Source organism: Podarcis raffonei, chromosome 2 (assembly GCF_027172205.1).
Source record: "Podarcis raffonei isolate rPodRaf1 chromosome 2, rPodRaf1.pri, whole genome shotgun sequence".
Classification (NCBI taxonomy): Eukaryota; Metazoa; Chordata; class Lepidosauria; order Squamata; family Lacertidae; genus Podarcis; species Podarcis raffonei.
The window spans coordinates 96204602-96276690 of record NC_070603.1 but is presented as its reverse complement, the minus strand read 5'-3'; the positions used below and the strand labels follow the sequence as shown (position 1 = coordinate 96276690).

The 72089-nt window shown below is 46.3% G+C and overlaps 3 long non-coding RNA genes across 3 annotated transcripts; 2 read left to right on the top strand and 1 right to left on the bottom strand.

The window, feature by feature from the left end:
• The first annotated feature begins 7416 nt into the window (after positions 1-7416).
• Positions 7417-10297, top strand: LOC128408465 (uncharacterized). The gene is made up of 3 exons (XR_008329099.1): positions 7417-7670; positions 9413-9563; positions 9869-10297. It is a non-coding gene; the product is annotated as an uncharacterized LOC128408465 (long non-coding RNA).
• Positions 10298-45219: 34922 nt separating this feature from the next.
• LOC128408464 (uncharacterized) lies at positions 45220-62431 on the top strand. Its single transcript, XR_008329098.1, has 3 exons — positions 45220-45400; positions 59660-59794; positions 62235-62431. It is a non-coding gene; the product is annotated as an uncharacterized LOC128408464 (long non-coding RNA).
• Positions 61795-66642, bottom strand: LOC128408463 (uncharacterized). The gene is made up of 4 exons (XR_008329097.1): positions 66517-66642; positions 65629-65710; positions 62483-64140; positions 61795-61934 (listed from the first exon to the last, which is right to left on the bottom strand). It is a non-coding gene; the product is annotated as an uncharacterized LOC128408463 (long non-coding RNA).
• Between the last annotated feature and the right edge of the window lie 5447 nt (positions 66643-72089).

The window sequence follows — 72089 nt, the reverse complement described above, 5'->3', positions numbered from 1 at the left end:
TGTAATCTTCCATATACAGTTAGCAGCATGGGAAAAATTATGGAAAGACGATCTAAAATTTACAGAGTGCTATATGCAGAGACTCTCGAGAGTCCCATGGACTTCAAGAAGATCAAACCTATCCATTCTGAAGAAAATCAGCCCTGAGTGCTCACTGGAAGGGCAGATCGTGAAGCTGAGGCTCCAATACTTTGGCCACCTCATGCGAAGAGAAGACTCCCTGGAAAAGACCCTGATGCTGGGAAAGATTGAGGGCACAAGGAGAAGGGGACGACAGAGGACGAGATGGTTGGATAGTGTTCTCGAAGCTAACTGCGGGAGGCAGTGGAAGACAGGAGTGCCTGGCGTGCTCTGGTCCATGGGGTCACGAAGAGTCGGACACAACTAAACGACTAAACAACAACAACACATGCTGAAAGAAAACTATATGAAGATGACGTACCACTGGTATCTAACACCCAGTAGTTTAGTGAAAACGTATAGGACTAATTCGAATGTATGTTGGAAATGTAAGGAAAAAGAGAGCACTTTTTACCATATGTGGTGGAATTGTACAAAGATTAAGGAATTCTGGGAAATGATATATAATGAACTAAAAAAAAATAATTAAAATAACATTTGTCAAAAGACTAGGAGTTTTCCTTTTAGGAATTTTAGGTGCAGACATACCAAAGGAAATGAAAAGACTATTCATCTACACGACTACAGCTGCAAGGATGTTACTTGCCCAGCGATGGAAAGAGGAGAAGATGCCGACAGAAGCGGACTGGCAGATGAAACTATTAGACTATGCAGAGATGGCGAGATTGACCAGGAAAATCAGAAAACAGGAAGATCAAACTTCAGTAGGGAATGGGACAAATACAAAATGTATTTAAAGGAACACTGTAATCACTTGAGCCCTTTGGCAGGCTTTTAATAACTCCTGCAGTGTTACAGAGTTTTTGGATATTTGGGAGGAATTTTGTATGTAGAGAAATTATAATATGCAGTTGACTTAGATTTACTAAGGACCCACAGAGGGGAGGAGGGAAATCCTAGGAGTCAGAAGAATCTTGTTTAATTCCGGAATATCAGTGTGTTAAATCTGAGATTTCTTTTGTAAAATGAATAACAATTATTTTTAAAAAATACGAATGGAATCTTCCATAAAAATAGCAGGGGGAAGGGGCATCACACCAATTAGGAACGTGGGAAGCTGCCTCATACTGAGCCAGACCGTTGGTCCGCTGAGCTCAGTACTGTCTCCAACCCAGAAGAAACGATTCTCTTCCCATCCCAAAACAGGGACCTTCTGCATAGAAGCTCTGCCACTGAGCTCCAGACGTTCCCTCGATATTATGCTACTTCTACCTTTCGGGTGTTCAGATCTTGCATCACAGAGCCCTCCTTAATGATTGTGATCCTTTCTTCAAAGACTGACCCTGCATATCCAGCAATAAAAAAAAAAAAGCAAGAGAGCAGGCTGCTAAGCAGCGTCTGGAAATTGGAACCTCAGGCAAGCAAATATCAGGCATGTCATCTCCTTAATAGGTTGGTCTCACACTGCAGAAGGGCCCAAGTAGTTTGGTGGTAGAACATCTGCTTTGCATATAAGGTGAAAGTGTGATGCTCCGCTGTTATTTTTGCTATTGGATGCTGCGTCTTGTTTAAGTAATCTTCTTACAGTATTGGAATGTGGTTTTTTGGTGTGTTGTTATATTTGCTACTGTTCTGCTCTGTTATTATGAAATCATTGTTATTATTGTTTAGCTTTGTTTTTTTTTGCTATGTTATTGTTTTGCTATGTTATTATGAAGCTGTTTTTGTAATGTCTGCTTGAAATGCATCCCTGTTTCTTTGTTGTGAGCTGCTTTGAGTATGAGGGGCGGGTGTGTATGTAAAAGCAGCATACCAATAAAATGAATGGATGAATGAATGAATACGGAAGGTCTCAAATTCAATCCTTGGCATCTCCAGGTTGAGCTGCCTGGAACCCTGGGGAGCTGCTGCCGTTCAGTTTAGACAATAAAGTAGCTTCCTATGTTCCTAGCAAGCATTTCACAGCCTTGGCTACCCATGTCTAAAATGTGGATAATAATGACTGAAAATAGGAACATTATTAAGATGACATAATGTGCTGCTGAAATTTTAGAAGTTAGGAGATCAATATCATTGTGCTTTTTAATTAGCAACAAATATTAAAAGCCCTGATCTAGCTAAGGTTAATTGCAACTAGCCGCACAATCCTATACATATCTACTCAGACATGTATGTGTCCAATGGGATTTACTCTCATGTGACTGTGCATAGGATTAGGATTGCAACCTAAAACCATATCTTTGCTTTTACATCTGCATTCATTGAACTGAATTTCTGCTGGAACTTTGGCAAGTGAAAGTGGCTGTATTTCATTTTTAACTATGTGTGTTTTTAGATGGTTTTACATCGATTTATATTAACTTCCATGTAGAAAACAAACAAGTGACTATATTCATGAACTTGTAGAGGCTAATCCAATATTTTGGAAGTGGAATATAGGAACATAAATTGCATTTAGTTTTCCTATATGTAAAGCAATCCCAATAACAGGTAGAGCAATCCTATGTTTTCATTACGCTGCGGTAGGAGATTATGCCACTGCTATGCTGGTGGAACTGCCACATCTAATGCAAGCTCAGCTGGAATAGGAAGAGGATAAACATAAAATACAAAAATGGGGGGGGGGTAGACATTCCCCCAGTGCCCCTGGAAACATTGCTACAATTGTTGGAACTGCACTGGCAAGAAGGTTCAAATGCCACCCACCCACAGAGGCAGCCAACGAATTCACTGCTAGGAGGGACAACCTTCCAACATCACCACCACACAAGATCACATGACGGCACCCCATTAGCTCTAGTGGCACTGCCAGCAGCAACGCTTCTACAGCTGGTCCCCAAGCATATGGGGGCAGGGGTTTGAAATCCCCTTATGTCAGGGCCGGCCTACCCATGAGGCCTGGTGATGCAATTGCCTCAGGCACCAAGGTCCACAGGGGCATCATATCTAAATGAAGATCTTTATTCCTCTCTTGTTGCTGATGTAGATCTTCACTCACCCCTTCTTCCCTAACCAGGGGGTGGTGATGGTGTGTGGTGTTGAGGACTCCATTTGGTGGTTCACCTCAGGTGCCAAAATGCCTTGAGCCGGGCCTGCCTTATGTTGCTCACACAGCCATTGTTTTGGAACATAACGGACAAAGGGAAGGAAGAGCATCCCACATGACATAGGACTCACGTCATTCTCTGAGCAGGAGCTCTGCAAAGTGTGTGTGTGCATGCATGCACATACACACATACACACAGAGAGAGAAAGCTTTCCAGGGATAAAGGTTCAAGGCCCACCTAGAAAGGAAAAGGTCTTTTTGCTAAAGAAGGGCCCTGAGGCTCACTGAGACTGGCAGGGCAGAAGGCAGGGAGACGAACAGTAGGTGAAGCCAGAACCAATGACAGGCAGAGTCAATTAATCCTAGTTTTGTCCCCATCCTCCTCCCTGTTGAGTTTTCTAAGGGGAACATCAGACCTAAGGAGGCGGAAGCTGACAAACAGCGATCCCAGCCCCTGGACTGGTTGTGCGTAAGCAGGCAGGCTGCTGGGAGCCAGTTCAGGGCAGACTGAAGATGGTGGGGCAGTGCCCCACCCAGCCTAATGAACCAGCCTCCACCAGTGAAGGCACACTACTTGCCATGACCCTGGGCTCTGACTCCCCATCCTCAGGGGAAAAGGCTGTGGATTCAGATGACATATTGGACTGGGAGAAGGATTTGCCCTCAGAGCCAGCCTTGACATCCCTTCTTCCTCAGGAGTCCTAGCGCCGGAGGAGCCCATGATCCCAGCGCCTTTCCAGCCAGTCAGGCTACCTGCTCAGAGGAAGCCCTCTTGTTTTCGTAAGGCCGGAGCAACATCTAGGCCCTACTTGCAATACAATTCCGATAAGGAAGAATATTAACATATAGCAAAGACAGTTTCAGCAGTTATCCATTACAGCACGTGTCGTCCCCGTCCCCCCTTACTTTGTTTATCTGCATGGGGTGGTCTGTCCTGGCAGCCCCGGTTGTAAGAAGGGAGTGGGGGTTGTTGTGGGTTTTTGCCTGGAATCCCAAGGCAAAGTACCTCATAGGGTTCTAGGCAGAGAAGTGTTAGCAAGCTTTTCCTGTGCGTTCTTGGAGGTGGAGCACTTTGCAAAAAATAGCCTTTCTCCTTAATTCCGTTTTCCCTTGGGATTTCAAAAGTGAGAGAGCGGGGACAGAGAGTGTGTGTCACACGCCCTGTTATCTGAGTCACAGTCTCTCTGTGTGGGCTTTATATAATGGTAATGGTGTCCTGTGAATGATTTGGTGCTGCATTGCACCATATTTTATGCCATAGCTGTCAACATTTCCTTTTTTTTAAGGGAAATTCCCTTATTCCGAATAGGATTCCTCACAAGAAAAGGGAAAAGTTGACAGCTATGTTTATGCTCTGTCATGGCAGCATGGACAGGACAGTTATTGTTATGTACTGAGTTGAATAGGATCCAAACTGCAGCAGTCTGATTGGTCCTAGAACAATAGGATCCAAAAGGCAGCAGTCTGATTGGTCCTAGAACAATAGGATCCAAAAGGCAGCAGTCTGATTGGTCCTAGAACAATAGGATTCAGAATGCAGCAGTCTGATTGGTCCTAGAACAATGCAGCAGTATGATTGGTTGGCAGGAACCACCCAATCATGCTCCAGATAGAAGTGAATCCACAACCTGATTGGCTTACAGTAGAATTCCGGAATTAGCCAATCATGTGCAGCCCATTGTGTAAATAATGTATATAAAGCAGATGCTTTGAGGGGACTTTCATTCATTCCTCCTCACCACTATGAGCTGAATAAAGAGCATGAAATCACTTTGCGACTATGAGTATATTTCAGTTATCAACTGTTTTTAAGTCCCGCCCCCTCCCAATTGAAGTCAATGGAAGGGAATTTCTTCAGCTCAGTCCAGGGCTGGTATAAAATTGTGTTTTCAACAGGAGTGTGACTGTGGTCCGGAGTGGCCTAGTGTACAATCTGCACTCTCCTCCTCGTACCACATTCTGTTGTCCACAATTACACCCCATGGGGTTTTCTGTTGTGTCATCTGTGTGTCTCACTCTGCTGGCATAGCTTCTGTCAAATCCTGTGGCCCCCCTCAGAGTCAGAACACACACCCCCCCCAGATATGCTGGATTGCTTCAAATAATTTTCATTTGTTGGGGGGTGGGGAGAGAATAATGTGACAGACTGTTCCTTGATACAAATCGCTATCTCCAAAGCAAGATATATTAAAGGTTTCCCAGAAACCATAGCACACAATTCTGAGGCAAAGCTAAGGAAAGATGGCTCGGAGTTATTGTCAGACATTCAGGGAAAACATCAGACAGGTAAAATTAGGCATCACTAGCTCATGCCTTCATACCATTCTAGTAGAAACCTGGCAGCCAAGGTTTGCCACACACAGCTACATGTAGCCTAGGCAGATATCCAACAGTCATGGGTTTAAGGAAAACTTTTTTAATGATTAGAAAACATGATAAGCATGACATTTAGTCAGGGGGTGGGGGCCTTAGGGTTCGACTCCATCGTTTAAAATGGTAATGTAAAGGTAAAGGGACCCCTGACCATTAGGTCCAGCCGTGACCGACTCTGGGGTTGTGGCGCTCATCTCGCTTTATTGGCCGAGGGAGCCGGTGTACAGTTTCCGGGTCATGTGGCCAGCATGACTAAGCCGCTTCTGGCGAACCAGCAGCACACAGAAACGCCGTTTACCTTCCCGCCGGAGCGGTACCTATTTATCTATTTGCACTTTGACATGCTTTTGAACTGCTAGGTTGGCAGGAGCAGGGACCGAGCAACAGGAGCTCACCCCGTTGTGGGGATTCGAACCGCCGACCTTCTGATTGGCAAGTCCTAGGCTCTGTGGTTTAACCCACAGCGCCACCCGCGTCCCTTGTTTAAAATGGTAGCTATGATTAATAATGAAAGATGAACGATGCAAAAAATGTCCACTAACCTGTTATCCGAGGCCAGCTTAAAATTTCTAAGCAACTTTAAATAACCTATATTTATTTTTGTATTTTGATGAGTAATGGCCCGTTTCCTGACAGCTGTAGGCCTTAAAATGCAAAACCTGACATTATAGTGATGATTTATTTGTTTTTTGCCAGCAAAGAATGGTTCATGATTCAAGTGGGAAGTTTTGCCATTATTAATAGCAATCACTGTTAATAGTATTAATAATAGAAGTATAAGCAACTATGGAACACATTTTAAATAAAACCACTTCAACTTGAATTTGAAGTTAAGCCAGTGTATGCTGCTAAGCTTGGTATTCTTCAGGATGTACTACCTTCTTGACCAGTAGTTTTAATTGCTTCTTCTGAATGCCCAATTCATTGTTTAGAGGCAATTTCACTCCACCCAGCAGTGCATTCTTAGTATGTGTCACAGGACCGAAGCCAACCAGCACTCACCTCCACCCCAAATGTTTTTTTATCGGTAATATAGGCATGTGGTGAAGTTCTCCATTCACAGAATTGTAAGTGTGCTTGGTGGCAGTGCCCTTTGAGGGAGTCATGCTCCAAAGGAACTCTTACAGAATCACAGTGTGCCATAGCCCCCATTTAAATGCAGAAGCAGTGAACAAACTATAATTAACAGGGTCGTTGCAAAGTGTTTTTGACAATTGATAAAGCCAGCTGATTAAACAGAGCTGCAGTGAGCTGATTTTTTCCAGATTGTTCAACAGCCTCTGTGCACATCTAATCTTTTGACTGGAAGATTTGCTTTACTGCTCTCACCTTGCCACACCCAAAGGAACCTCTCATTGTGTCTATTCATTAGCATAATGGAGACTATCAGCTTACTTATGACATCTCATCCCAAGAGTCTGGATGACATCATTTGGCATCTTAAGGCAGGTGTTAAACAGCAGGGAGTAATCCGAGGACAGGATTATGTTGCAAGGAATGATATAGACAAGTTTATGGGAAAGTGGTCTTTCGATGGCTATTTGACAGAAGAACTCCATGTTCGGAGGCAGTATACCTCCATGCCAGATGTTGAAGATGAGTAAGAAGCAAGCCATTGCCATCATAATTTGGCCTGGGGGCTTCAGAGGCGTCTGACTAGCCATTGCTGGAAATAGAATATCCGACGAGGTGACCCTTGATCTGACCCAACAAGGCAATTATTACGTTTTATGGCTTGTTTTTAGGCTTGGCCTAAGTTATACTTCCATAAGTTAAAATATGAATCTTTTGCACTCAGAAGCATACAAGCACATACACTTTGGACTGTGCTGTTCTGTGGATGCTAAAGGCACAGTAATGCAAATTTGTGATCTCTTTTTTACTGGATTTGCAATAGTGCAGGCTGGATGTCGCCAGTATATGAATAGGTACCTTGGGACTGCTCTGGGGATCATAGGTCAAAGTTTAGTGATGTATGTAGTTGTCTCACTAATGGGTCTTATTGATTATTATCCACAGAAACAACAAAGAGCTCTGACTCCTCCCTCTCCCAGCAGATGCCGGCAACCAAGAAAAACTACCTTGGCCTTTGAGCTCTGAACAATTTGTAGGACAGTCAACCTCTCAGTGTAGATCGACACCAAGACAGCGTATAGATTGCTGCAACTGGGTAAGTGGGAAATGATAAATGGGTCTGAGAAATATCTCCATAGCAATGATACCTGGGAGCAAAAATGCTAAAACAGAATAAATGTTGGATAAAGTACAGTACTAAAGGAGAGCGAGGTAGAGCCTTGTGGGACTCCACCACACAGTTCAGCCGGCTGAAAACCAGACAGGAACACAATCGCAGAGGCTCTTCGCTCAGCTCTCTCAATGAAACTTTGATGTTACTCACAATGTAAAGTGCTCCTTGCCGAAGCACTCTCCTAAAACGGTTTTGAAATGTCAGTAGCTGTGCCCAAACTTGCAGTTCTAAATTTCAGCAAATGCTTTCAGCAGCTCCTTGCAGGATGAACCCCCTGGTATTCTGCTTCATCTTATTGGTGTGGGCCAGGGGTCAGCAAGGTTTCTCTTGCCTGGGGCAGATCGGTTCCATGGAGATCCCTCTGTGGGCTGGATTGTGAGTGCACATGAGCACTCACACCTGCAACTTTTGGCATCTGCACATGCGCAGACAAGATTTTCTGTGTCTGCGCAGATGCAATTTTCGGCACTGCAGAAGCGAGTCCCTGCACCGCGCAGCGCGTGAGCGGGCAGCTCAGTTCAGGGGTGACTCGTGGGCTGGTCAAAAGACCTCTGCGGGCCACTTCCAGCCCATGGGCCTTAGGTTGCTGACCCCTGGTGTGGGCCATGCCTCAGACAGCAGTTGCTAAATTGTCCTCCAGCAAAACAAAATAGTGGCCGGCTATATTTCCGCTCCTCTAAATGTGCTGCCTTTTGATATTGAAGTCAGGTCTACTCACTGCTTTTATAATTAGGGTGGCTGTGTGTCCTGCTTTAGAGGACAGCCTTCCATTTTGAAGGTTTCTTCTGCTTAAGGATTGATTGATTGATTGATTGATTAAGGATTGATAATAATCAAGTCCTGTTTGAAAATCAGGAACACTAAAAAAAAAAGCAGGAGCCTTGAAGTGCCCACCAGCTGTTAGCAACACTCCACCGCCAGACTGAGCAAGCAGACGACTCATTTGGTGTCTTTTCTATTACAGCGAGCTATATCTTGTATTTCTATTTAAATTGCAGCAATGGTTTCTAAATTTGCACATATTGTATGCAAATTGGTGTCAACTCATCCTCTCTCTTTTTGGTGATGCAAATTCTCTTTTTTGGCAATGCGTGACTGGCCATTCTGTTTATAACTGGCCAGCCAGATGCATGACTGACACTGTAATGATTAGTTTAACCCATGGAAATCAGCAAGACTCATTGGATCACAGCTAGCCTTCCAAGAGGCATCTCCCACAGCCAAAGATCACTCCATCTGCACCTCCCCCTTTAATGTACCAGCTAGCACTGATTCAGTTCCAGCAAAGCAGCCTTCTGTCTGTACATCACGAGTGACTGGAATAGGTATGCTGTGGGAGGTTGTAGGTTCCTGTTCACCCCTTGCAAAGGAAGATCGCTACCCGTTTCAAAGGAAATTCAACAATGACTAAATGCAAGGTGTTAAAAAGTCTGGCAAAACTTGTGCTGGGGGGGGCAGGGTGGGTGTTATTACAGGTCAAGACTGATACCAATAGTACTTGGTTAGAATGTCCTTGCTCGAGATATGCTTTAAAGCACATATACACACAACTTAACTGAAACATGGTTTGGCTTTATTAATTTCCAACCCCTCCACTTTTATGTCTCCTGCTGCTATTTCCCATTCCTCACAGGGAAATATCCCTCTTCTCCTATTTTCCGTAGTTGACCGAAGAAGCTGCAGAAGTTGAAGATTTGGCACACACTTCCTAGATCCCTTTCCAGCTTGTCTAACTGAATTTTCGTATTAACAAGTGCAGTGCCAAGCCTGCAGGCGCTTGCCAAGTTTCAGCCAGACAGGAATATTCACAACAGGGTAATAAACACCTTAATATGAGATTTAAGATGAGAACATAGACAAAGCCCAAATATAATACTGCAAAAATATTTTTGCAGCATAATACTGCATGCATATATATATATATATATATATATATATATATATATATATATATGAAGTGTTGTCAAGCAAGCCAGGAGAAGAAAAAGAAAGGCTTTTACATCGCTCCAGGGCCCACTGTAGGCTAAGGGCCTGCTCAAGTTATGGCCAAGGTGCCAATTTCTCCAGCACCCCCCTTAAGTTCCAAGCCCATTCGTATGTCTTCTTCTTTTTCTCCCTAGGACAATAGCATTATACTGCAGTTCTGGATTCTGGAGTTGATTAAGCCCAGTCACCTTCCCATCTGAAGAAATGGCACGGTAATCAGGACAGAGGGAAATATGTATATACTGTAAGCAAAGTTACAGACTTTAAAGCTCACAAGGCATGCTGTGCGTGGATAACAAGGAACAGCGGGCAAGTGTAAGCAAATGAAAACCTTTGGCACAGTTACAACCTAAGGGCCGTGTTCACTGCTCCAAGGAGCAAAGCATGATTTCCTCAAAAGTCCACAAGCTACAAAGATCGTCGGCCAGTCAGAAATTTCCTCTGGCGTGTTCTCTTATCAGCCACCTATTCCAGACACATGTTTTTAAAAGATGAAGTGTTATGCTTCCGGTGGTTAGCACTACGACCCAAGAGCTTCTGTAGTACAGTGTGAAGAGAATGAATGGCGAGCTCAGGTTTTTCTGCTTCAAAACTGTTGTTTTAAAAACAGAAGCTGGATGACCATCTGTCAGGGATTCTTTCGCTGTGGTGGTTGGGCTGGATGACCCTTTGGGTCCCATCCAACTCTACAATTCTATAATCTTTTTCAGCCATTGCATCTTCACCTTCAGCCCTCCCACCTACCCTTTGCACCACCACACAGTGCATCGCTTTGTGCCTGGGCATCGCCATGTCTGCTGCCCTGTCCACACCTAGCCAAGTAAGGCAAACAGCTGATAGTTAATTTTTTATTGACAAAAGCACACATTTACAGCAGCTCCTGAGATGCACCGGATACACATGCTTCTAGCTTCTATGGAGACGGCATTAACTTTTCCAGGTTTGTGCCTGGTGGAGCAATTGAAGCAACAGTGGGACCAGCTGCCACCCAGCACCCCCCCCCCTCCGCCTCCAGGCTTATGTACCCTCACCTGGTGTTATGTGCATACACAACCTTAGACTTCTTCTGTATGGAAGTTGTCACTTTGCTTCCCTCTTCAAGTCCTTCCTGGTTCTAGGACGCAGCAGGGCAGGGGACGGCGGGAATTCAACCAATTGACTGAGCAGCTTCTTCCTCTGTCTCCGACACATTCTGTGCTCCCACAGATGACTACTTAGACCCTTCCTCTTCCCCTTCCCTGACTCCTGCCTTGCAGATGGCCCCAAACCCCATAAATCACTGGCCCCTTCTCCAGGGTCAGGCTCCGGCCCCTCTGCCTTCGTCACACACTTGCCAGAGGCCCCAAATTTGCTTTGTTTGCAAAGTTTCAGGATCTACCTGGAGCCACCAAAGTTAACTTCATAAACTCATTTTTAATTACCATTTAGGCCCAGTCAGTCCTAGCTATAAATTCAGGAATTAGAGAAAGGTTAGATTCGTCTTATGGGCTGGTTAATTAAGAGTTTCAGCAGCTCTGCTCTCTAAAACATTGATGCTGCCGGGCTCCCAAAGTGGCTCTGGCCTGACAGTGCATATGTCTGACTTAGGCTTAATTGCACCTAATAAGCTTCCCAATAAGATATGTCAGACAACGAGAGTGCCTTGCAGGAGCATTTACATGTCATAAACTCTGACATGGAAGGTGACATTCAGCGTGGTTCTCTCACTGTTCTATGGGCTTGGGCATTTACATTTGAATCCCATCCTTATTTTAACCCCAAACCTTAATCTAAGCACATGTGGGAACAGTAAAGATACATTCTGTTAGAACTTGGAGAACCCATTTTAGGAGAGAAAAGCTGCTCTTGTAATTGAGTAGCAGGGAACCTCTGGCCTGGGAAGGACTGCCATTTCTCGTTAAGCCTACCCATCTATTGTGACCATCTTCAGAGGCCTCCTGTGTGTCCTAACCTCCCCTAGAAACAGCCTTAGTTGGGATCAGGGAGAAGGTCTCTCCATGGGCTCTGCCTGGGCTTTTGATCTTCCTTCCAAGAAAAGCCTGTCATACCTCCAGTTGCCTTTGAAATTTGTCTAGGGTAATAGTGTGTCTTCTGAGGTCCTTTCCTCACGACCAGAGGGGTTTGTGTGGCTTTTTTCCTTTTTTTTTTTTTACAGTACACAATCCATGCACCCAGGACTGCAGCCAGTCACCCTGGCTCTCAGCCAAGGTCCAACAAAACTCTCAGGTCATCACTGTTTTCAATTGGTTTGTGCTTTTCAGTCAGGTTTTGATACAGCACTAGGCGCATTGTGCAAAGGCTGCAGTGCACCGCTAAGAGCCCACTTCCCCTGGCTGTGTTGGAAAGCAGCTAGGATGGACGAAAGCTTCCATTCATAGGATGCTAATAGACAGCAGATTTCCAGTTGATCTTCTGAATGAAAACTCTTCCCTGTTCGCTATTGGCTGCTTCCACTTCATTCAAGCAGACTGCATGGATACATGTGCAGTTTACAGGTGTTTCCATTTACAAATCCAAAAAAGTAATGAAGAAGAATGGGGTTGTATCGCTGCCTTGTTTCTCCTCTGAAGGCCCAGAAGGGAAGGTGCCATCCACGCTCAGGCACAGTGCTGAGCCTTAATTGCTAATAGCAATTCTGCCTAATTAGATAATTAGATTAACTACCCAATTAACGGAGATTGTTGTTAGACAAAAGCAGGTGGTGGCTCGAAGGTGATGGGAAAGATGCTACTTCTGTTTTAACGCACCTGAAGTCCCAGGCCCTTCTGTAACTTTTCACTTATGTCCTCTTCCTCAAGGGTTCTTTTTTTATATACTCCAGGCAAAGAACTCCCACCTCAGAGTGGTCTCTCCACTCACCTCTGCCATCAGAGTACTACTGACTTCCTCAACTTGGTCTTGGACTGGAATTTCCATCCCTCCCCTCCAGCATGGCCTCTCTGCATCTTACTGGTTCTTCATAGAATCATAGAGTTGTAGAGCTGGAAGAGATCCCAAAGGTCATCAAGTCCAACTCCCTGCTTGATTTATATAAAGCTTTTGACACTGGTTTTTTTATGAGCAAGTTTATTATTTTAGATAATGTGGTCCTTTTTAATCGTGGCTGCCCAAAAGTGCCCTAAGTGTGCAAAAGGTATAAAAAACAAGGGAGTGCAACAAGGCTAGCTTATGCAGAGTAGACAGAGCAAGAAAGGAGAACATGGTCCAGTTAGGTTGGAGGGGGCCCATACCATCTTGTGAGTCCCCGCTGAATGTCTGCTGGATGGAGTGGGGACAGCAATCTTCCTAATATTCACAATGGCAGAGAATGGCACCATGCTGTGATTTGTAGCCAGTGGTTACAAGCCACCCAGCGGTTTACATTTCCCACAATGCCTCAGTGTAATGCAGTGTTGAGGAACCACCAGCCTGCAGGCCTAATTTAGGACTGTCCTAATTGGGCCACCGTGGCAGTTTTCCTTAAGCCACACCCACCTGCAGGTGAAGACACAGCTCCGTGCCAGAAGTTTGTAGGACAGTCAAGGGTCCTTAAAAACCCCCTGTGCCTTTGCCTATGTAGTTTGATTTCAAACCACCCTGGCAAAGGGAGTGGGATTTGCAGGCACCACCAGTCAGTGGCTGCAAACCCTTGTTCCTGTGATGGTGTGGTTTGAAGAGCAGCTTTATGGGGTGGGACTTGGAGTCAAGAGAAAGAATTAAGCCCTTCTTCCATAGCCCTGATCCAGAGGTGCATGTGTGTGGAGCACCAGCTTATGGGTGTTTTCAAGGGGGGAAAGGAGACATGTCAAGAGAGCCAATGATGGCTAGCCTAGTTTGGCCCTTGAGATTATGGGCAGTGGTGTAGCGTAGGGGGAGCACAAGGGTGGTTGCCCCAGGCACAAATTTGTGAGGAGCGCAAAATTTCAACACCAGGTTCTGTCTCAATACAGATGTGCACTTCCGTCACTGGGCTCTGTTGAAAACGGCTTCTCCATGCAAACCAGGAAGTGACCTTGTCTCCAGACAATGGGATGACTCTTCTTTTCTTTTCTCTGCAGCTGCTATCTCCTGGGTGATGCAGACACTGTTAGACAATTGAATGTGCATGCGTACTCTCTTTCCCTCCCTCCCACCCACCCCTTCTGCGTGGCTCTGGGTGCTGGCAACCCACGCTACACCACTGATTATGGGACGCAGAAAGGAGAGAGTCCTTAGCTTGCATTCAGGTTCCGGGTCCGGTCCCCAGCACCCTTCACTTCAAAAGCCTGAGAAAGGCTCCTGTGTGAGACCATGAACAACCTCTGCTGGGCTGGTTGAAGCCATGCGTCTGCTCATCTGCCTGTGTGTAATTTCAGTTGGGACGCAAGTGCCACTCTGTTAAGATTACCCACCAAGTGCTAATGCTGCGCAGCCCTCCTTCATTTAAATAGGTCTTGTGTGAGAAACTCTGCCCCTTTGGGGGAAAAAAACATCACGGAGGCTTTCTGCGTCAGCAGTAGAGTGTCTGGTGCTTTGCACCCCAAGCCACACTACAAGGCAATGAACTGCGCAATATTCTCCCCACAGCCCACACTCTTTATTCCTGTAAAAATAAATGCTAAGGAAGTCTGCTCAATCTGCAGGGATGAAATTTATTGCCCTTAAACAGGCAGGCATGTCCAAATCAATCTTTCCTGAGCTCTTGTGAGAGCACTATTGAAATGAAAATGATAAAAAGCTATTTCCTTAAAGATTCTCTAAAAACGAACTATGAATAATGATCCATGTGACAAATTCATCGGCCATGTGTCCCCCCCACCAAGCCTTTCTTGTGAGGAAGTGCGTCGTGGTCGTCTCTTCCCAAACCATGAAAATCCTTTATGTTCGTTCTCAGGGCTAGAAGAGTCAGACAGGCTGACTCCTAAGCACCCCACCCTCTCCCAAATGGGTGCAATGTGTTCTCAGATCTGCTTTACAGACACTTTTTTCCCTCCTCCCAGCTGGAGCAGATTCACAACTACATTAGGAGAAGGCAAGGATGTAGCTGGAGCCTCTGGGCTGAGGAAAGGCACCCTCTGAATGTAGCTACTTGGTCCCTGCCAGCTAGTAAATCTCTCTCTCTCTCTCTCTCTCTCTCTCTCTCTCTCTCTCTCTCTCTCCCACAAACACACCTACCTTTTAAACTTCTGCATTTTGCAGAAATTGTCAGCAATTGCCCTTTACTGACATGCAGAATAGCAGCCTAGTGTTTGTATCATTGTTCTGCAGATACTGGCCACAACCCCATACAGGGGGCAGTAGGGTTAAGTCCACAAATCAGAGTGCCATTTCAGCTGAACTGTTGAGTTGCTGTGGCCAAGAACGTTTGTTCGATTTGGGGTCAGTGTGTGCCTTTGTGTTCAAGGACTCACTTTCATAAGTGCCCAGTTGCCCGAGACCTTTTGAAAACCAGTAGAATCCTATGTATGGGTTGCACCAAAGTGATCAGTACTTAATTTGTGCTTTTAAATGGCTTAGGTTGCCCTTCTTCTCATTTCTTGCCTTCTTACCTGTATTCTATGCCCCTTGCTCTTTCTTTTTGTCTTTGTCTTTCCCTGTTCACCACAAGCTAGCAATTGCTGGTTCCCTTTTACTAAAAGTGCTCTCAGCAAAGCTTCTGGTTACTTTTGCCAAGACTCCTACTTGATTCTCATTGTCCATATTGCGTCTGCCGCCTGAGATGCTGCCACTGTCAACAATATCTCTCTCTCTCTCTCTCTCTCTCTCTCTCTCTCTCTCTCTCTCTCCTTCTGGGACTCTTTGTTCTTCCCCTTATCTAACTCCTTTCTCTCTTCTACATACTGAGCTCAGTCCTTGTGCCAGCTCCTGGAGCCCCTTACTCCATCTGCTCCTGTTCCAAACTTTTACTGCCTATCAAAAAGGATGGTGATTTTATCCCTCTTTGAGTCGAAATGTGAAGGCAGCTAAGCACCTCAAATCAGATCAGGACTCTCACAACGTCTTGCGTTTTTCCTGCCGGGTCTTCATTTCTGTCCACTGGAGCCCTATGTTTTTCCGCCTGTATCTGGGTTCATGTGTTTTTTAAAAATCAAAAAATCAAAAACAAGAAGTGAGGCTCTTTAAATGATGACTGAGGAACACACAAGTTAGGGTGGTTTTGTTATTCTTAAAGCAGAACAGTGCAGGATTCCACACACACACCCACTCCAAAAAAAGCTTCCTTTGATTATTGATTTTTTTAAAGTATCTACTGCTGTGCTTCAAACTCCACCCCACCTGAGCTCTTCAGCACTCTGCAGGCAACATCCAGGACAGGAATGCCTTGTAATGTCTGTTGAAGGACATGCCCTCCCAACGCAAACAAGTGCTGAGAAGCTAAACTGGCTGGTGTATTTTAAAAAAATACAAAAAAGAATACACACTAGTTGTCCACCTCTAAATTGTTTTAAGGTAAGAAAGAGACATATTCCCACTCTCTTCTCCTTCTTGAAATAAGATACGAATATGGACTTTTTGGAGTTTGAGTTGGCCTAATAAAGGTATTGGCCTAATATGGATTAGGGATGAGAGTGAATCCTTCTTACTTTCCCCATAAGAGCCTCTGGACCTATTTGTCTCCAATCTGGCAGGCTTAACCCACTCTGCAGGGGGCCCAGTGCCTGCAAATTCCACCCATTTTTGCCAGAAGCCTTGCTGCGAGTTGGGAAGGGGGAGATTCAGCAAAGGCAATACCCTTGCAAGGGGTAGCATGAAACTGGAAGTGTCACTCCACTCTGCCGCATTGGCTCTGCTGCAAGATCTTGGCGGAAATCAGCGCTGATTCTAGCACTGCTTCCGTGAGCAAGTGGGGCACCCGCAGAAGCACTGTCCTTTCTAGGAAGTTCTCCAGAATAGTATGTGATAGCCTTCCTGGTCATTGACTTGCAAACTTGGTGTTCTCACCTCTGTAACATCTGTAAGCAACTTTCACAGAATTGTTAACAGGTGCTGGGGGTTTTTATCAGCATTTTTAAATCAGTGAAAAACACATTGTTACAGTGAGCCTTTCTGAATTTTTATGTTTCCACTGTATGGAATAAAAAGAATTGTTTTGGAACATGCAGGTCTGTGGACTATTAATAAACCTGAACGGACCTGAAAATAAAGACACATAAACCTAGATAAAAACAGCAAAATGAAGTATGAGGTAGCCAGATCATTTTCGCTTCTACTGGAATAGCCCCCGTTTGCATACGTAATGCTATTAAAACAGAGCAAATCGAAGTAAGTCACTGGAACGCTGCATGTGGATAAGGGGGTGGGGGGAGATTGTGAACCAGGTTACTCTGAAATTACCGTAGGAATACATTCAGCAGCAGTTGCGTTCACTTATTTCCATTTTTCAAAGGCTGTATTAATAACGCAATCATATTTTAATAGGCCAGATCCATCCTACTGTGGGGGGGGTGTTTTTTTTCTTCTGAGCAAGAGCGCCTGGAATTATTTTGACCCCTCGGGTGGCATATACAAATCCTGTTCACCGCAGACGCCTGCCACAACTTCCAAAGGTACACGTAGAGAATTTCTCTAGTTCCCTGCTGGCCTTGAAACCTAATTTCTAGCACACCGGAGTTTTTTATTTTATTTTTATCCCCCTTCATTAATCATATTTGCTTAATAACCTTGTTGCATCTCAGCAGAGCAGGAAACTGACAGGGTCGCGTGAGGTAATTGTGAGGTGGCTCAGCTGGGGAGGAGAAGCGGTGGATGTGCTGTCACTCTCAGCCGCCGCATATGGAACAGATCCTTACTGATTTGCTTTCCCGAGCTCGCCCAAGAAGCTATATAGCAGGTGCCTGTTTCTAGCAGTGCCTCACTCTGCGCCCCGCATAATAGAGTTGGCAACAGTAATATGGGGGTGGGGGGGTTGATTGACAATTGGGGCTGAGCTGCGGTGTCTCACCAGGGATAATCAGGGTTGACACAGTAAGAAAAGATTACACATAGATCCCATCTATTCATTAGTTCATTGGAGGAGGAGGAGCTGCTCATTAAATGAAATCACAGCTGCTATCTGTAAACTATTTTCCCCGATATATCCCTGCAGGATGAATCCTGTCACCTCTCTACGGGAGTCTCGTGAGCGCGCTCAGGTTATTCCAGATCCCTGCGTTTACACAGATGAGGATGGATTCCGCATTCCTTTTGTTCCCCCCCCCCCCATTTCGTGCTGTTTCTTTGCTCAAATGGCATCCTCCTTTCACTGTTCCATCTCCCTGGCTTCCTAGATTATCATTATTGCAGCACAGGCAGCATTATGCTTATAAATCTTTTTTAATTCATCTGGTTGCAGCATGATGCTCTGCGAATAAGGGCTGTAAAGTACTCTGCACAGTAAAAGTGTCACAGAAATAGCTGATAAATAATGCCACCTTGCGTGTTCTTTTCATTAACAGAAAGGGAATAATTAAGTGCAGCCACCTATGCGAATGCAATAAATAAGTAAAATTGCTGCCTTGTTGTGTCGCTAAAGGCAAACCCGCACATAGATTCTGAGAAGGTTCAGCAATGCTGTTAATGTACTTCTAAACTTTTCTGCACAGTTGTGTGGAAATGCTGGTTCTTCACATATATCCCCAGAAATCTACACTACAGTGCATATATAGACTGTGTGGTCTGCATGGCCAACTTGCACATTTAATTTCACTTACTTATTAGACTTATATCCTCCCTCTCCTCCAAGGAGCCAAACCACCAAAGGTCTCTCCATCTGTTCTGCTGAAAGACCAGCAACTTTTGACTTATCCTCTTCTTGAAATCTTTCCATGCTGGCTGCTTATTACAATAACTCTGGAAATGAGAAATAGTTTGCCCTGCCCTCCCTCCCTCCGTTTTCCTTTTGTGTCATGACTTTTAAACTGAAGGCCTGAGGGCTGGGCCTGTCTTTCCATGACATTTGTGCACCACTTAGGCTGAAGAGCACGGTAAACATGCTTCAGATAGATAAATAAAACAACAGAAAGGGAAAGAAGCATAAGGCCACCAAGGCCAGAACTCTGCTGCAAAGCAGGTTAATCTGCCCAGCCAGCCACCTCCTGGAGACCAATCCATACAACAGATACACAAAGAGCTGCCTCACAACGGTGATCCATTTAGTTCAAAATTGCCTACCCACTGACGGGCAGGACCTCTCTAGGGCTTCAGACAGGAGTCTTTCCCAGGCATTGAACCTGGAACCGTTTGCATGCAAACTGCGTGCTCTGCCGCTAAACTAAAGCCACAATCACAGAGCGGGGAATGAGCACACCAAGGAATGAGCTCCAAGGAGACTCTGGCAAGCGCACCAAACAGTAGGCTGCAGGAAAGTGGAGCAAGCAGGCTGGGGGTGTAGCATAAAGGCTAAGGGGTTGAGGGCAATGCACATTTACTAAAATGCAAGTAGCAGCTGCTGGAGGATGCTGATAATTGCACTGCAACCAAAGAGGAAGAGTTTAACCTTTTCCTCCCCGCCTGTGGTCCAGATGAAAATCTTTCTTTCAAAGTGGCTATTTGCAGTGGGAAGGGGGTGGGAATCTCACTGGTGTCCATGGGGATTTCTTCCCAGGGCCAAACCCAAGAATGGAATGTAACTACAAGCCTGCTCACTCATCTGCGCTTGCTGTTTCCCCAACTCCATAATATTAAACCGGACGCGAACTGGTTTGCATTTCACATGTTCCTGCTTAGGGACTTGGAATTATGGTTTTCTGAAAAGTATCTGAAGCAAAGCATCCTCAGCACGCTTGAAAACAACAGCAGCAACAATTCCAGGGTTCTGTGGAGGCAGCTAGGCCAGAGAAACTGGTTTTGGGACCCGTTTTGTTTGTTTGTTTAGCAACCTTTATATGCCGCTTGATTGTAATAACACCTCAAAGTGGTTTACAAAAAAAATAAATCAGTATTTTTTTAAAAAAAACCCTGTTAAAAACAATTCAATTTATTTAAAACATTCAAAAATAATTAAAATCAGCAATAAGGTAAAAACTAGATTAAAACACACTGGAGTCATTCTACTTGTCTGTATCATAAATGTGACCTCAAGTACTATTTTGTACTTGTCCTACATAATAATTTTTTTAAAAAAAACCCAGCTCAGTAGCAAGAAATTGCGCCAGGCCTCTCAAAGGGGGATAAGTCATTCATCCGTTTCTCTGAAACAGCATATTATGATGGATGCAACTGCCAGGTTACAGCTAATGGATAATGTGATATAAAACATAATTACTTGAGTGTAACAAATTCTTCTAAAAAGCCTTGTGTCCATAGAAACCTTACCAAAGCCAGTGGATTTATTGCAAACATTCAGAGAGAGTGGGAAAGAAGCAGCACTGCTGTATCTTCTCGAAGAATAAAATAGTAAAGATATGTGCAGAGTATGTTATATGAAAAGCAATTAATATCTGTTCTGTTTCTCCTGGCAGGATGCAGAATCACAACAATTAACCCCAAATGTCTATGGCAATCTTAGAGCACCAGGCCAATGTCCTCAGGGCTAACCAACACATTGCATGCCAACGGATATGACTGTAGCCCAGCAGCCACTATTGAAGAAGAGTAGAACATAAGGGTATGCTAAGCCCTGCAGGATGAGGCCAAAGGCCCATCTCGTTCAGCATCCTGCTTTCAGGCTGGCCAACCCCAGATGCTCATGGGAAGCCCGCAAAAAGGACCTGAGCACAACAGCACTCTTGCACTTGTGATTCCCACCAGCTAGAATTCAGAGGCATGCTGCCTCGACCGTGGGCATCTTGCAATACACAGGTTTGCTATCACTAAACTAAAGCCTTACTTTGGAATTACCCAGAGGTCCGGCGGTCCGCCACTCCCGTGGCCAGAAGGGAAAAAACAGTTCCAGAGACTTCTTGTCAGAGAAAAGAGATTTATTGAGATCTGCGCAGAGGCAGCCAGTGGAGTCCTCTCCAAAGACTGGCTACAACGATACAAGTAAACAAGCATTTTTATACCTGAGAGCATGTCCATCTCCCCAATTCCCTCCAATCAGCTGGCAAGGTTAAGCTTATTTCCTTATATGGCATATGGCTATATGGTTAGCTAAACGCCCCTCCTTCCCTTGTTCGTGTGTTCTTCTCTTGCGTTACTGCAGCAGAGAGCATGTGCAGAAAGCAACTGCAGTTTCTGCTTAGCTGAGAGAAAAAAAAAGGAAATGGGCCTCCCTGCTAGCCGGCAGAAAGAGGAAGTTGGCCTCTTAGCAAAGCCGCTGCTCTCTCTGCTAGCCGGCAGAAAGAGGAAGTGGGCCTCTTCCAAATTCAGCAAAGCAGGATAGTAAGCAATTTTAACAGAGCAATTTAGAAAAGCAATTTATCAAAGCAGAGCAATTTACTTTAGAAAACAATTTATCAGAGCAATTTACTTAAATATAAAATACAGGGAATACCTTCCCTCTCCCTTCATTCCCTCCTCTTCTTTTGGGACAACCTATCTCCTAGGTTCGTCCTGGTCTCTCGGGTTTATAATCCTGGGGAAGAGCAATAAGGGCCATGATTCTTTTTGCATCACACCTTGTAAGCATTGCACGAAGCAGGGTATACAGAGGCAAAGAAGCAGAAGGATTAACAGCGGCCCTGCTAATAATACCACAATATGCCTGAGCCAACTGCCATGAGGCAGCCAAGAATATAACCAACCCCATAGATCACCTCCTGTAGTTTTCAGCGGGTTCCTGGCTATCATTGTTTCCATGTGATCAATGGTGGCTGAAATGCTGACATTATTATCTGGGACATATCTATTTTATTGCTGAAGGGCCCACTGATACTCGTGCTCTATCAGCTGCCTTGCTTCTTGGGAGGTTGTGTCCCACCTCTCTAAGGAGGAGCCTATTATCTTAACCAATTTTCCCACCTGTCCTTGTGGATGCTTAATACTCTCATGATTTCCTCCCAACATACTGTATCCGAAAGGGGCTTCTCCCTCTACATATATTAACATATACCCACAGGAATATATATATCCACCCTTGCAGAGGCCTGACATACGGAGTGACTATATTAAAGAGTTCTGGCCCCAATATCAAAAGTCCTGGCGGTGCCTTAAAATTTGCTGGGGAAAAAAGTCTCTACTTTGGGGACGCTGCCCGCGGGCGTCCCTCCCATCCACTTGTCCAGCCGTGCATAGAAGTGTCAGCGTCCGGAGTGACACCAGCAGGGCAGTTGTCTGGCGCTCTTCTGGAGATGGTTAGCTTCAGAGGATCATCAGGATTTGGTGTAACTGTCCAATCTAAAATAGCCTTCTTCACTTAAGTGTGGTGGACCCAAGGGGTGAGGTCAGCAACTTTAACAGCAGTGGGCCTGGGTCCACCTGTTAGAAAGAGAGAAAATCTCGGGAGAATGACTGCACATAATTATCAAACTGCACATTTTGACTAGCATGGGGGGTTATTGCAAAACTGAGTGGACAAAGGCTGGTCCATTGTCAGATCCTATTGACCTAGGTAGCCCATAGCGGGGAATGATCTCCCTAAGCAGGCACCTGGTTACTTCAAATGCCTTTTCAGTTCTGGTAGGCCAGGCTTCAACCCATCCTGTATACGTGCAGATCGCCACGAACAGGTAGCGGTATGGTCCACAGCGGGGCAATTTAGTGAAATCCACAACAAGGTGTTCCAAGGCTACCACTGCATAGCCTGCTTTTCGCTGTCCAGCCTTAACAAAGCTGCTTCCATCCACAAACCATGAAGGCCAGTGGGGGTTTGCTTCATCTTTGAGGTCAGGCCTGCTAAAATATTCTTCATCCATTGCTTCAATGCAATCGTGCATCTGTTCCTCACCTTCTCCTACCGGCAACAGGGTAGCTGAGTTGAGGGCGGTGGTGACCTGAAACTTCAAACGCGGGTGCAGCAATAACATTTGACATTTTCTCATTTTAGCCTGGGAGAGAAAATAGGTACCCTTCATGTCAAGCAAAGCTGGGACTGCATGCAGGGTCACACAAATGGTGTCTTGGCCAAAGGTGAATTTGTCTGCTTTGTTCAGTAGGGTGGCTACTGCCACAACTGCTCTCATGCACGGCGGTAAGCCTTGTTCTGTAGGCGTTAGGCGCTCAGATAGGTATGCCACTGGCTGTTGCCAGCTTCCCAATTTTTGGCACAAAACCCCTTTCGCCGTCCCTTGGTCCTCATCCACGAATAGAATAAAGGGTTTCTCAGGGTTTGGGATGCCAAGCGCTGGGGCTTGCTGTAGTGCCTTCTTCAAATCCACGAAGGCTTACTGTTGTTCTGTGCTTCAAACAAAGGGGTCTCTCTCAGTTCCTCTGGTTGACTCATGTAGAGGCTTGGCAATGATGCTGTAATTAGGTATCCATATCCTACAAAATCCTGCAGACCCCAGAAAGCCACGGAGTTCTTTGGTTCTGGTATCAGGATAATAGCCTGCTTCCTTTCTTCACTGGTAACAAAGGGGTGTTTCACTGTGATTGGCATTGCCTCAAGATCCTATGTTGGAGCAGTCGCTCTAGATGCACCCACACTCCTTCAGTCGCCCTTCGTGGGATGGGATACTTATTTACTGCAACAGGATTGACAAATGGCTTGGGCTTCACGATTATTGGTGGGATATTCTTTGCCATTCCTAGGGGGTTCACTTGTTCCAGAATACTGGCGGGGATGGGTCCCTCCTCTTCTTTTACCATCATGAGGCGCCAGTACTCCCTCAGGGGTGCCTCCACAACCAGTTCCCCAAGTGACATAGTGGACAATGTGGCTTCTCCCGATGGCTTAAAAGTAATTTGGGCTTGCAACTTTACCAACAAATCTCTTCCTAATAATAGAATAGGGCATTCTCTCTCTTCCAGTGCCCTTCCTGTCGGCAGATGGCGCACTGATTCCGTCCGAGACGGCTTCGCCCTCCTCCCCGGGCACTTCCTCTTTCCTGAGGGGTGGGTGTGGTAGCCTGTAATGCCATCAACTTCCTTGTTTGATACTTCTCCTTTTTTCTCTGGGCTTCCTCATCTCTCTGATTGTAAGTGGTTTGAGCTAACTCCAACATCCATTGCAGCCCATGGCCGATGCACCCCTCATGCTTCTGGATTTTTTTTTTTCCGGCGAATATCGGACGCTGCCTGAGCTACAAAGACAGCCTTTATAATGGGGCGTTGGCAATATCATCTGGGTTCTCCTCAAAGGTAGGGTTCTAATTTCTCCAATTGCACACATCAGCACTTGAAAAAGGCACATGTTGGACTGTATAAGTGCATGGTGGTGCTTCCCCACCCTGTCCTGGGGGGGGGGGCCTGGTGGGTCATACACTCTGCGTAGAGGCATCATTGCAGTCCCACCCTTTTTCTGTGCCTTATGGGACTTATAGAGGGACGCCCTGGTTGCTGCTTCTATCCATTTCTTCTGCCATTTCTTCCCTTGTGTTGGGGAACATCCTGCTGCTGCCAACAAATGGGAACTAACATCCACTTCTTTCGCATAGGGTTGTATATACTGTTGCAACCTCAGTGTCTGATACTGAGTCCGCCTTTTTCCTTTCTTTGCTAACTCAATTAGTCCCTTCATAAACTCCTCATCATCCTCTTCCTCTTCGCTCTCTAATTCATCAACCTTGGAGGGTTCAGGCTGAGGGCCGGCTCCTCCCTGGTCCTGGGGCCCTGGGCCTCGGGGATTCGCTAGAGGGGCAGTTGGTGGAGCATAGGGTGGCGGCGGTTTAATGACTTCCCCCTCTTCTCCTTCCGGATCTGGTATCACCGGGGGGCCTTTCTGACTTCCCTGCCGGTCGGACTGCACAAATTGTATTTTGTGGGGCGTCGCCTCGGCAGGCTTTCAGCCACGGTGGATTCTTTTCTACATTGATTTTCCAGGTAGAAATATAGGGGATCTGGTCTGGGTGGACGTTCAAGATATTTTGATATAGTGGGTTGATTAGTTGCAAATTAAATCTGCCCTCCAAGGGCCAATTAGTTCCTTGGGTGGGCCAATCAACCTCACATAATGTCCTCATCCTCTCTCTTCTCAATTTGAACCCAATCATCATGCTTCGTAGCTGCTTTCCAGTTGGTTAAAAAGCATTTCAGAGGACTACGTTGGCTTGCCCCAGACCCCTTTTTTTTTTTTTTCAGATACTCCGCTCCTAACCGGGCTTACGATCCTTTCACACTTCACACACTACAGACTGTGACTTGGCGAACTCGCGTTGCCAAGAAATGCACAGCCCTGCAATCGCTCGGCCAAGGGGACGCTAAGCCCCGGCCCACACTTGACAATTCAGCCACTGGAGTATCTGACATGCAACATACAAAACACACCCCAATATAATTCCAACATGCAACACACAAAACACACCAAAATAATTTTCCCTCTGTTTCCCCTTTCCCCAACCTTACTGGCGGCACTCTACTGCCACCTCTGTTTCCCCTTTTCCCGTCCCTGTCTGGCGGGGCGGCACCTTATTGCCACGGCCAGTTCCTTTGTTCCTTTTCTGGCGGCACTCTACTGCTCACAGCCAGACCCTTTATCCCTTTTCTGGCGGCACTCTACTGCTCACAGCCAGACCCTTTATCCCTTTTCTGGCGGCACTCTACTGCTCACAGCCAGACCCTTTATCCCTTTTCTGGCGGCACTCTACTGCTCACAGCCAGACCCTTTATCCCTTTTCTGGCGGCACTCTACTGCTCACAGCCAGACCCTTTCCTGGCGGCACTCTACTGCTCACAGCCAGGTGAAGCTGATCAGGCTTCCTACCACGCCCTTTCCCTTAGGGTTACCTGTTCCGCTGCGGACCCCTCCTTCGGCCGTCCTCTTTTCTCTCCCGACTGGGTGTCTCGGCTCAGGCACAGTGTGGCGATCTCCCCCTACGAACTGGCAGGGTGCGCGCTAGAGATTGCGAGCGCTGGTCCTGGTTGCTCACCCGGTCGAGTCTGGCCCCTCGGCTGGGGGTGGGGACCTCTTCCCGGCCAACGCACCAAATAAAGCCTTACTTTGGAATTACCCAGAGGTCCGGCGGTCCGCCACTCCCGTGGCCAGAAGGGAAAAAACAGTTCCAGAGACTTCTTGTCAGAGAAAAGAGATTTATTGAGATCTGCGCAGAGGCAGCCAGTGGAGTCCTCTCCAAAGACTGGCTACAACGATACAAGTAAACAAGCATTTTTATACCTGAGAGCATGTCCATCTCCCCAATTCCCTCCAATCAGCTGGCAAGGTTAAGCTTATTTCCTTATATGGCATATGGCTATATGGTTAGCTAAACGCCCCTCCTTCCCTTGTTCGTGTGTTCTTCTCTTGCGTTACTGCAGCAGAGAGCATGTGCAGAAAGCAACTGCAGTTTCTGCTTAGCTGAGAGAAAAAAAAAGGAAATGGGCCTCCCTGCTAGCCGGCAGAAAGAGGAAGTTGGCCTCTTAGCAAAGCCGCTGCTCTCTCTGCTAGCCGGCAGAAAGAGGAAGTGGGCCTCTTCCAAATTCAGCAAAGCAGGATAGTAAGCAATTTTAACAGAGCAATTTAGAAAAGCAATTTATCAAAGCAGAGCAATTTACTTTAGAAAACAATTTATCAGAGCAATTTACTTAAATATAAAATACAGGGAATACCTTCCCTCTCCCTTCAAAACAACTGGCCCTTGTGGGGCAGAACACCTGCCAAAAGATTGTGTGTATCAGCCATTGGTTATGTTAGGCATGTTTTTGTGCTCTTCAGGGATCTAAAGGTCACAACTCGGACAGCCATTTTTAGTTGGCAAGATGGAGGTTGAGTGAGTGCCGTTTGGTCCCCTGCCTCCTGTACTAACCTCCTCTAGATACCAGCAAGCCTGGGTCCTGCAGGTTGTTGTTGTTATGCCACACATCTGACTGGATTGCCCGAGCCACTCTGTGTAGCTTCCAGCAAAATATAAAAATGCACACCAAAACATCAAACATTAAAAACTTCCTGATACAGGGCTTGGCTTTAAATGTCTTCTAAAAGTTATATGGTTGTTTATCTCCTTGACACTTGATGGGAGGGTGTTCCACAGGGCAGGCGCCACTACCGAGAAGGCCCTCTGCCTGGTTCCCTGCAACCTAACTTCTCGCAGTGAGGGAACTGCCAGAAGGTCCTCAGCGCTGCACCTCCGTGCTGAATGATGGGGGTGGAGACACTCCTTCAGGTATACTGGGTCGAGGCCGTTTAGGGCTTTAAAGGTCAGCACCAACACTTTGAATTGTGCTCGGAAACGTACTGGGAGCCAATGTAGCTCTTTCAGGACTAGTGTTATATGGTCCCAGTGGCTACAAGTCTCTGCAAAACAGACATGCTTCAAATGCAAACCACTTTCATACACAATGCACACAAACATAGCATTTAATGCACATTCAACGTATCTATTTTACACGCTTCTCACCTGCTTAGGGAGCCTGGGTAGGGAACATTTAGCCTAGCCTATTTGCTTCTGTCCGGAAGGCTTTAAGTGCCCTCATGCCTAGTGTGGTGGTTTTAGATGAGGGCACTGTCAGAGCACAAACTGATGCCCCTGCAGGCCGCAATTCTAAACACACTTCCCAGGGACAAAGCCTCACATAGAACTTCGTTCTCAGTAGACAAGGTGATCCACAGCTTGTTGTGAACTGCTCTTGTGAACAGCTGATGTTAATGGTGCAATTGTCAGTCGGTGACTGTGCATAGTGAAATATACTCAGAGTTGAGTGTGGTTTTCATGCTCTTTATTCATCTCATAGTATTGAGGAATGGAAGTTCCCCCGAAACATCTGCTTTATATACATTATTTACACAATGGGCCCCACGTGATTGGCTAATTCTGGGATTCTCCTATAGGCCAATCAGGTTGCGGATTCACTTCCACCTGGAGTTGCATTGGGTAGCTCCTGCAGACCAATCAGACTGCTGCATTCTGGATCCTATTGTTCTAGGACCAATCAGACTGCTGCACTCCAAATCCTATTGTTCTAGGACCAATTAGACTACCACATTTTGGATCCTATTCAACTCAGTACATAACACATAGTCACTAGCTTAGATGGCTTAAAGGTGGGGTTGGATAAATTCATGGAGGAAAAATCTATCACTGCCCCGTTTATGAACTTCCCAAAGGAGTCTCATGAGAAATCCTAAACTAGGTAGACCTTTGCTCTGATCTAGCAAGGCACTTCTTTGTATCTGGTTTTCACGGGAGTGTAATATAGGTGCTTTTCTTGCCTATGGTCAACTCTTTCAAAATGTTTTGTTGTTGTTTAGTCGTTTAGTCGTGTCCGACTCTTCGTGACCCCATGGACCAGAGCACGCCAGGCACCTCTGTCCTCCACTACCTCCCGCAGTTTGGTCAGACTCATGTTTGTGGCTTCGAGAACACTATCCAACCATCTCATCCTCTGTCGCCCCCTTCTCCTTGTGCCCTCCATCTTTCCCAGCATCAGTGTCTTCTCCAGGGAGTCTTCTCTTCTCATGAGGTGGCCAAAGTACTGGAGCCTCAGCTTCACGATCTGTCCTTCCAGTGAGCACTCAGGGCTGATTTCATTAAGAATGGATGCGTTTGATCTTCTTGCAGTCCATGGGACTCTCAAGAGTCTTCTCCAGCACCATAATTCAAAAGCATCAATTCTTCGGCGATCAGCCTTCTTTATGGTCCAGCTCTCACTTCCATACATCACTACTGGGAAAACCATGGCTTTAACTATACGGACCTTTGTTGGCAAGGTGACGTCTCTACTTCTCAAGATGCTGTCTAGGCCTGTCATTGCCCTTCTCCCAAGAAGCAGGCGTCTTTTAATTTCGTGGCTGCTGTCACCATCTGCAGTGATCATGGAGCCCAAGAAAGTAAAATCTCTCACTGCCTCCATTTCTTCCCCTTCTATTTGCCAGGAGGTGATGGGACCAGTGGCCATGATCTTCGTTTTTTTGATGTTGAGCCTCAGACCATATTTTGTGCTCTCCTCTTTCACCCTCATTAAAAGGTTCTTTAATTCCTCCTCACTTTCTGCCATCAAGGTTGTGTCATCTGCATATCTGAGGTTGTTGATATTTCTTCCGGCAATCTTAATTCCAGTTTGGGATTCATCCAGCCCAGCCTTTCGCATGATGTATTCTGCGTATAAATTAAATAAGCAGGGAGACAAAATACAGCCTTGTCGTACGCCTTTCCCAATTTTGAACCAATCAGTTGTTCCATATCCAGTTCTAACTGTAGCTTCTTGTCCCACATAGAGATTTCTCAGGAGACAGATGAGGTGATCAGGCACTCCCATTTCTTTAAGAACTTGCCATAGTTTGCTGTGGTCGACACAGTCAAAGGCTTTTGCATAGTCGATGAAGCAGAAGTAGATGTCTTTCTGGAACTCTCTAGCTTTCTCCATAATCCAGCGCATGTTTGCAATTTGGTCTCTGGTTCCTCTGCCTCTTCTAAATCCAGCTTGCACTTCTGGGAGTTCTCGATCCACATACTCTTTGAGCCTTCATGGATCCCCTTCATGGATCACTGCCTTGCCGTGGCGAAGGGGCTTGAAGAACTCAGAGAAGCTATGAACTACGCCGAGCAGGGCAAACAAGATGAACAGGTCATAGTGGAGAGTTTTGACCAAACGTGATCCACCTGGAGGAGGAACCGGCAAGCCACTCCAGTATCCTTGCCAAGAAAACTCCATGGACAAAGACAACAGGCAAAATGTTTTAGATGCAGTTAAATTTTAAATGTTTTTCCCGGTATTTACTGAATGTTTTTAATTGTATAGTTCTGCTGCCCTGGGGTCCTTTGGGTAGAAGGGCTGGATAAAAAATTAAGAAATGAACAAACCGGCTGCATTGAATTGCCACATGTGTATGATGAGAGGTCCATACAGAGAAAGCCTCTTATCAGGCTGTTTGCAAATGGTTCTCTGCCAAATCCTTGGGCATCACTCTCCTCCCCGGCCCCCAATTTGGTTGCTTCCTGGGCTGCAAGTAGAGCAAAGCCTCTCAATAAACAGTCTCAAGAACATAGCAAGGCACTTATTATGTCCTTGTGATTGTTTGCAGATGCCACAGATATGTTAGGAGCACTCTTTTTTAACAGTTTGAGCACACCACAATTAGCTCTCCAAACACACAGAATGGCAAAACAGAGTGCTTCCATTCAATGCCAATTCTCACATTACAAAATTTCCCAGTACAATTTATTCAAGTGTAACGAAATAAGCACATGTCATTTCTTTCAGTGGTATATGCTAAACTAGCCGAAAACAAACTAAAACCATTCTTCTATGATCCATTTCTAGGATGTGCCTACCTTGCACACATTTAATAAAACCCATCCCCTCCCTTTCAAAAAGGGGTGTTTCTCAAATTAAAGGCATACTGCCGTTTGGTTACTGCACTGTAAACTCCAATGTACATTGCAAATGGTATTTTAATTTTAACGAGGCACGTGTTTTAATGAGGCAAATACTTCATGTAGAACCAAGGGGCTTAATTGAAGACTTTGAGGGAGCTGGAATGTAATTGCTCTTAATGGCTCATCACCAGCTACCTGTTGTAAGCTGTTCCCTTTGCTAGTGGCACATTTGGATTCCTTCAGATTTTGCAGGGAAGGAGAACCATGAAGAAAAAGCTTTCGTAGACTTACCCTACTCTGCAGTTTCTTCCAGGGGAGCTGACTTGGGCCCCAGGTTGTGGGTGCCCAGTGAGCATGACCTCATGCACACCATCAGACCTCGGCCCCTGACTTCCAGTGGCACTCAGGAACTCAGGTTCCGAGAACTCGCGAGACATCAAAAAGCATCTCCGAGGTCTCACGAGGTCTCAGACATGACACCATAAGTTGCATCGGGGCCTTGCAGTGTGGGTGCTGAGCACCCACAACAAAAAGTTTTCTGGGTGCTTGGGCACCCAGAGTCCCCTGTAGTTGGCATCCCTGGTTTCTTCAGTATGCTAGGTGATGTATAGAACATCAAAGTGGCATGTTCCCTTGCTGCTGTAATAGTCAACATATGGACAGTAGCACACTCTGAAGTTTTCATAGATATGCTCTGCCAAATTTCTCTGTGCAGCACCATAATATCTAGAGGTTTTCAACATGTGGGACATCATGTTCATGGCACAAGTGTCCATGCAGCTGCCAAACAGTCCTCACTCAACACCAGCATTCAACATTTGACAATATTTGCTTTTTGATGTCAATACTTGGTATTTGATATTTGTCAGCTGATATTTATTTCACAATTGACATGTGACAATATTCATTGTTTGATCGTTGATAAGCGATAGTATTTATTGTGTGGCAAAATGCTTTTGTTTTCAATGAAAACAATAAGAACAGCCTAATAAAACAGTAAAAGTCACACCCTAGGAACACAATTCTTCTGAACTTAAGGAATTCTAAATCCCATTGCATTCAAAGGGAGAAAGATAAGCACCACTTTCATTCTCCTGTAGAAAGCAGTGGGGCTGAGATGTTCCTAAAATGGCTTGATCATGCCCCAGTGTTTTAAAGATCAAGAATTCAAAACTCAGATTATGAACTCCACTGTGGCTATGTTCTTTTTGATAGGGTAAGACAATCAAAAGGCAAACAGGAGCAAATGAGCAATATGGCGAAAAGAACAATAGGAAAGCTAACACTAGAACAACAATACCAGGATATGACTGTTGCCTAAGAGTGGGCTGAGCATAATGGTCAGCCAAGTGTCATATGATCTCTGTCTCCAAGCAAGTAGAGATTGGGGAGGAATCTCTTAGGTTCACATTTTAATGCACTTCAGTCAAATCTGTGCCTCTCCTTCTAATAAACTGGCCTTCACTGACCTGGCATCCTTTAGTGCTTTGGCTTCAGCTTTCTTCGGCCCCAACCAGCTGATGGAAGTTGTAGTCCAACACATCTGGAGGGCACCAGGGTTGGTAAAAGATGCCATAAGCAAAGTAGACCGTGGCCATCTTTCAGAATTTGTATGTATCTGGATTTTGTGGTGCAGTTATCAATCCAAAACACACACCACAATAGAAATATTAGTGAAAGTAACATACTGCAAACTACATTAAATCTGAGGAAATGGCTTGCAAAAAGGTGCACGTTAGGCAAAATTGTGTTTGAAAATTCATATAGTAGGAGAAATGCCCCCCCCAATGTATACAAATTTTAATGCAGACTTTTTAAAGGGAAGAATTGTGTAAAAATGTTTAGGGGTACTCTCATTTTCCTACTCATATTAAAATACTGCCCCTCAATGAGGCCAAACTTAGATTCACAAAATGTTTAGGTATATGTGTACCCCTGCATCCCACCAGAAAAAAGCACTCATGTGTGTGTGTGTGTGTGTGTGTACACACACACACCACCCATCTGGCTAGGTTGCTCTAGCCACTCTTAAGGTTAGAAACTTAAAGTTAGAAAAATGGGGCGAGATGAGAGAATCTGAAAGTGGCAAATTTGTCTATCCCTACAAGGATGCGAACCAAAGATCTGCCATTTTTCTTCAGTTCCTAGGAACTAAAGTAACATGGCTGTTGAACTTAACTGCATTTACATCCATATCTTCCTCCACATAGCTCAGAGTGACATTTAAGCCTCAAACTAATCATTTAAGTCTTCAATCCTGGGAAATAGGGTTAGGCTGATATGTCAAGCAGGGATCTCAAACTGGGTTTCCTCCTCCCATACCAAAACATGCTGGCCGCAACACCGTACTAGTGGTCTCTAGACAGGAATAGACCCATTTGTGCAAAATAGAGATATCAGCAACAGTTAGCCAGGATGCTTAAGGGAGTCTGGACTAAGACCCAGCGTTTCCTTTCAATGCTAGGGCTTTGTACAGAGCATATGAAGTGGGACATTAATGTGTTCGCAATGATGCCTCCTGCTAAGGGATAACCTTCCTTCCTTCAACAGCACTTTCCCAGACATTGCTTGTATTGTACAGCCATTTCCCCTCCCCATCCATACTTAGTCATAAAATCTGCTAGGAATTACCCATTCCCCATGCCAGCTTGAACAATATGACTTTAAAAGGTTTAAAGGCTGTGTTCTGGTGGTTCTTCATGCATTTTCCAGGGAGCACAAGAGAGTGCTCCTGCCAGCACATTTCCACTGCTTTGACTTTGCTGCTCCCTCTTTCCATCCTAGAATGCTACAGCGACTCAGCTGGATGGAGGTCACCATGCCATCTGCAGCTGGTCTCTCCCTCTCATCACTGGACCCCTGGGATGCAAATCTTCCAGGATGTGCTCCCAGACACCCAGAGGGTCACCTGCGCCTCACCCTCACCCCCCAAAAAAGCACTTTGGGGAGGCGAGATCTTGTGCAGGATTGCTGCCTCCCCAAAGCACTTTTCAGGCGAGGCCACAGTGTGAAAGACCACAGCACCCAAAATGGCCACCAAGATCTCACAATTAAAAAATAGGGTGTCCCATTTTTCCTAGGGCACTTGGATGGTATGTTTCATGCACTTAGCTGAGGGGGACTTGCGGGTGCCATTTCTTTCATTCCACAAATTATCTCTCCAGTGCCCTGCAGCCTTCCTGGGTGCCTGCACTTCACTTTAAAGTCCAGAGGGAGCCATCATGAGGTAACTCCTCCCATGGGCCTTTTTCAGAACAAGAGGTATGGACAGCCAGGGATATGGCAGAGTACTGGACAAATGTTTACTGGGAAGAAACGCACACTAACTACCTCACAGTGATAAGGTTAGCTCAAAACCCCACAGTCACCAAAATTCTGAGGAAATTCGAAAGCGCCATCAGAATGAGATTGAGAACATGTTTCTGAACACCAGTTGCTGGAAACCACAGGGGGAGACAGTGCTCTTGTGCTCAAAATCCTACTTGCAGGTTTCCCACAGTTTGGCCACTGTGAGAACTGGATGCTGAGCTAGATGGGCCATTGGCCTGATTCAACAGGCTCTTCTTATGATTTATGTTCTTATATTGGTTGTGGATTTCAATACAGCACTAATTCATATAGTGTTACTCCATATACTCTTGCTACTACAGTGGTACCTCGCTTCAGGTTACAGACACTCAGGTTACAGACTCCGCTAACCCAGAAATAGTACTTCAGGTTAAGAACTTTGCTTCAGGATGAGAACAGAAATCACGTGCCGGCAGCGGGAGGCCCCATTAGTTAAAGTGGTACCTCAGGTTAAGAACAATTTCAGGTTAACAACAGACCTCCAGAACGAATTTTCTTAACCTGAGGTACCACTGTAATTCATATAATGTTGCTTCCCTTTTCCTGAAAAAATTTCTCCCAGAAAAGGCTGGCCTACTTTGCCCTGGAGTGCCACCATCTTCAATTCCCTCCAATCTCTTCTCTCCCATGTCCCTTCGCCTCACACACCCTAAGAGAGAAAAAGAGAACTCTAGGTCGGAGCCAGTTCTTGTCTCTTTCTTCCCCTGTCATTCCCTTTATTGCGCTGCTCGTGTCTGCTTGTTTGCTTGGAGAAGAAGGAGGGGCGGGGGTTGAGATTGTGCAAGCTGGAGTTGCTAAGCAGCTGCCTTTTTTATTTTTTATGGCTGGAAGTCTATTGTCTCCTTTGTTTCCAGCAGTGCCAATGTGACCCAGGTGGCAACACACCTGCCACTCACGCCTGTGCCAAAGCAGCCTGAAAGAATTCCAAAGGCAACAAGACTGAAAGTGACAATTGGGGGAGGGAGGAGAACTGCAAGGACTTCCCAGATTCAAATATAAGCAGCACACCCCACAAAATCCCAAATGCATGTAAAAGGCTGGATGTGGAGAGAGCCGAAGATAAAATTCAGCATTATAACATTAGGTCTGGGTGGCCGCAGTGAGAACAGGGTGCTGGATTAGATGGGGCCATTGGCCTGATCCAGTAGGCTCTTATGTTATTACGTTCTAAATAGAGCACCCTCCCTGTGGAATGCCCTCCCTTCAGATGTCAAGGAGATAAAGAACTACACAACTTTTAGAAGACATCTGAAGGCAGCCCTGTATCAGAACTTTTTTAATGTTTGATGTTTTATTATTTTCATATATATGCTGTAAGCTACCCAGAGTGGCTGGGGAAACCCAGCCGAATGAGCGGGGTATAAATAATGAAATTGTTGCTGTTGTTGTTGTTGTTGTTACATTTTCGGTATGCCGGAGGTGCCACAATGTATAGCCTGCTGTGCCCTGCACTCATCTGAGCGAACTGTTGGGTCCACCTCATTATCCTCATTTACCTCCCACAATACCTCAGGGGAATGACTGTTGTGATAAGAAGCAAAGGTTGTTTTCCCCTTTGCCTTAGTCCTCTTTCTCTTTGGCCAGAATTTGCAAGCACTGCCACAGCCCTGCCCAACACCAAGTGGTCGGGAAGCTGTGCTGGCTTCTGTTGGGTATGCTGTTAATAACACCTGTAGACAAGATGGCTTAAGTTGGAAAAAAATTCCATTTGCAAGCAATGGGTTGCCCCAGATGACTAACTCCATCTTTTCTACCCCATACACTCAGCTCCAGTCAGAACATATTACACCAATATTATATCAGTTGTTCTGCTTGCCAGTGCATTTCTGGGCCCAATTTAAAGTTATGTTGGTCACCTGTAAAGTCCTGAATGGTTGCGGACCAGGTTACCTAAAGGACCACCTGCTCCCTTACCTTAAGATTTTCTTCGGGAGCCCAACTGAGGTCCTTAGATGTAAAGGAAATCCGACTTGCAGGTACATGGACCAGGGCATTTTCGGCAGTGGACTCAAAACTGTGGAATGCATTATGACTTGCTATTCAGCAGGCCTCATCCATGGACAATGTGAAGTGTACCTTAAAGACCCCCCCCTTCATTATGGCCTATAGCAGTTAATTATGCCCCAGAGGTAGACAGCTACTGTGAGCTGTACTTGTTGCATTTGCTGTATACTGCGGGAGTTCTGTTGTGCTTGCTGGTCATAACAAAAGTAGGTAAGATACAGTGGTGAAGTGATTATGATGTTTTAAATGGTTTTGACTGTCTTTTAATGTTGTATTTTGATATATAGACTGTAAACTGCATTGAAAAGACTTATGAAAGACATTAATACAAATGTATCCAATAAACATAGATGTTCAATAGCATGGAGGACAAAATGGAACCCTGGTGGGCACCTCAGGACGATTCCAATTGTGCAGAACCGTAGGCTCCCATAACTTCTTTCTGGGAGCAGCCCTGGAGGTAGGAGCAGAATCAGTGAAGTACAATGCAGCTTCCCAAGATGCCCCAGAAAAATAGCAGGGCGACCAAGGCATTTTCAGTGCCCTGACCAGGACTGAAGCCAGACTGGAATGCATTCAAGTAATCAGTTTCCTCCAAGCATGCCTGAAGCTAGAACTTCTTGAACACCTTTCCCTAAAGGGAAATTTCACCACGGAATAGCTGTTTAACACTTCTGGGTCTAGGGAGGTCTTCTTCAGCAGATGCACCACCACCTCCTTCTAGGCAGATGGAGCTTTTTCCTCCCTCAGTGAAGTGTTGCTCACTCCCTGGACCCACCTAGTCAGACCCCTATGGCTAGCTATAAGAAGAAAACATGGGCAGGGGTTAAGGGGGCAGGTGGCCAACCACGGTTCTTCAATCCATCTCCTCAGGCCACAGTGATAGAAACTGATCCAGTACAGATGGAACATGTGGTGTTCTGGACTTGCTCTATCTGTCTTGAGGACAGAGTAAATATCTACCAGGACTGAGTAAATATCCACAACCTGTTGCGATTTTGAATTCCATATCTCATGGTGCAATATCTCCCAAGGCAAATATGGGATTGTGCACCCTGTTTCTTGGTATAGATCTACAGGTTCAAACAGAGGCTTCTATGGTATGCTCGCCCAACTTTCTTTTTCCAACTATAAAATGTGAGAGTTATGTAAGCCGGGAGTAACAACTCTCTATGGGAAACTGCAATCAGCTTTTGTAGAAAATATTATCAGCTGTCTTTACAAATCTTGCATACTGTAAGTGTGATAAAGGGACATGCATGCAAATGTTGAGGGCACTTAAGGGTACATGGGGAGGGGAGTCGTCATGTAAATCAACATGAACCTGCAATAATCTAAATATTAGTTTGATGTGGCTCAAGTTATTTAATGTATCAATTTAATTTACTTCTGAATGATTGTCTGCTGTATTCCCACACAGACATGCACACACAGCCGTAGCCCTGGGAATCCTGCAGCCGGACACAGTAATATTCCCACGTTTCAATAAGCACCTTTCCCAAAGTACCATTTCAGGACTAGAGACATAGGCTAAGATCCTCTACAGCTGATAGAGAGCTCAGAGGGTGAAGTTAGCCTGCTCCTTGGGCTTGTGAGGACCATTTCAGATTCCAACAAACTATGGCTCGCTCTCCATGATTAGGAGATTATGTGCCAAAGGCAAAAGGCTTGCACTGGTGGAGTGGCTTTCAAAAAGTGATAAATGTAAGGGATGACTGCACATATCAAGCTGGCCAAGGGCAATGATAGAACTAGGATAATGGGCAGCAATTTCAAACAGCCATCGTTGCCTCCCATCTGCAATAAGAATCTGCACTCAAACTCAAAGCCTGAGAGTTGTTTGTGGATGTTTGAAGCACCCTGAAAATGACTCTACTCAGCACCTGCATTTTGCTCTGAGGTGTTCCCCTGTAAAGGCTGGTACTGCACTTCAAACTCCTCCTCCAATTGCAAGAAAGTTTTCCTTCCCTGCAAGACAAAAAAAAAGCTCCGGTTTTTCTGCCTCATTCTCAGGGCAATTTCTTTTATCGTTTTGGTGGGTGTGAGGCAGAGCTTACCTTATCATGGCAAGATAGCCATGGGTGGTGTGTGTTTTCACTTCCATTAAACATTTACCTAGCACTCCTGGCTGCCCGCACTTTCTGATCTGGGGGGGGGGGGAATGTGGGAGAACTTACCTTGTCAGGATGTCTTCCCTGGAGCAGTAACTAAAGCACAAGAATCTGGGGAGGCTGGCAACCAAGCACCTGAAATCATTTTGCTTTCTAATTTCGTTTTAAAGTGTTTCCTTTTACCTTAAAAAAAAAACCTTAAAAAATAACAACAGTCAAGCACACATAGGCAGCCTCCTTGCTTTCCTGTTTACAGAAAAAAGCGCAGCCTAGGATGTTATAGATCTCTCAGGAAGTGTTGACACCTGGGAAGGCTGCAGAATGCAAATCACCAGAGAGAGGACTTGTAGTGTGAAAGAAAGGACTCTTACAAGGCTCCTCGGCCACCTCAAAAGTAAAAACTCTGCACCCCATCCATAAGGATTTCATTGAAATGTTCTTTACTCTTTGATGATATTCCAAAACAATTTCTCTTCCCATTAACCATTGGAGAATGGTTGGGGGTTGGGAAGTGAGATGAAATTTGAGACACAGCATTAGTAAAGGCTAAGCTGAGGAGTTAACCATGTTGTGTGCTGGTCAGTGTGCCGTGCTTACTGGCAATGAGTTAATTAACCGGGTCTGTTCTGTAAACTGAGGGGCTGAATTATGTCTCTACTAGGAAGAGGGATGACATTCCAGCTAGGCAACTTGCCACAATTCAGTGTAAGAGATTTGAATTTGTGGTCTGACCACAAATAACCCCACCTAGATTCCTCCTCCTGGCCTTCCTCTCATTGCTGTGGATGACTCTTTCTTCACAACTGCTCCCCCTTGGCCTGCTTGTTAGAATTTAGCTTTCAAAAAAATCAATGAATGGGCGCCGCATATTGACACATTCTGGTTTGATGACTTCTGCTAAAATTGTAATCATGAAAAACGGGTGAAGTATAAAAATGCCTTCTTTAAAAAAGAGCGAACACGAAGAGGCCTGCTGGAGCAGGCTAGAGCAGGCATAGGCAAACTCGGCCCTCCAGATGTTTTGAGACTACAGTTCCCATCATCCCTGACCACTGGTCCTGTTAGCTAGGAATGATGGGAGTTGTAGTCCAAAAACATCTGGAGGGCCACGTTTGCCTATGCCTGGGCTAGAGGTCCATTAACTCCAGCATGCTGATTCCAATAAGATGCCTCTTGGAAGGCAAGGCCTGATCCCTGCCACTTTCATTCTCAGCTTCTCTCCTGCTCACATTCCTCTCTTTACCACAATTCCTATGGACATAATGGTATGTTGTGAGTGACACCCCTAGAAGTTCCGAAAACAGAAAAAGACTTTAACCCCCACATACACAGGCAGGTGAATAATGGGAAGAGGGAGCCCCAGCTTTGAAATTCCCTCCCTGGTTCATTTGGCACCACTTGGGCCCTTCGGTTCTGCTTCCCTAAGCTTTTAACTAAAAGCGTCATGTACAAACTAAGGAAACTGTAGCTTTGCTCCTAACAAGCCAGGATCTGCAGCTAAGGTTTGTTCTCAGCTTACTGATGATGGTTTGTTGAGGCAAAACAAACCATATTCCCCAAGTTGCACATAATTCTAAGACAGGCACTATGATTTGTTTCCTCCATGTGTTACCAAGGAGCTGCATTCTCAGCAGACCCTCCACCAAGGTTTACCGCAGTGTGCTTACGGGAGCTCATTCAGAAAATGCAGCCGGACAGATTTGCCTTAATGTTGCTGGGCCCAAAAAGCTGGGGCCAAAAAAGGCAGCATCGTGTGATCCTTTCGTTTATTAAATGTAACATCTCTAAGTTGGCCTGAGGCGCTGGAGGGACAGTTGGAGAGCTGCCTCTTCGATGCTGTGGCAGTTGCCCTGTGAATGTGCCACACAGGCAGGCTCCGTGCTATTTCTTTCACCGTTTTCTGTTCAGTCAACAAGTAAATTTTGCCATGGTAACCACTCTCGCATAAGAGACATTCACAGCAGTGCTCCACTCTGCTTGCGTGCATCTTCTTTGACTTGGCTGAATCTTTCCATTGGCTGCAAGAGAGACAGAGGCTTTTCTTTCTTTGCTTGCTCTTTCCTTTGCCTTCCTGGCCCTTTTCATTGGAGTGCACAGCTGGTGACGCTCAACTTTAATTTTGTGCTCGCCCGTTTACACTCCCTAAGGCTGCAACCCCACTTACTTGGGAGTGGCAACAGGCAATTCTGTCAGTTTCAGTTTACTTCAGCTTCCCGGTCTTAAATTCAGTTCTCCATGTTCCTGGAGCAAATTGCAACTAACCAACCCCCCCCCCTTGAAAGTTCACCAGGATTTTAGTGTGCCTTTCTCTTAATATACACACTTTTTGTATGTTGTTTTGAGTAATATGCCTATTTTTGCAAGCAATTCCCCTTAATATAACAAATTTTTTTGTTTTGTAAAAATTATACACTGCTTGATTGTAGGGAAAAACCTCAAAGTGGTTTATTATTCTTACTAATGTATGCATTTCTGTGCACATGTCCCCCTATTCTATATATTGTACACGCTGCTTGGTTGCAGAACCGCTTCGCAAAATTCAGAGAAGTGTGAATTTAGAAGGATAATTGTGTTTGGGTTCTTGTATTGTTTCAAGAAGGGGAAATTAGGCTGTTTTTCATTAAGATGCAACAAAAGTGACTCCCCTAACTCTACCTGGGAGTGAACCCCCACTGGATTCAATACAGCTTACCTCTGAGCAGACAGGGTTAGAATTGAGCTGCAAAGCATTGCAACTCTTCTTGCTCCACTGGGGACGAATGGTGGCAGAAGGAGCGCAGTCTGGAGGACCTGTTGCTGTAACAGGTTTGACAGCAGGCAGATGTAGCCTTGATTAATGTCCCAATGAGAGACTCCTCGGAACCTCACACTGTTCATAAACAAAGAGAAGTAAATTAATATAAGTAGAACTATTGCCTGATTAAATGTCCTGGTTAATTAATTGGTTCAATCTTTGCCCATTTCAGCAGCACCACCTTTGAAGAGGTATTCCTCATTCTCCTTTACACACTTGACACTTGCGGTATTTATAACTACTTCTTTGAAGAAATCTGCTGGCCATTTTTGGGGGGAGGGCACCTTTTTTATATAATGTATTTAAACGATTTGGCAGTTAAATGTTGCAGCCCTAAATGTAATAAATAAGCAGAGCCTTATTGGATCAAACCAAAGGTCCTTTTAGTTCATCATCCTCTTCTCACGATCCTCATAGTGGCTAACCAGCAGCCTATAGGAAGCCCTCAAACGGAACCTGATAGCTTTGGAGTCCTTGTGGTGGGAAATGGAGCAAACTTTCTTACACATTCTTGGCACCCTAATAAACCTGGAACTGCTTCTCTCTCTCCCTCTCCCTCCCTCCCTCTCTCTTTTCACTGAGTGCATGTGGTCAATTAAAGCAAAGCAGTCCCATGCCCGGATCCTGGTTTTACGTACCTGCAAAGCCTTCAAAAGTGCATAGAGAGATGGTGCAATAACATGTGGGTTCCTTTAAAAATAAAAATCTCTAGAAAGAGTCTGGGTGCATTTTCAAGCAAACCTATGAGCGCTTCACTAGGAAAGCAAGGCTGGGGAGTGGGGGGGGGGACAGAAGGCATCCTCTCACTACCAAGAAAATAAATAAAATGGTGTGGATATGTTTGTTTATCAAAGGCCACCACCTGAGTTCTAAGGGATCACTCAGTGTTGGTGTTGTTTTTCTGGGGATCAAAGAGAACTAGTGAGAACTTCAGCAAAATGGTTCCTTCCAACTCCAATGATTCTGAGTCTATTAAAACATGACACCTGCAAGGTTTAAAGGGAACCCATACTTGAGCTGTATGCTGATGCTCTGATAGGTCGAAAAGCCTGTAACCCTGAAGGGTACTCAGGGTAACCCTGTGGGTACTCAGTGGTAAAGGAAAGGAGTTTACAACATGCCCAGCAGCTTTTAGTTCTCTGTTCTTAGGCCACATGCTCAGTCTCTGGGAATCAAAAATTCGAAGCAGGTTCCAGGGCTCACCCCTGACAAGCTCCAACTCCAAATCAAGCCCCGCTGATAGCACTATTTGATTTGTCAAAAAGCAATATTTACAGTCGAGCAGAGGCTATGTCAATATTAAGTTGTATGCAGCTGTAATAAGTACAATGGATTCTGGCTACTACTTTCTCACACCTTCTCCATTTTATTGACATTTACTGACACTTAACTCATTTACTCTGGGCATGAGGTCACGGTGGAGGTGCCGGCCGTTTGTCTTCCAAATTCTGCGCACTTTCAGCCGCTGAGTCTCCACCTCTTCTGTAGCTCTGAAGGGACTTTTGCAAGACTCAAAACAAAGAGTAACAAGAAATCACAACCAGCCTGGCAAAAACAAAACAAACAAAAAACCCCACCTTAACATTAACGTGGCAAAAGTGTGAGCCTTTCTGTTTAGCAGAACCCTGTGCCTTTGGCAATTGCGCGACAGGCAAACCATCTGTGGGCACTGCTTTGCTCAGCACAAAGTTGCAGTGATGTGAAAGGCTTCACTTGTTGCTATGCAGCCGTGAAAAGAGACCAGGAACCCAGACAGAAAATGCACCAGTCTAAGAAGCAGCATCTTGCAAATAAATAATCTCTTCTGGCATGTGCACCATAACACTGAATCTGATCACGGCCCTAATTCAACATTCGGCTGACTGAGCCAAACCACACCATTGGTAGAGCACCTGCTCTGCAGGCAGAAAATCCCAGGTTCAACCACAGCATCCCCAGGTAGAGACAGAAATGCTCCCTCTTTTGACACCCTAAAGAGCTGCCTCTAGTCAGTGTGGATAACAGACCAATTTAGACAGACCAATGACCTGACTCCAAGGCAGCTTCCTAGTCCTGTAGGAATTCCTTGAAGCTCCGCCACTCCCATTCCTTGCACAAGGAGAATTCTCAGCAGGTTGTTCCCATTTTGCTCTAACCAACTTGTGGCTGAGCTGAGCTGTGGACCAACCTTCACTCAGGAGGTTATGTGTGAGTATGTTGCCAGTGAATCATCATTCTCCTTCCTCCGTGGAAGATAAAGGTCAACCACAAGCACAGTCATCATCATATGTGCTCCATGAACATACGCGGTTGTTCACATACCTGCAGCCACAAAAGGGCAACACCCTCATATGCTGACAAGGCCGTTGGCAACAACCCCCTTTGGGTGTGCATGAGTTTCTTGGGGAAAATATCAGTTCCCCGTGTGTTTCAAACAAACTTCTTTGGGGGAAACCAGCAACAGAAACCACTGGGGGGAAATAATTCTATAAACATGCATCTATCTTTGGCATACTTGGTTATCCTTGAAGGACAAGTTGCACAGAATGAATTGAGACCTTGAAAGGGAGACTGAAACGTAACACTGCTGAATTACAACTCTGAATTACGATGCTTTGAATCAAGATAAAGGTGATTTTAAAAATACCACATGACTTAGCTTTCCAGTGCCGGGATGTCTGTATTATCTGAATGGCAGCTGCATGCATTTTTTGTGATTTTATACTGTTTTCATTTATTATATTATATTTATTGTACTTTTGTTGCATTCTTTTTCTTTTGTATTAATATTGTGGGGGTTGGGGGGGCGTTAGGCCAACAAGCCCTGTGTGCAATTGCATGGTTCCAGGAATGTAGTAAAAATTCACTAAAACCACTGTCCATTTATTTTTGGCTAAAATCTGAAACACCAACTTTGTAGGAGCAGTTTTGTGGTCTGAAATAGCCACACAGGTCTTGCCCCCTGCCCCTAGCCAACCAGGCAGGGACAGCTGCTGCCATATAAGCAGGGGCACTAGTGATCCTGCTTGCTTTGCACCATCGCCTGTTGGTCCAGTGGTGTCTGACTCAGGAACTGTTCGCCGCCAAGTCCTCAAGCGCTGCCTGGCTGGCATAGGGTGGAATTCAAAGCTGCGCAAAGGGATTGTTCCACCAGGGCAAGCATTTTGGCTTGCCAAACAAAATGATCCGCCTCTCATCCCACCATGAACTGTTCCAGGGACTTATCCTGGAGAAGAGTGACTTATCCTGGAGAAGAGTGACTAGTGGGGTGCCACACGGTTCTGTCTTGGGCCCGGTCTTATTCAACATCTTTATCAATGACTTGGATGATGGACTCAAGGGCATCCTGATCAAATTTGCAGATGACACCAAACTGGGAGGGGTGGCTAACACCCCAGAGGACAGGATCACACTTCAAAACGACCTTGAGAGATTAGAGAACTGGGCCAAAACAAACAAGATGAATTTTAACAGGGAGAAATGTAAAGTATTGCACTTGGGCAAAAGAAATGAGAGGCACAAATACAAGATGGGTGACACCTGGCTTGAGAGCAGTACATGTGAAAAGGATCTAGGAGTCTTGGTTGACCACAAACTTGACATGAGCCAACAGTGTGACGCGGCAGCTAAAAAAGCCAATGCAATTCTGGGCTGCATCAATAGGAGTATAGCATCTAGATCAAGGGAAGTAATAGTGCCACTGTATTCTGCTCTGGTCAGACCTCACCTGGAGTACTGTGTCCAGTTCTGGGCACAACAGTTCAAGAAGGACACTGACAAACTGGAATGTGTCCAGAGGAGGGCAACCAAAATGGTCAAAGGCCTGGAAATGATGCCTTATGAGGAACGGCTAAGGGAGCTGGGCATGTTTAGCCTGAAGAAGAGGAGGTTAAGGGGTGATATGATAGCCATGTTCAAATATATAAAAGGATGTCACATAGAGGCGGGAGAAAGGTTGTTTTCTGCTGCTCCAGAGAAGCGGACACGAAGCAATGGATCCAAACTACAAGAAAGAAGATTCCACCTAAACATTAGGAAGAACTTCCTGACAGTAAGAGCTGTTCGACAGTGGAATTTGCTGCCAAGGAGTGTGGTGGAGTCTCCTTCTTTGGAGGTCTTTAAGCAGAGGCTTGACAACCATATGTCAGGAGTGCTCTGATGGTGTTTCCTGCTTGGCAGGGGGTTGGACTCGATGGCCCTTGTGGTCTCTTCCAACTCTATGATTCTATGATTCTATGATTCTTGACAATCCTGCAGGTGAGGAAAGCCCCGTTGCACAAGCAGAAGCCTTTTCTGCCTGTGGAAAACAATCCAAAACATAAGACTTATTTTAGGGTTGCCGTATTTCAAAAAATACGGACACAAAAGTTGTTGAGCGCTCTCTCTCTCTCTCTCTCTCTCTCTCTCTCCAAAGTTGGTTTTTTGTGTGAGGGAGAGCTTTTTTTGCAAAATCTAAAAAGAAAAGTTATTGAGCTATTTTTAGGGAACTTCGTCAAAATCTGCACTGCTGACATGAGTTGCCATACATCTAATTTTTTCCTGGATGTTCCATCCGGACACTGTTTCTGATGGTCTAATCCTGCTTATGTCCAGGAAATTCAGGGCACATGGCAACCCTAGTTCTTTTGTCCACCTATATCCTGCCTTTTTCCCATAATGGAACTTGAGGCAGAATACATGGGATTCCCAGCTGGTTCGCTGTCAAGCCACTGACCAGACTCAAACCTACTTCGCTTCATCTCTTTTGCACATCTTAATCTAAATACAGGAACAGGGAAAGAAAAACCCTAAGTGGCAACTACTATCTAAAAATGTCTTGGGTGTGTGTGGAGTTATTACTATGGCACATTTACTTTAGGAACAAAGCACCACAGCAGGAGACATTTCGCTGCTTATCGCTTTGAGGGCCCATTCTGTTTGTGAAATGAGTACACAATGTAGCTCTTAGTGTTCCTCTTGACCTTTGAACTGTGGCCTTTTCACTTGACCTGCACTCTCGTAAATCCAAGTGGCAAACAAAGAGCCTGACTCTGGCTCCATCGCATCCGAGAAGACGGTGCTCGCTGTGAGTTCAACGGGGACAGGATCGGGCCTTGTACGCAGGCCAGCTGGCAGAAAGCGCGTCTGAACAAAGCTGTTGCCAGAAGTGTTTTGTCAGCCACCAAGGAAGAAGTACAAAGGGTGCAAACACACGACAAAGCCTCTGTGAGTGACTTTAGCTGCATGCTTTTTAAATAATAACAATAATAAGCTTTTAGCTGCCTACGTGGCAAGCAGTGCTTTCAACTAACAAGGTGCCCAGGTGGATTTGACCAGAGGGCATTGCTTTTACTATTCTGCAAAAGTTGAGGTATATTGTTGTACACCACTCCAATCTTCAAGTGGTGCAAGATCCCAGGGGTTTCAGACACTTTACCCAGGGTTCGTGTTTCCTTTGGAATTAGGAATAGTAGCAGAGACTGTGGTGTCTATGATATATGGTTTATTTGCATGTGCATACAACCTGAGCCTATGATGAAGGGGCTCACAGCATTAACACCCCAATAGGATATTGCTTCATCCATAGCCTTGGATGCAAGCAAAAATCAGGCATGTCTTTCCATCACAGGCTTCAGCCTGTTTCTTCCTCCAGCTTCTAGCTTCCACACACACAACTCAGCTCTTTTCTAAATCCCCACCAACAAGTTGAGGGGCCCATACATTTGCCACCTGGCACACAACCACTTCCTTTGTTACCTTAACAACCCAAATTTAGAGGGCCATTATCAAGAAGCTCGTCCGGCTAGTCCAACAACATGAAAATCCTTCCTTAGATTTTAACACTTTCTGGATCCAGGAATTACAGTAGGCTTATAGCTTCCCACTGCAGCACATAACAATATATAGTGTAGCAAGGAAGGGCGTATTCATTCTTCCAGCTTTCCTTGGAAAATCATCCAAGCTGTTTGCTACATTCTTGCTATCTTTTATAATTTTCCATTGAATACTTACTCACATTGAGTAAATGTGGGATTCTATTTCCAATTATCTAGCTTTCTACAACTATCAATCAGCTGACTGCTGGACAGTAGAACAACAGCCCTGTTTCAAGGTTCGATCTGAACGTTTACTGAATATTGGAAAGGATGTAGGCTTGTTTAGCTTGCTAGTGAGTTTATGTTTTCGCCACCATAAAGGTCAATCTTGCAATATTTCCAAGTGCAGTACGTAACAGGTAGTGTGTGATATGCCCTAAATGCTGCACAGACCATAGTAATCCTGACTGGGGAGGAACCATAGCTGAGTGATAAAGCAGCTGCTTTGCCTGCAAAAGGTCCCAATATCAATTCCTGGCATTCCCAGTTTAAAAGAGCAGATTGCAGCATGATGAATATATATACCTTTGGATATAGATAGGAACCTGCAGGCATGGATCTTCCTCTCTCCTAGTGCAGACCTTAGAGTTGAGTGCTGCAACTCCTCAATTTTGACAGTGCATAACTGGCTACCCTGGTTGTGATCCTGAAAACAAATCCTGAGCTATGCATAAGGTCAGAGAGACTGTCTCTGTCTTTTGTCACCATCTGTGGCCTAGCCATTTTTGTGTGCCTGGCTCTGGTTGATATAGTTAAAGCTATGGTTTACCCAGTAGTGATGTATGGAAGTGAAAGCTGGACCATAAAGAAGGCTGATCGCCGAAGAATTGATGCTTTTGAATTATGGTGCTGGAGGAAACTCTTGAGAGTCCCATGGACTGCAAGAAGAACAAACGTATCCATTCTGAAGGAAAGCAGTCCTGAGTGCTCACTGGAAGGACAGATCCTGAAGCTGAGGCTCCAATACTTTGGCCACCTCATGAGAAGACTCCCTAGAAAAGACACTGATGTTGGGAAAGATTGAGGGCACAAGGAGAAGGGGACGACAGAGGACGAGATGGTTGGACAGTGTTCTCAAAGCTACCAGCATGAGTTTGACCAAACTGCAGGAGGCAGTGGAAGACAGGAGTGCCTGGTGTGCTCTGGTCCATGGGGTCACGAAGAGTCGGACACGACTAAACGACTAAACAACAACAACAACTGGTTGATGGACCTTGAGGAGGGCCAGATCTTGGGGTGGAGGGAGGAGTGAGTCTGAGGGGATGTAACAGCTGGAGAGAGAAAGGTTTGCCTTTCCACTGGAGAAAATGGGAGAAACAAGCCACAAAGCTTTGGCTTCCTAGCATTAGATTCCTGGCGTTACATTCAAACCACAGGTTGTGCTCTTTCGTTTCCTAACAAGCCATGTTTGCTAGCCAACAGAAGCCATGGTTTGTTGCTGCCTTGGTGGTGATCTTCCTCTTCCTCTTTTTCATTAAATTTCTATACCACCCTATGCCCGAAGATCACAGGGCGGTTTACCATACAAAAGCACATGATTACCTACCATAATCATGAACAACACCAATGACACCCCCTTGTTAGGGAACGAAAACCTGGTTAGATGTAACAGGAAGCCAAGGTTTCCTGGTTTGTTTTCCTAGCTCACACCAGTTGTGGAAGTGACAGCACACTCCTTGTTCCTGACAAAACATGGTAAACCTGAAAGTTTGGCTTATCATTACAAACGGACATGGCCAATGTAGACAGTGCTGAGCTGGAAGGAATGGCAGTCTTGACTTGCTGCAAGGCAGTTTCCTATCTAACACCCCCCCCCCATCATTTACCACATCAAATCTGTCTGCAATTATGTATTCAAAGGGTGTTTTTAGAGACATGGAATAAACGTTTAATGAATCACAAAACTCAATGCTTTATGGGCTCGCTGCCGTTGTGCATTTCTCTGCATAAAATGCAACTTTATGCGCTATGTACTTTTCTTAGTCTTTACCCCCCACTCCAGAAAGTGGGATCCAAATTGTATCCTATTACAAATGCAATCACGCGAAGCCTTTTTATTAGTAATTCTATTTTCCCTCGAGCGAAGAGTAGAATGTGAATGAATTGTCAAAGATTGCTTTAAGTGCCTCTGATTGAGGAGATGATCTCCAAAGTGTAAGGAGACAGAAAAGAATAAAACTAACAGCTGCTATATTTAACATCAACTTGCCTCCGGTTCACACACGCTCGTTTGGGATGGCTGTTTTGCATTCGTCAATCCATTTCATGTGTCACGTTTTGAAATGTGTGTACAATGTCCATGCACAGGGCAGTCAGCACCCGGCCTCTTCCACAACTTCCTGAAATGTAGGGTTGCCAAAGGGCCAATAAAATAAAATTAATAGGCTTGCCTGTCCCTATAAAAGAAGTTGGAAGTGCAGCAATTAGCAGGCAAAGCTTGCTGTAGCTCAGTGCTAAACAGTAGCCCCTTTTGGACATTTTCCACGTGTAGAGGCTAAGCAATGGAGAAGGGAGAAGAAGAGTTTGGATTTGATATCCCGCCTTTCACTCCCCTTCAGGAGTCTCAAAGCGGCTAACATTCTCCTTTCCCTTCCTCCCCCACAACAAACACTCTGTGAGGTGAGTGGGGCTGAGAGACTTCAGAGAAGTGTGACTGGCCCAAGGTCACCCAGCAGCTGCATGTGGAGGAGCAGAGACGCAAACCCAGTTCCCCAGATTACGAGACTACCGCTCTTAACCACTACACCACACTGGCTCTTAACACCATGTACTGCCTGCAAATGGAAAGCTTGTGCACTCACATAGAGACTTCCATGGGAGAAGGATCCTTGATCAGGCAAGGGTAATAAGCAGCTGCCCACACACAGACTTTTCCTGTGCAGATTCGTGGACATCTAGGAGGTAGGGATGGGAAAGAAATTCGATTCAGTTCACATTCAAAGGTGAATGTACCAAATTTGCACTTTCTGAAACAATACGGGAACCCAAACACAGCCACCCTTTGCTATTTGCACTTGCAATTCTGCCATTGCAGCTCTCCATCCAGGTGATGTGTACAAAATGCATGTGTCCATACAAATGCACATATTAATGAAAATAATATGCAAAAAAGCATCATATTGGGGAAATTGCTTTGCAATGATGTGTACACCAGGCAAAATTGTGTGTACCTTAGGAGAAATTCCCAGATGAATTTCCCAGAGGATTTAAATAATAATAATAATAATCACAAACTGATGTGAAAAAGTGGAGAACTGAATTTAAGATTGGGAAAAATGAGAAAGTGAGAGAAACCAAAATTGATGCATTTGTCTATCCCACTTAGGAGATGGGGCCAGTAGTGTGACCTGCTGCCCCTTCTGCACACACAGGGTCTACACATGGAGAACACCTGCATAGGGCTTGTGTCACCCGTTCCTTACTGCTGTTAAAGAGTCAGCTTCAGGTGCCGGCTCACAGGTTTGCAGCCTTGTTGTGGCATGGACCCATCTAAGGAAACCTATTTTCTAGCTTGATATGCAGGGTAATCTTAAGCCAAGACAGAATCAGAGATGAGCAGAGTGCAGATGAGGGATTGGCTGGCATGTCTCTGAGTGATTCAGCAAGGCCTTCTCAGATCCCAGTCATTTAACAATAGTAAGCATACAAAGGTTCTTCTTCTTCTCTAAATTGGGCTGCTAAAACAAAAGAGCTTGGCAAGAAACCAGGAATATGAGCTCCTTTCTGATTAGGGTGGCCATGTGTCCTACTTTATAGAAAAGAAGGCAGTCTTCTATTTTTTGAAGGACTGCCAGTCCCCTTTTGAAGGTGACCTCTATTTGAAGTCTTGTTTGAAGATAAGGAACCATAACAAGGGAGAGCAGGAGCCTTGAAGTTGTTCGTCAGGCGTTAGCAGCACCGGGTCAGCAGACTGAGCCAATGCACAAGTCACCCCAGTAAGCAAGGTGTATTGTGTTTATTGTACTGTATTTAAATTATAGTAATCATTTTTAATTTTTTTAAAGGGATGCGGGTGGCGCTGTGGTCTAAACCACTGAGCCTCTTGGGCTTGCCGATCGGAAGGTCGGTGGTTCAAATCCGCGTGACAGGGTGAGCTCCCATTGCTCGGTCCCTGCTCCTGCCAACCTAGCAGTTCGAAAGCACAGCAAAAAGTGCAAGTAGATAAATAGGTACGGCTCGGCAGGAAGTTAAACGGCGTTTCCATGCCTGCTCTGGTTTCAGTGTTCCATTGTGCCAGAAGCGGCTTAGAAGCGAGTTGAGTGGTGCAACCCCAGAGTCGTTCACGACTGGTCCTTTACCTTTACCTTTTTTTAAATAATTTTAAAATTTGCTTGTCTGTATATAAATTGCCATTTGAGAATGGTTACAGCAGTTGATGTCATCTTTTCATTTTGGTGATGCAAATCCTTTTTTTGGCAATGCTTAACTGGCCACCATAGTTCTGGTGTTGAAAATTTGAGCTGAGCATAAGCTCAGAGGCATACTGCTTCTTAATTTTAAATGTATTTTCTGCGCACGCACAAATCCTGCAGTCATTATTCTGTACCCAGCATTTGTTGATGGACCTGGGACAGACTTTTGGAGCCTGTGGCAGGATGGTGTCCTGGGCCCCCTCTTACCTTGCCAACTGGATAGGCAACCACAGTTATGGCCACTATCTTGATATCCACCAAATGTAAAACATTCCATGTAATACACTAAAGCATTTTTTTAAAATAAAAAAACTTAGTTTAAAAGCACTTTCTAGAACCTCAAAGCAAATTACAGTGGTGTGGCACAGGCATCCTCCTGGACACCTCAACCAGAAGGACCAGCTCTGAGAAGGACCCCCTTGGCCCTTTCTTAGCAAATAATGTATAAAACAAAAGTAGGACAGGGGGAGGAGGGAAAAACAAAGCAACATCCCAAGCAATCCCAATCCAATCTGTTACCTGAGTTATTAACACTGAGGACATTTGTCTAAGCATATTAATTAAACATCAGGGACCTTAATTTAATGAAGCGTCAAGCAGAATGTGTCAGACCCTGTAGAACCTCTTCCCAACTGGGGTTTCCCCTGCCTCAGAGGGAAACCTCTCTTGGCCTTGCTCATTTCCACAACCCCCCACAAATTACACACACATATAGCAGACAAGGGTTGGAATTCATATCTGAATGATACAACAAAGTGTTGGTCAGGAGGGGCCACTAGGGGCGCATCAGAAGATGGCTGACAATAACATCTCTCCGACCCACACGAGGTAATTGGGAGGCTGTGATGGGAGTAAATAGCCTCCATACCCCCCCAAAGTTGTGGGGGGGCTGCCCTTGCCTGCTGTGCCCTATACCACCCCCGAATTTGTGGGGATGGGGGCACTAGGCAGAATGCCCTCCCTTGGATCTCGGTGCTCCTGGACGCTGTCTCTGATCCGCGTCTCTAGCTGCAAGAACTTGAAAAGAAACAATTAGGAGGAAGCGAAAGCACATATTTCAAGGAAGGAGGGGGAGTAAAGACTGCTAACTGAAGAGATCTCTGATAAACAAGATGGGTCGGAGGAACAAGATTAAATTATGAGAAGATACGCCAAGGCTCGGTATGGCAATGGGACTGGATGGGGGAGGGGGAAAAAACTTTCCTTTTTTTCCTCTATGTGATTAACCAAGAAACCCCCCCCCACACACACAAGTCAGAAATGTCGTTTTAATGGCTTAAGCAGTGGATTTATGACTGTGTGAAGATAAATTTTCTAACCAAAGCATGTTTTAAGAAGACTGTGGAAAGCATAAGAGCTTTGGAATGACGCAGTTAAAAATACCGTCGCCATGTTGGCAAGTTCTGTCGGAGGACTTAAGTCTGGGAGGAGAGGAGAAATAGAGCTGTTTTTATATTGTGGGTGAGACTCCTCAGAGGGACTTAAGAGCGACAGTTTTGCAAGATTAATGATGGAAAGAGCGATGTTATTTATGAATGCGATGATATATGGAAATCATCTCGATATGAGGATTGGACGAACAGAAAAATTCACACAGGATTATAATTATAATTGGTGTTTATCTGCTTAAGGAGATTATCAGAAGAGATCATAAAGAAAAAAAGAAAAAATATACGAACAAGATGAGATGTGGATACAGCAAGATAAGACTGGATAGAATTATGAATTTTATTTGGACTGATTTGGATATCAACGCAGTAGCAAGAAGATGATCGGAATCCCCCTTCGGAACTTGAAATATGGGTCCCCTCAACAAAAATTTAAAATTTGGCTTTGTAATTCGGAATTTATGTGATGTGATTTGATTTGATTTGATTTGATTGGTCGGTTAATAATAATTATTTTTAAAAAAAACACACACAAAGTGTTGGTCAGGGTAGGAAGCACATCTGAATTCTGCTTCAGGCAGCAAATGGTCTTGGGCTGCCGCTATACAGAAAAAGATGTTTTAGAAGGCTGCCTGGGTGGCAAGAAGAAAGAGCTGGAAGACTCTGAAGACCCAGCCCCAATTCAACCCCCTGCTGCAAGTGAAGGGAATCTTATTGCCACATTTCCACACATCAGCATATGCAACCCAGACGTCAATGTGTCATACATCGGTTGAGTCTTGCCCAGGAATTTTTTTTTACTGGTGTGAAGCTTCACTCCATCTCGTAACACCCTGTCTTGACTTACATCAAAGCTCTAAACCAGGAGGGTACAAACAGCACACCCAAAGTTGCTTTAAATAAAAATACAAATAAATACAAATAAACAATACAGACATTTGAGAGACAGAAACAAACGATGGCTTGCCTGTTTGGCATCATATGGTTCACAACTTAAGAAGAAGAAAAATGACGCAGAGAGGAGAAATGGTTATTGCAGAGAGATAGAAACAATGCTACGAATAATACGATCATGATTCCACGGAACCACAATGGAGTGTTCAATAATAAGCCCTGGAATGAATTAAATCCAGAAACAAACAAAAATTTAACCCAAACCCTGCCAGCCACAAGTTTGTCTTTTGACATAGGTCACGGATGGTCACCATGTAGCTGCACAGACCATAGGTTTGGCTTTACCCCTGGAAACCCATAAAGAATGAGTGCAGATATTACAATGGGTAAGACTTCCTCAAACCCAGTATCGAGGGAAAAGGTCAAGTTAGTCGAGCGGCGACAAGCAGAATTGTCGTCGGTGAAGATGGACAGCAAACAAAGCTGTGGATCTCAAGAGGCCACTGTGCCCAATTTATCTGTGGTTTCCTGCAAAACTTGCCTGGGACCCTGGAGAACTACAGTCAGTCCAAGTAGGCAGTCCTGGGCTACAAGGGCTAGTGAGCTGACTCAGTATAAGGGAGCTCCATATGTTTATAAGTAGCATGTATGGAGCTCCCATCTCCATTAAGAACGTTTAATACTTAGGGGAAAGTAGTTGCAGCATCTCACAGGTGGCAAGTACAGGGACTCATAGAAACATAATTTTTTTTTTTGTTAGCCGCAAGACCCCTGTGGAGTTCAAAGCTTGTGAATCCGTTTTAAAAGTTGGGGTGGCCTGGGAAAAACTTTATGGGGGGGTGTGTGTACAGGTGTGTGTAGGAGAGTGGGAGGAGGGAAGAATTAGAGCACACATGTGTTGCCTAAACCTAGCATTTTAGAAATTGGTCATCATCATAACCCCCTCTACAGTGGTACCTCAGGTTACAGACGCTTCAGGTTACAGACTCCGCTAACCCAGAAATAGCACCTCGGGTTAAGAACTTTGCTTCAGGATAAGGACAGAAATCATGCTGTGGCGGCAGCGGGAAGTCCCATTAGCTAAAGTGGTGTCTCAGGTTAAGAACAGTTTCAGGTTAAGAACGGACCTCCAGAATGAATTAAGTTCTTAACCTGAGGTACCACTGTATTGTCAATGGCCAAAGGTGAGTGTGGGTCCTTTTATAACCTAAACACAAGAGGGGAGGTATCTGCAGGCTTGGGAGAACTCATGAGGTTAAAGAAAATGAGAGAGAGAGAGAGAGAGAGAGAGAGAGAGAGAGAGAGAGAGAGAGAGCTCCAAAAATTTGCCCAGTGAGGAATGAACATGCTCAGTGGACATGGAATGCTGACTAACTGGTGCAGGGGGGGGAATGCAGTATCATGGAACTGGGCATGGCTGGCTGTCTCACTAAACTAGAGACTTTGTGGGTAAATGGTCCCCATATCTGATAAACAGAGCTTTAAAGGTAAAGGTAAAGGGACCCCTGACCATTAGGTCCAGTCGTGACCAACTCTGGGGTTGCGGTGCTCATCTCGCTTTATTGGCCGAGGGAGCTGGCGTACAGCTTCCGGGTCATGTGGCCAGCATGACTAAGCCGCTTCTGGCGACCAGAGCAGCACACAGAAACGCCGTTTACCTTCCTGCCAGAGCGGTACCTATTTATCTACTTGCACTTTGATGTGCTTTTGAACTGCTAGGTTGGCAGGAGCAGGGACCGAGCAATGGGAGCTCACTCTATCGCAGGGATTCGAACCGCCGACCTTCTGATCGGCAAGTCCTAGGCTCTGTGGTTAAACCCACAGCGCCACCCGCATCCCTAAACAGAACTTTACTAAGAGGTTAATTACAACTACAGCAGCAGCAGCAGCAATTCACATTAACAACAACAATTCATATTAACAATAATTCACATTAACAGATCCAAAATCACCACCATTTCACCATTGCATGCACAAACATGCACTTAGTTCAGTATGTGGGTCTCCTGATACCTTATGGTTGTCCCTTTCTGTCTTCCCCCATGTCACAAACCAGCCAAAGTGAAGCAATTCATACCCAGAGCACATGATTCAATACCCAAAACACTTACCCTCTAGATACAGTGAAGAGGGGGCTGCAAAGACTTTCGCATTTGTTGCAGCATTATTTATTGGCAACTCACTCTGGACTCAGCCATGGAAAGACTCTTAGAAGTTCACAGATTTAGCATTTAAATTGAGCGTGCCCTTCTCCAGAGGAATCATTTAAAAGATTAAGTAGGAGCAAGGCTTTGGGATGTGATTATTTACAGTTAGTCTATAGCCAAATTAAGGGACTACGGGGTTTTAGTGCCACTCTCAAAGTACTCACAACCACCCCAAAAGGCCCTCATGTAAGGCCCATCAAAGTAAATGGATTTTGGCACAAGAGAACAGATTGAGAATCAAGCTCTGTACCCTGCTGTAAATTACAAAGTGGATTCTTTTCCAGTGTAAATTGATACCAGGGATTTCAGCAACATTATGCCAGTTTGTCCTTGCTGAGGAAATAGGCCGTAATAAGCCTGTACTTATTGTTGCAGTTGTCTTTCATCGCAATTACTATCCTAAATCAGAGGTGCCCTTGATCATAGGACACATATTACAGCAGTTTACCAGATATAAACATTTAACATCTATACTGAGCCACTGGGAATGGTCATTAGGAGATCTGAGATGAGCTGTCTGCAGTATGGTGCTGACACCCACCTCTGTTTCTCAGTAACATCTAAATCAGGAGAGGCTACACATGACCTGAACCAGTGCCTGGATGCAATGAGGAGCTGGAGCAAAGTAAAGAAACTGAGACCGAACCCTGATTAAGATGGAGACTCTGTGGGTAAATGATTCCCAGGTCCAGTAAACAATGGTTTACTAAAAGGCTAGATACAAATATAAAAAGTTCCACCACTATATTAAGAAACCTCTATCTCGTTTTTGTCTTGGCAGCACCTTTTGTGGTAATGGGACTAGTTTAGGGTTGCTATATTTCAAAAAGTTGTTGAGCTTTGGGGGTGAGGGCAAAGTTGTTGAGCTATTGAAGTTTGTAAGCTATTTTAAAGGAAAGACTTCAATTCCGACATGGGTTGCCATATGTCTGGGTTTCCCCACACATTTTGCCAATTTTTGGAAATCCACCCCCCCCACCGACGCCATTTTCTACAGATCTAGTCGAGTTTATCTGGAATTCTGACCACCATGTTGTTCACATCTATTTGCATCAAAGCCCAGAATGTGCTTTTGCTTTTAAATGAAACAGATTTCAAAGCTGCACCCAATATACACCCCAAGTATAACTAGAGGAAGCAACTAGAGGAACATTCTAGGGAGAAGGAAAGTCCCATTCATTCTGAGCCATCTCCACCACAGAAATCCAGCAAGGTGGACTGCACAGTCCACTTTAACCTGACTGCAAGTCCTGTGTGGAGTCACCTCTTAGGCCAGTTTTCCCCAACCCTCCAGGTGTTTAGGACTACAACGTCCATCTACCCCAGAGAGGTTGAGCTGGCTGTGGCTTATGAGAGTTGTAATCCAAAACATCTACGGATAGACCATTGAGGACACAGAGCCCTGAAATAACAGCACACAATCAGTTAAGTTAGAGCTGCCTGTTTATAAAGTAGCCTCAGAGATCAGGATCTGTTTTCTGTCCACTGCCACCTTCCACGGTTCTAATTGTAGCTGCCATTTCTAGGTCCATGCTCTCAAGATGAATCTGGTCACCTGAGTATCCCCTGCTTTTACTCAGTATCTTGCAGGTACTAAGTTTAGTTTAGTTCTTGCCGGAGAACTAAAAAGTCCTCTGAAATTTTCTGTAGAGTGAATTAGCTGCCATTTATACTCAGAGCCTAGGGCTTGCCGATCAGAAGGTCAGCGGTTTGAATCCCCACGACGGGGTGAGCTCCTGTTGCTCGGTCCCTGCTCCTGCCAAACTAGCAGTTCGAAAGCACCTCAAAGTGCAAGTAGATAAATAGGTACCACTCCGGCGGGAAGGTAAACGGCGTTTCCATGCGCTGCTCTGGTTTGCCAGAAGTGGCTTAGTCATGCTGGCCCATGACCCGGAAGCTGTATGCCGGCTCCCTCGGCCAATAAAGCGAGATGAGCGCCGCAACCCCAGAGTCGGGCACGACTGGACCTAATGGTTAGGGGTCCCTTTACCTTTACCTTTATACTTCTGGTGCTCTTTAGGTGGTCTCATCTCCCCACAGAAGGTAACCTTTCTTTTCCAGCAGGCATTTCAAGTCAGCTGTATTATGTTTCTCTTCCTTTCTTTGTCAGTGGTTTCTTTTTATTATTGTTTTAGACGCCACATTATTTGATCGCTGGGTTGTTTCATTGATTGCTCTGCAAACCACTTTGTGGTGGCCTTGCATGGTGAAAAGCGGCCTGTCAATATCAGAAATAAAAATACGGGGGACCCGGGTGCCCTCAGCAGGCCCCGGCTGCAGATGGAGATGCTCTACTGCCGCCAACTTCTCTGCTGTCAGGCAGTGAAGCTCCAGCCAGTGCTCATATGTTCTTTGCTGCTCTTTCTCTCACATTCTCCCCTTGTGTTTTTCTCTGTGTAACAGTCGGCACAGGGAGATCCTTTCAGAGATCTGAAGTGCAGACAGCGTGGGTTGCTGCCTGCCTCCTTCCACATTCTCACGTGCGCCCACAGCTCTGGCTCTCTGCCACCTGGCAAAGGAGCATTTTGCTTCCTCGTTACTCAGCTTTTGCCCGCAAGGTTTCTCCCAGCCTTCTGCACAGATAGGGCCACCCTCCCGTCATGCTCTTACACCAAGCAGCTCAGCTGTGCTCCATCCTGAAAGGTTGAGATCCTTCTCTCTGCGTTTGCTTTCAAGTTCTTTCCTTTCTGTGTTCAGCAGCATGTGTTTCCAACATACTGGATGCCATGTTATTTGTTCTAACTTTCAGAAATAATGTTTTAAAACTGTGTTTATGTTTGTATCCTATGAAACCTCCCTGCTGAAGAGAATCTGGATGTACAGTGGTACCTCAGGTTAAGTACTTAATTCATTCCGGAGGTCCGTACTTAACCTGAAACTGTTCTTAACCTGAAGCAACACTTTAGTTAATGGGGCCTCCTGCTGCTGCCGCACCGCCGGAGCACGATTTCTGTTCTCATCTTGAAGCAAAGTTCTTAACCTGATGCACTATTTCTGGGTTAGCGGAGTCTGTAACCTGAAGCGTATGTAACCCAAGGTACCACTGTACTCCGCAGGCATCAAATTTGGAGCAGGATGTTATACCACGGTTAGGGCAAGGGCTTCTCTCCTCTCTCTGTGATCTCCCTCCCAAATCTGTTCTGGAAAGTTGGGGGAGGACGCCCCAAACAGATTTTTTTTATGGAGGTGAGGAAGTCCTGTAGCACAGGCAGAAATCCATGTACTAATGGGGCACCTCTGTTGGATATAACCTTGACTGAGAACTGCATCCCTGTCTTCTTTAACAACGAACAGTGCACTCATTTCATGCTGTTTTCTCTGGTATCTCTTACAATCTACTCCACTTGGACCAAGTGGATTGTGCAAAACTTTCAGATCTTATTGCCCTCCCCAAATTCACAAACCTGTTCACTTGAGTAGGCTTGATTGCCTACTTTTTACACAAGGTTATATGGATTCTGAATTTTATACACACAGACACACAGACACACACACACACACACACACACACACACACACACACCAACTCCCCTGGGATTTCCCACATCATAAACTAACTGTCATCCTAAGCTGGCTAGTTTTCTTTCCAAGTAGGGGCTTGGTTTTAATGTATAGATAGGTGAGTCTCAGCATTAAACTAACAGCAGGGTTTGCCCATCACACATGCACTTGCTAGGAAATGGAAGCAGGCGGTAGCAGATATGGAAGTATCAAGTCAATGACAAATATGACCTAAGCTCCAAGGTCCCTGTACCCATGCGGGGATGTCCTTCTATGGATAAAATCCAGGGCTTTTCTTCAACTAGAACTTGCAAGCACCTCTCAGGTGGGTGCCAATATCATTCTAAGAGAATGAGAGAGATGTTCGTGGCGAGTTCCAGACCTTTTTCTAGATGAATTGCACAGCTTAAATTGCTCATGTATATTTCAGGGAAATGTGGAAAGCAAGCTCTACAGAAACTCAGAGTGGAAAGTAGGGGAAATGTCATAAAATCGCTTCGAAGAATATCCCAGCAGCTTCTGCCCCCCCCCCAACAAAAGCTGTCAACATTCTACACTTTTGACTATATTGAAAGGAATGTGCCAAATGAGACAGGATAAGTATGGAGAAAGTTGGAGAAATTGGATCCTTTGTGACTGGCTGAAGCATTTTATCCCGGGGATAGATCATGGCTCAGAGCATATGCTTGCGATGGCAGGAATCCAGATGTCTATGGGAAGCCTGTGAGCAGGGCCAGAGTGCAACAGCACTTGCACCTCTTGTGGTTACCAGCCCCTGATATTCAGAAATATACTGCCTCCAGCTCTGGAGGTTTCAACATAGCCAACATGGTTAGTGGCCTTCTCCTTCACAAATTTGCCTAATCCTCTTTTAAAGCTGTCCAGGTCGGTGACTCCTGCAGGAGCAAGTTCCACAGTTCAATTATGAAGGTAGGTTAGCTTGAAAGTCAGGAACTTTCCCAAGGGCAAGTGAGCTTTGTGGCCAAGGCGAGATGTGAATTTGAGTTCCTTGCATCTTCAGAGCCCTACCCATTGTGGCACCCTAGCTCTTACGCAAACAGAGCAGGATCGATCTACGCTGGGAACATAACTTTCCTGAGGTTGCTGTTGTCTTCCAGGGTTGGCTAAAGAATTGTGTGTGGTGCCAAGCATCATTGGTAGGGTCCTTTCCAATGGCTCAGATTTATCCTGGTGTCGTTTTGTGCAGGTTGCTAAAGTCACTCTGCTGTGGATTGGCCACCATCACCCTTGCATTGTAGGAGTAACGCCTCCAGGTTCAGAAGGGCAAAGAGGGAAGCAAATTCAGTACCAGCATCTCCCTGCATACCTCTGAAGCATGCAGGTAAACTTGAATTTTTGCATGAGGGTTCCCCCTTCCCCGCTTATTAAAGGTAAAGGTAAAGGTACCCCTGCCCATACGGGCCAGTCTTGACAGACTCTGGGGTTGTGCGCCCATCTCACTTAAGAGGCCAGGGGCCAGCGCTGTCCGGAGACACTTCCGGGTCACGTGGCCAGCGTGACAAGCTGCATCTGGCGAGCCAGCGCAGCACACGGAAACGCCGTTTACCTTCCCGCCAGTAAGCGGTCCCTATTTATCTACTTGCACCCGGGGGTGCTTTCGAACTGCTAGGTTGGCAGGCGCTGGGACCGAGCAGCGGGAGCGCACCCCGCTGCGGGGATTCGAACCGCCAACCTTTCGATCGGCAAGCCCTAGGCGCTGAGGCTTTTACCCACAGCGCCACCCGCTTATTAAGCGCCACCCCGCTTATTAACATGCAGCAAAACAAAGCTGTCTGCATCTTCCCCACAAGAGCTGCCTAAAAAAGAAGAAGAAGAATTGCACGAGGCCGAGGCTGGATTTACAAGCATTGTAGTTATAGCAACAGGCACTTGAGTTTATGCAAGAGAGCTCTGTGAGACAGTTACACAACCGCCAGCTTCACATGAAGAAAAGGGAATGCGCTGGAGAAAGTATACGACCAGGAAGGTGACAGAAAACTCTGGCAAAGGGCAAGGCAAAGATTGCTGCTGGCAGGGAAGAAATCCTTTTGAGATGGCCTGCCCTCCTTTTATTGGTCTCTGCAATAATTTCCCTGATTTTATTGTGTGTGTGGTTTTTGTTTTGTTTTGCTTTAGCGCAAGCGTCTAGCTTTTTCCTCTCTCCAGGCTCCAACTTTCATGTCTCTCCCTCCCCACACCTATCCAAGCTCATTCATGCCCCTGAGTAGTGAAATAATCACTGCAGGGAAACAATGCAACCTTCCTACCTGTGCGCTTGCGACTGAAAGCATCCTGCAAGTGTGTAACGCACACTCGTTTGGCAAGGCAAGTTGGCGTCCTTAAATTACACAGTGCTGACTTTCTCTTACTCACCGCAGGCAGTTGGGCTAAAGAGCAATTCTCCCTGCCTGCAACTCAGAGTCCCTGCTAGAAAATCAATAGTCATTTGGCAGCCTCCTGGCAGTGAACCAGCCATATTGCAAAGTCTCCGGAGAAGCAGCTTTGAGTTCCACGTGGCAAAATCAAAAAACCACATTAACAAAAAAAAAACCTCAAGACCTGAAGAGTCCTCAGCCAATTCTGGTCCTGCTCTCTGGTCCGATTCGCTCTTTTCCCCGCTTAACCCAAAGCCCTGCAAAAGATAAAGCAGCTTTTGCTGACAGTCACATGTTGGTGTTGGGCAGGCTGAGAAATTATTCCAAGTTAATTTCCTGCAGTTTATCGGGGTACAGTGGTACCTCGGGTTAAGAACTTAATTTGTTCTGGAGGTCCGTTCTTAACCTGAAACTGTTCTTAACCTGAGATACCACTTTAGCTAATGGGGCCTCCCGCTGCCACCGCGCAATTTCTGTTCTCATCCTGAAACAAAGTTCTTAACCCGAGGTACTATTTCTGGGTTAGTGGAGTCTGTAACCTGAAGCGTCTGTAACCTGAGGTACCGCTGTATTTTTATTTATTAATACTGTGTTTTTAGAATTGTATATTCTGTTGGTGTAACCTGCCTTATGGCAAAGAGAAGATAAGAAATCTTATAAATAAATAAAGTAGACCTGAAATGCAGCTCATGAACCACAGGCTTAATAAATAAATGCCATATTTTTACTGCTTGCCTGGAATTCTCAAAACTTGGGGTACTGTTAATCAGCTAAGAAGGGCAAAATGCGTCGCTGGTGGTATATTGTGCAGCCCTGACAGCTAATACTATTCCCCTGAGAATAGGACAATTGAAATTAATGCATGGCAGATCAGAAGGTACATCAGGATCTAGCAAGAGATCAGCGAGGGTTTCCAAAGCCCAACTTATCAACAACAGCAACAACAAAATTCCCCCCACCTAAATCAGGCTACTGAGATGTGGAAGGCCAACCAGGAGTGACCTTTTCTGTGAAATGACTGCAAGCTCAGTTCAGTCCTTTTTCTGGATGAGAGTATGCTCAGGGGCTTCTTGTTCTTTTGTTTTAACTTTGTGTCTAAGGACTCAGCTAGATTGGTAAAGAAAAAGCATTTTATATGTGTTGTAGATGTGATTTTTAAAAATAACACTGTGACACCAGAAGGCGCTGTGGAGTCACATCTTTGCCTATCGGATTTCCCTGTATAAGTTTACAACGCGTTTAGATGAATTGCTTCTTCGATGTGTCTAGATCCTAACTATAGCTGTTTTATACCTCACTCTGATTGGTGGAGTTTGGGGTTCTAGTAAAAAAGAAAGAAGATCCATCCAGCCTGAAGTCTGCCCATTCCTGATATATGGCACGTCCTTTGTTCTTCTTATTTTTTAGGCTTAGAAAAGAGTGCCAAAGAACGAACGCCAATGTCAACACCAGAGGATCATCCTATTGCCTGCAATGAATAATACCTTCTTGGTGCTAAATTGTTAAGCCCAGATTCATAGCTGATGTTAATAACAACTTCTTCCTTGGAAAAATGCCGTATTGAAAGACAATTTCCTGTGTTGCTAATGGATTTGGAGTTCTTTAAATTCCATTACGGTTCAAGTCGCACGCTTAAAAACAGTACGGAACAGTACTTTTCCACACTACCCAGTAGAATGCACGACCAACACAAAGTTTGCATCCCTAAAGCAGCTCTGTGCACACTTACAAGCAAATCTCAAATGGTGGTGGCAGCGGCGGCAGCAGCAGCAGGGAGACCGGCACAACTTTCCCCCCAGGGTGTTGCTTGTGATAAGGGGGAATATTAAGACCTCTAATCTGTTTCCAATGTGGAGGTTACAGGGGGCCATTTGGGAAGGAAACCCTGCCAGGAAATGTATGGAGTCTCATTATCTTTTATCTTACTCATGCAGAAAGTTTGCAGAAATCGGCTGCTCAGCCACAAAGGAGCTTTCCCAAAGAATTATGCAGGCCGTGTGTGCATGCTTATCAGGGACTACAAGAGCAACTCTCCATCAGCCAGCTGTGGGGCCTTGCAGAGATAAAGCTATCCCTCTGCCCGGCGCTGACTTTGCGGATAAATCATCCTGTCCCCTCTGCGCCATTACGCCTAACCTCTGCTTGGCCCTCTCCAATTGTTAGACAATTTCGCTGCAAGAGCCAAAACAAATGAGCAAAGCATCTGCGCCTTTCTCAAGTTTCTCTAGCCATTACTGCAAGCAAAAAAAAAGTGGAGGGGGGAGAGAAAAAGCAGCTGCTTAGCTTTGAAGAGCAAGGTAGCCCCATTATAAATGGGCCTATGCAGCTTTTAATGCGAGGCAATCCTACACCTGCACACACAGAGAGAGCCAAGGCAGGTGGGAAGGAAACATGAGACGAGCCTGGGAAGGAAAAGTGTGGGGTTCAGGTCTCCCAGATCCCAAGCAAGGTTCTTTTTCAAGGCGCAGAGCATACTCATAATATATCATGATTATCGCAACCTTCAGAGACCAATTCATCAGCAAGGAATGCATATGCATTATTTCCGCGATAACACACGTACAAAGTTGCCGACTCTTGAAATAAGGTTTTTCAAAGCCTGGGTCCTTGGGGATCATAGATTAGTAGTTCCAGGAATTGGGGGCAGGGGTGTCAGGAGGCGAGGAAAGCTCTGCTCATCTAAGGCAGCCTTTCCTAACCTGGTTTTCCCCAGATGTTTTTGGATTACAGATGCCATCCTCCCTGATCATTAACTCCGCGGGCTGGGACAGATGCGAGTCCAAAATATCTGGCACTTGCTAAGCTACAAAAAACTAATCCAAGGCTATTGTATTTTTTTAATTCCACTTTCCTCCAAAAAAAGCTCCTGTTGACTACATTGTTCTTCCCACCTGTGAGTTTGGAGTAGGCTGAGAAAGAGAGACTGGGGTCTCATCCACAGTTCCGCTTTCCCCACCTAGAAAGCATGGAGGATCCATGAGACTCCTTTCCCATGGAAAACCCGTTCTTTAGTGCTCAATCAGAGCAAACGTCAATCTGGAGAAAACCTGAACTGCCATTTACTCAAACTGAGAGCTACAATACAGACCTCATGGGCTGGAGGTTTCCCACTCCCATCTTAAAACTGAAGACACTGCTTGTGTTCCTCTTGCATGCTTCCAGAAGCATCTGGTTGGCCGCTGTGAGGACAGGAGGCTGGACTAGACGGGCCATTGGCCAGATTCAGCAGGCTCTTCTTATGTTCTTATGAGGCTGAAAGCAAGGTCCTCCTCCTCTGGGAAGCTGTTTTCCAGTTCCAGCTCTAGGGTGGTCCCTGGAAAAAAAAGGTGGTGGAACATGACACATGGCTGGGAAATGGTAAAATTTTAGGGGTACATCTCTTTAGCTACTCTGGTGTTCACACCTGAAAGTTATGCCAACTTAAGCCCTGTTTTTCAGATCATAGCATCATACTGAAATATTATTACCGTATTTTTCGCTCTATAAGACGCACCAGACCATAAGACGCACTTAGTTTTTGGAGGAGGAAAACAAGAAAAAAAATATTCTGAATCCCAGAAGCCAGAACAGCAAGAGGGATCTGGCTTCTGGGATAGCCTCTTGCTGTCCCGGCTTATGGGATAGCTGCACACAGCTTCTCCCAGGCAGGGGGATGAAGGCTCCCCCTGCCCGGAAGAGGCTGCGCGGGGCTAAGCCAGAAGCCAGGACAGCAAGCGGGAACGCTGCGCACTGATCCCTCTTGCTGTCCTGGCTTATGGGATAGCCGTGCACAGCCACTCCTGGGCAGCGGGAGGAAGGCTCCCCCACGAGCCGCGCTCCCTTTAAAGAGCGTGCGGAGAGTGTGTGCGGCTCTTGGGGGCTTTTCCCCGAGGAGGAAGAAGGGCATCCCTTCTCCCTCCTCGGGGAAAAGCCCCCAAGACCTGCACACACGCTCCACGCGGCTTTTTAAAGGGAGCGCTGAGCAGAGCCTCCCGCCTGCATTCGCTCCATAAGACGCACACACATTTCCCGTTACTTTTTAGGAGGGGAAAAGTGTGTCTTATAGAGCAAAAAATACAGTACTTGGCTAGGTATACACCTTCATTGTTACCTTAAAGCATAGGTGGCTGACCTGCAGCCTCAGCCAGCATGGCCAATTGCCGAGGATGATGGGAGATTTAATCCAACAACACCTGGATGGCCACAAGTAAATTACCCCTGCCATAAAGAGATGACAATAGTGGTGAAGGAGAGCAGCCACAAATACAGTTTATACTGCTGGTCAATCACATCAACAACACGGATCCTGTGGCTCACCTTCCAGATGTTGTTGGACTCCTACACAAATCAGCCCCAGTCAGCATGGCCGTTGGTTAAGGGTGATGGGTGCTGTAGTCCAACAACATCCAGAGTGCCGCAGGTTCACTATCTCTAAACACCACATTGCTCTACCAAGTGGTGGGGAGAATGGTACCATTCTCAAATTTCTGATCAGGTGTGGAAGTGGCACAAACGTAGCCTCACTAATTGCTAGGATCATAGAATTGTATCGTTGGAAGGGGTTTTGAGGATCATCTAGTCCAACACCCTGCAATGCAGAAATATGCAGCTGTCCCATACGGGGATCAAACCTGTAACCTTGGCAATATCAGCACCACGCTCTAACCAACTGAGCTATCCAGGCTCTTGGTTATGGATATTATGGATGAATGATCTGCCTAACAGCTGCCTCTGCATGTGCACTGTGGGAAGTTATCACTTGCTGAAATAATAATAATAATAATAATAATAATAATAATAATAATAATAAACCGTCCTATACCCGCAGGTCTCAGGGCGGTTCACAGAAATTGTTGTCTGCATTGTGTTCCAATCTTCTTAGCCATCCAGGTGAATTTTCCTGGCTTCCCAGAACAAAACACAGAAAAATATGTTCCAGTCAATAATTTAGCGTACCTAGGTGGCAACATAATTATGTTAGCACAGCGCTGTAGGCCTCTGTCTGGTAGCACAAGATGCTATGAGTTTCTTAACACGGGCTGTATTTAAACACATTGGATCAATTTGAATCAATTTGACATGTACACACTTCAGGGCCTGGCTAGTTTCAAATCAATTAAAGTCCTTATGACTTTATGATTAGAACCCCAAGGTTATAAAACATTAATGTAAAACTCACAGTTTAAAGTGGAAAGGTAAAATCCCAGAGTTATGCTTCACCAAAAAAAAAAAAAAAAATCAAAATCACAGGAATCATTATATAAGCTCTGCTGAACAAACAAGGTAAGGGCCATTAGACTGTAAATTGTGTAGAGTTGGATGTAGGCTTTTTTTTTTTTTTAATAAGGAGAGGCTATAATTAGGGTTTGCTGGACAGTTAAATGAAAATGAGGAAGTGCAGTTAACTAGCAGCCTTCAGCCAAAAGGCAGAAAGGGGAACAGAAGCTCCAAATCAGAATGTTAACAATGGGGTTGTTTGTACAAATAAACAGAGACATTCTTGTTGGTTTTTACTAGAAAAGTATAATAGATTTGGGGTCACAGTCAGCACAGAAATAGTCCTCATATCACAACCATCTTGCTTTCTTGAGTCCAAGTTGTGGTGCTGGGTGAGGTGTTGGGTTTGGACCAGGAAAACCTGGGCTCGTATCCTAGCTCAGCCATGAAGTTCATTACACACACACAGACACACCACAATTTTTAATTTAACCTTATAGGACTGTCCTGAGGCTACCTTGGAGACATACCCTCCAAGGCATACAATCCAAAGCGTGTGAAATCATAATTATAGATAGCTTGCAGGCAACATCTAGTCAATCTACCCAGTGTTCCATGTTGTCAGCGCTGCCCAAGGTCCCAGCTCACACAAGACCAACGCTGCTTCTTACTCAAGTTTAAAAGTCTTTATTGAAGTTCAGTCTCATTTCCAGACGCGCAGCGCGCAACGCTACATCTATCCATCAGACCGTAGAAGTCCCATCTGAATCTCCTCCCCCCTGACACCAGCTTAAGATTCTAGCCTTACTCCACCTCTTCTTCTGTTCCTTCTTTCTCTGGGTCCTTCTGCTAGTCGGAGTCTCAGCCCTCCGAGATTCTTCTGACGCTGATTCTCCCGACTCCTCCCCCCCCCTCTTTCGGGCTTTAGGACCTGGCTCCCAATCCGGGTTTTCTGCTGCCCCGCGCTCCTCCACATTTGAACTTGGTGCGCGCGCGCAGCCTCCCACTTTCCTTCTGACCGTTACACTTGTGTCACTGCTCCCCCTTTCGGGGAGGCTAGCTGGACCTGGCCTTCCCTCCGTCTCCCCACTCCCCGATGGAGGAGAAGCTGGTCCTGACTCACGTGACTCTTCCCCCCCACTGTGCTCTGGTGGGGGAACTGGCCCTACTCCTCCGCTACTCCTTTGGGACTCCCCTCTGGTTCCTTGTTTATGGATCGTCCCCTCTGGGATTCGCCTCGCCCTTACCATAGGCGCCCCCTCCTGGGAATCTTCTGATTCGCTGGAGAAGCTCATGGAATCTCTCGGTCCACTGTCATATTCCCCTACGCTCCCCTCTGATTCCTCTCCTCCGCTCTCTATTTGCTCTCTCCCCTGCTCTTCTGCTCCTGAGCCTCTGACATCCATCCCCCCCTCGAAGCCCCCCCTTCCCCCCTCCCCCTCTTCTGGTGTGGGTTCCAGGTGCTCCAGCGCTGGGGGTGTGAGTGCTGGCTTCCGTTCTCTCCCCCTGGTGTGCAACCGGCCAGCGGGATCAGGCCCCCCCACGATGGGTTCGTCGACGTCGACTTCCTCTGCTTCCATTTCTCTGCTGTCGTGCTCAAAACCAAGATCCTCCCCCCACACGTCCATGTCCACTTCTCCACCCGGTCCCTCGGGTGAGTCTGTGTGCAAGGGTCCCCTCCACAGTTCCCTGCTCCACCCCACTTCTGGTTGAGTGTCCCACCAATAGGAGCGGTCCGTGGCAAACCCCGAGAACGACCCCTCCGGGGAGCTCATCCCCGGCGTCGGCTCCTCATCTGAGGAAAAACCTTGGAACGTGCTGGCTGACAGTGTGGGTGTGAAAAGCCAGTCGTCGAAATACTCCGCCGGCATGGGTCTGTGTGGGAAGATCGAATGGAACTCGTCTTTGAGATAGTGCTCCTCCACGGCGTAGCACGGCACCCACTCGTTGGCGCTGGCCGGAGTACCCTCCCTGGCGAGGAGATATTCAACTCCCTCTTCCCCCCATCTGGAGTCCAAAATCTCTGTGACCTCATTGAGTGGCATCGCCCTCTGTGGTCCCTCCCCTGTTGGCGATGGGCTACGTGGAGCTGGTGCGGTCCCTGGCGCCTGAAACCTGTGGGGCGCCTTGTAAGGCGTGAGCACTGATCTGTGAAAGACTGGGTGCATTCTGGAGCCCTCCGGGAGTGTCAACCGGTAGGCCACTGGATTGATTTGTGCCGCGACCTGGTAAGGTCCCAGCTGCTTGTGTCCTAGCTTCCTCTTAGCTAGCGTTCTGGCCGGCACTGCCTGAGCTGCTAACCAGACCCAGTCCCCTACCTGTATGTCTTCCCCAACCCTCCTGTGCCTGTCTGCCTGCATCTTGTAGGCGTGTTTCGCGAGCTCCAAGTGCCTTCGCAGCTGCTCATGGACCTCCTGTAACTCTGCGGCTAAGTGCTCTGCCCCCCGTGGCTCCCCCTCTGCCTCGGTCTCCAACCCCGGGAAGGTTCTGGGGTGGCGCCCATTGTTGGCGAAGAACGGTGTCACCCCTGTAGACCCGTGCTTCGTGTTGTTGTAGGCAAACTCGGCTAGCGGTAGTAGTCCACCCAGGTCGAGGGCTGTTGATTGGCGTAGCATCGCAGGTACTGCTGCATGATGGCGTTGACCCTCTCCGCTTGTCCGTTGGTCTGCGGGTGTTGCGCCGACGCTAAGTTGATCTTGACGTTCAGGATGCCCAGCAGCTTCTGCCAGAAGTTCGAGATGAATTGGCGGCCCCGGTCGGACAGGATGGACCGCGGCAGGCCGTGAGCTTTGAAAACGTGGTCTATGAACAGCTTGGCGGTCTGTTCCGCTGTGGCCACCTTCGCGCACGGAATGAAATGCGCCATCTTGGTGAAGAGGTCTACGACCACGAGTACCGCTGTTTTGCCGCGCGAACTGGGCAGATCTGTAACAAAGTCCAGGGCCACTTTCTCCCATGGTTCGAGCGGCGTCTGCAGCGGTTCCAGCAGACCCGCCGGCTTCCTGTGTACTGGCTTGGCCCTTTGGCAGATGTCACACCTGGAAACGTAATCCGCAACTTCTCCCCGCACCTTGGGCCACCAAAAGTCCCTGGTGACTAATTCCGCCGTCTTGTCCTTGCCGAAGTGCCCAGCGCTGGGCGCGTCGTGCAGCTGCTGCAAGACTCTCGCGCGAAGGTCGTCTCCCGGTACGTAGAGAGCCCCTTTGCGGAGGAGTAGTCCGTCGCGTATCTGGAACTCGTCGTCCCTCGCTGTGCCGTTTCGCACCTCCTCCATCTTGGATTGCGCAAACGAATCCGCTTGTAGCGCGCGACGGACTGCGTCCAGGTCCACTGCGGCTGAAGCGCACGCCCACACCTCTGGTGCGAAAATGTGTTTGGCCGCTGCCGGTGCCGCTTCCTCGAGATACTGCGGCTTCCTGGATAGCGCATCCGCCATGACGTTGTTGTCTCCCGGGATGTATTCTATCCGGAAATCGAAATCTGCAAAGAACTCCGCCCAGCGGATGTGTCTCTGGTTCAGGAACTTCGCCGTGCGCCAGTACTCCAGGTTCTTGTGGTCCGTGCGAACCTGCACTGTGTGTCTGGCTCCGACGAGGAAGTGCCGCCACGCCTTGAAGGCTGCATGAATGGCCAGCAACTCCCTGTCCCAGATGGTGTAGTTCTGCTCCGACGTGCTGAGCTTCCTGGAGTAGAATGCGCACAGTCTCCAGTCCCCTTGCGGATCTTGCTGCAACAGGACCGCCCCCACCGCTCTGTCCGAGGCGTCCGTTTCAACCCTCATCGGTTTGCTGGGGTTTACGTGTAGCAGCTGTTCTTCGGACGCGAAGAGACGCTTGAGCCTCCGAAAGGACTGCTCCGCCTGGTCCGTCCAGGTGAACTTCTTCTTCTTGGAGCTGAGGGTGTCCGTGATGGCCGCCGTCTCCTTCGCGAACCCCTTGATGAACTTGCGATAAAAGTTGGCGAAACCGACGAACCTCTGGACCTCCTTCCGGTTGCGCGGGCTCTTCCAGTCCAACACTGAGCGGACCTTGGCGCTGTCCATGGCAAGTCCCTTGTCTGACAGCTTGTAGCCCAGGAAATCCACCTCTGTCGTGTCGAACTGGCACTTCTCCAGTTTGGCGTAAAGTCTGTGCTCCCGTAGTCTCTGCAGGACCTCCTTGACGTCCTCCTCGTGCGCTTCCTGCGAGTCCGAAAAGATCAGGATATCATCTAAGAAGCAGACGCACTTCTTGTAGAGGAGTCCCGCTAGCACGTGGTGCATGAAAGCTTGGAAACAATGGGATCCATTTTGGAGACCAAACGGCATGACTCTGTATTCATAGGTTCCTAAAGGCGTAAACATGGCTGTCTTCCACTCGTCGCCCTCCCACATGCGTATAAGGTTGTAGGCCCCTCGTAGATCCAACTTGGTGAAGATCCGTCCCTTCCTCACCGTCACGAGCAGGTCGTCAATTTTGGGCATGGGGAATGCTGTGGGCTTTGTCCTGGAATTGATGATTCTATAATCCACTATGAGCCTCCGTTCGGGCGTGTCCCTCTTTTTCACGAAAAACACGGGACTGCCCCCCACTGCTTTGGATTCCCGGATGAATCCCCGCTTCAAATTGCGATCTATGAACTCCCTGAGTTCCTGCATTTCGTCTTCAGACATGGAGTACAGTCTCCCAGTCGGCAGCGTCGCCCCTGGCAGGAGGTCAATCTTGCAGTCGTAGGGTCTGTGGGGAGGCAGCTTGTCTGCTTCCTTCTCGCAGAAGACTTCCAAAAAGGCCTTGTACTTGTTGGGCACCGCTTGCACCATGCCTAGGTGTAGCTGCGGTTCATCCTCTTGCCCCTCCTCTTCCTGGCAGGTCTGGATGCAATGCGCTGCGCAGTAGGAAGAGCAGAAGGTCAATTGCCGCTGGTACCACGCTAATGCCGGGCTGTGCCTATCCAGCCAACTCATGCCCAACACTATGGGCGTGTCCGACAGGTGGGTGACGTTGAAACTGATGACTTCGCGGTGGTTCCCAATTTGCATCACCAGAGGCGGTGTCTGCTGTACCACCTCTCCTCCCAGTATCTTCCTGCCATCTACCGTGACAACATTTAGGGGCGTCGTGGCTGGCAGGAGTGCTATGCGATGCTGCTTGACGAAGTCCAACCCTACAAAGTCTGCGTTGCTACCAGAGTCAATGGTAATAGGGACCTCCAGGGTGAGCCCATCGGGCAGCTGGAGCGATGCAGTGAGTTGCACCACTGGTTTGGGTGGGAGGGGGTCTGTGGGCTGCAAAATCTCTGGGGACTGCTTCACTGACTCACCTGGTTGAGCCCCAGTGCCTCCATCTCCAACCAGGCGTCGCCGTTTCCCTGCTGCTCTACTCCCTGCTGAATTGCTCCTTTAACAGTTGCTGAGGCTGCAGTGTGCTTCTGGAGCCTCTGGGGACACTCTTTGGCCATGTGCAGTGCACTGTCGCAGATGTAACACTTCCTGCTCCCTCTAGGAGCCTTCGCCTTGACTGCTCCTGGTGTTTGGGCTCTGCTTGCTGTCTGAGCCCTTGCACCTCCGATTTCCATTGGCTCCTCTCCCCTCATCAGAGGAGGCGTGGACTGAGCGCGCTCTGTCTCTCTGGGTAGGAAGGGAGTCGTTCTAACTGACGTGTTTGCTCTTCGCCCCTCCTCCCTGCTCCACGGGCGTTCTTCCAGGCGCACCCCAATTGCGAGCGCCCTTTGGACTACTTCAGTTGTATTTTGGGGTCTCTCCCCCCTCGCCAGTTCATCTTTCACTGCTCCATTCAGCCCCTCCCAGAACAGATCCCTGACGGCAGCTGAGTCCTTCTGCCAGCCCAGCACATTCACTAACCCAAAAAAGCGGGAATGATACTGGCGCACCGTCGCTTTCCCTTGCCGCAATCCATGCATTTCCCTTCTAGCGACATCCACATCCACCGTTGATTTAAAGCAAGCGTCCATGGCTCCAATAAAGGCGCTTGAATCTTTGAGGGCAGGGTCATTTTCGCGTAACAAGGTTCGCAGCCACGACTTAGCTTCCCCATGCAGATGAGTGATGATGAAACCCACTTTCTCCTC